The sequence below is a fragment of the Triticum urartu genome, chromosome 4A, assembly GCF_056163025.1.
Source record: "Triticum urartu cultivar PI428250 chromosome 4A, HENAU_Tu73, whole genome shotgun sequence".
In the NCBI taxonomy this organism is placed as follows: domain Eukaryota; kingdom Viridiplantae; phylum Streptophyta; class Magnoliopsida; order Poales; family Poaceae; genus Triticum; species Triticum urartu.
The window spans coordinates 593,958,599-594,015,154 of NC_141876.1; the positions used below are offsets into that span (position 1 = coordinate 593,958,599).

At 46.5% G+C, this 56,556-nt stretch overlaps 3 protein-coding genes, 1 long non-coding RNA gene and 2 pseudogenes across 7 annotated transcripts; 2 read left to right on the forward strand and 4 right to left on the reverse strand.

The window, feature by feature from the left end:
- Positions 1-9,661: 9,661 nt before the first annotated feature.
- Positions 9,662-30,037, forward strand: LOC125553079 (uncharacterized). Of its 2 annotated transcripts, XR_007303899.2 has the most exons (7): positions 9,662-10,254; positions 15,571-15,663; positions 19,918-20,013; positions 22,678-22,791; positions 24,119-25,235; positions 28,879-28,981; positions 29,182-30,037. It is a non-coding gene; the product is annotated as an uncharacterized LOC125553079 (long non-coding RNA). The 2 variants fall into 2 exon arrangements; XR_007303901.2 differs by lacking the exon at positions 29,182-30,037 and having other exon boundaries at positions 28,879-29,142.
- LOC125553076 (wall-associated receptor kinase 5-like) lies at positions 10,305-13,310 on the reverse strand (annotated as a pseudogene). Its single transcript, XR_015601752.1, has 3 exons — positions 12,294-13,310; positions 11,911-12,093; positions 10,305-11,696 (listed from the first exon to the last, which is right to left on the reverse strand). The product of XR_015601752.1 is annotated as a wall-associated receptor kinase 5-like (transcript).
- LOC125553075 (wall-associated receptor kinase 5) lies at positions 16,268-19,906 on the reverse strand. Its single transcript, XM_048716830.1, has 3 exons — positions 18,678-19,906; positions 18,088-18,270; positions 16,268-17,566 (listed from the first exon to the last, which is right to left on the reverse strand). Exons 1-3 carry the CDS (start codon positions 19,645-19,647, stop codon positions 16,389-16,391), a joined length of 2,331 nt encoding a protein of 776 aa, XP_048572787.1. The 5' UTR covers positions 19,648-19,906; the 3' UTR covers positions 16,268-16,388.
- Positions 20,791-23,987, reverse strand: LOC125553074 (wall-associated receptor kinase 5-like; annotated as a pseudogene). The gene is made up of 3 exons (XR_015601751.1): positions 22,922-23,987; positions 22,294-22,476; positions 20,791-22,032 (listed from the first exon to the last, which is right to left on the reverse strand). The product of XR_015601751.1 is annotated as a wall-associated receptor kinase 5-like (transcript).
- On the reverse strand, positions 25,492-28,792 carry LOC125553077 (wall-associated receptor kinase 5). Its single transcript, XM_048716831.2, has 3 exons — positions 27,557-28,792; positions 26,940-27,122; positions 25,492-26,752 (listed from the first exon to the last, which is right to left on the reverse strand). Exons 1-3 carry the CDS (start codon positions 28,479-28,481, stop codon positions 25,581-25,583), a joined length of 2,280 nt encoding a protein of 759 aa, XP_048572788.1. The 5' UTR covers positions 28,482-28,792; the 3' UTR covers positions 25,492-25,580.
- Positions 30,038-31,038: 1,001 nt separating the features above from the next.
- Positions 31,039-32,029, forward strand: LOC125553078 (uncharacterized). Its single transcript, XM_048716832.2, has one exon. It carries the CDS (start codon positions 31,299-31,301, stop codon positions 31,749-31,751), a length of 453 nt encoding a protein of 150 aa, XP_048572789.1. The 5' UTR covers positions 31,039-31,298; the 3' UTR covers positions 31,752-32,029.
- Positions 32,030-56,556: the final 24,527 nt, after the last annotated feature.

Genomic DNA, 56,556 nt, shown 5'->3' on the forward strand with positions numbered 1-56,556 from the left:
CGCCCCCAAGCCCAATTTTTACGCCGGCTCACCCCCTGGGGGGCCAACCGCTGGAGATGCCCTAAGCTGGACGATACCTCCGCTTCGCCCCGGTGTGTGCCGTGTGCGTGTGCGTGTGGGGTTTCTTTTTTTTTCTTTTTTCTTTTTCGAGTGACTCTTGTGCGTGTGGGTGTGGGTGTGTGAAGGAGAGGGAAATACTACTAGCCCTTTTTCCCTTTCGACAATTCTTTTTATTGAGGGGATTTTGACAATTCTACTCCTATATATCCTTTCCCTTGCCAATAACATACTCTTACTTAAAAAAGGCTAATAACATGATCAGTGGCGTTTACATTGTTCCCTGAAAACCTAAAACCTATGTCAGCGGCTAGGGTAATTAGGGCTTCAAGGGGACCCGTCTTCCGGCACTGTCCTTCGGCGACTCCCATCGCTGACGACCTCTCGGCCGTTGGTGGAGAGGGGGTGTCACCGGATCCCGCGCATACGGTCATGTAGCTTTGGGTTTTAGGGTTATAATATCTTAGGTTTGTGGTTGTTCGATGTCATGGCTTTGGCAAGGGTGACGGCGGCGTCGAATAATAAAGCTTCCTTCCTCAACATAACCTTCTGCTCGTTGGTGGGTGATGGATCTGGTTGCTAGTATGTTCATGTGGGGATGGTATGGCAGCGACAATATCCCTATGGTGGATTTGTATCCTCGGAGTCTGTCGTTGTGACGATGTTTGCTCCATAGTCAGCGCAGAGCTCGAGAGGTAGTGCAGGAGCAGATGTAGATAGCGATTTACGTTGATGGCAACCGGAAGATGGTGGATCGTGTTTTGGGTTCTAGTTGGCGGTTGGCAGCTATGGTTTCCTCCTCTGATATAATCGTCGAGTGAGGAAGGCAGATCTGGAGTTTGATGGTGTGTTCAGGGTGCTGCCACGACTAGGTTTTTTCAACATCACTAGTTTCGCCTTTGGTAAATTACTTTAGAGACCCGAAAAGTTGCAAATCAGCGATGGAGCAGCATTGAGATTGTGTGAATAGGTGATTCAACACGTTTTTTTTTTATGGCTGTTGCGGTGGTGCCGAAGGCAGGTAGCGAGTGTTGGTGTCAGGTTTAAGGGGCTCTTGATCTTCATTACTATAATTTTCTATCTTGGTTGTAGGTCCTTTGTTTAAGGGCTAGAGTTTCATTGTCTTTTCAGTATTGTCAAATGCCTACGTGGCATTTAACTTGATATTTATTATACCAATGAATGAGACGGCCATGGCTGTGTGGCGCTAGCTCCACCATAACCAGGCGGGGGCAGCTGCGCCTTGCGGAAGGGACGGTGGCGCCGGCGCGCTATGGTAGGGTGACAACGACTGCCGGCCGACAACGGTGGTGATGGCGTCCATCTATCCATGATCAACGGCGCCGTACGAAGTTGGATGCGGCGGCTATGCATGCAGTCTATGATGTTCTCCCGACCAACTACGTGGTACCTACTTCCCGCAAAAGCCCGTAGTAGGTACCATGCGCGTGTATTCGACGATGGAGACGACGGGCGGGACTCGAGACTGTTACAGGTGCGACGGATGGAAAATGCACCGCTGCAGGGGCGCTTCTGGAGGCAATGATGCTAAACATATAAAGAGTTATACATAATTACACGCTGATTAGAATTTTTTCCATCTACTAATCAATCATAAACTTGCCCTCTTCTTGATTTTCAGGGGATGGACCGCCTCGTCACCTATTAACCAATCAAATTAATTCTCTTTGTAAAAGCTTGTAACTCGTTTGTACGTGTAGCATTACTCCTTCTGAAGGCTGCGCACGGTGCCACAACACAGCAACTCTTCTAAAAAAAAAAGCAACGGTGGCTCACCGGTTGTGTGCTACGAGCGGCTCGGCCCGGCTCCGAAGTTGCCTATTGATGGCAGCTGAAAATGTTCAACCTATATACGTAAAATTTCCAATATGTATTTTAAAAAAGTTTAAATATATATATGGAAAATGGAAACGAATCGAAAAGGAGAACAAAAATGAAAAATAATAACACTCAAAAGGAAACCCATAGAGAAAATACATAGTAGAAAAAAGGGGGGAGATTCTAAAAACCGATTTGTACTCATCCATATAAACTTTCTAAAACCGTGCTATTGGGCCATCTCACAAAGACAAACACTTTCTTCTGTCTTGCAGTAAGCGAAACATAGCATTGAGGGAAGACTGATGTTGTTGGAGGACATGTTGTTACCAGGTACATTGGGGCCTACGGTGCAATTTATATACCTGATTTCTCTACTCTCTATTTCCGCTATTTAAAAAGAACCTAAGGTTTGATCTTTCACATGTTTTACTTCATAGTTTAATAAATGGAACTGGTTCAGATTTTTACTGGTCGGACCGCTGGTTCACCGGTTCGATTGTTGGTTCGCTAGGTGCAAAATATAATATATTTTGTTGTAGGAAAGGTCAAAAAGATTATTTACTTCATTTAGTACAACAACTAGGGTGAGATTTAGTGGTTATTGGGCCAAGTTTAGCTCATTTGACCCATCACAACTTGACCTAAGTTTGAATCCCATTCAATGCAATTTATTTTGCACACTCGGCGGAGGTAGCATCTCTGGTTCAACTACTCCAGTTTTTAACCACGGTTCATATAAAAACCAGCAGGTTCACTCGGCGGAGTACTGAGCTTCTGTTAAAAGGACACCGGAAACGGTAAACAAGGAATACGCTTTGGAGTCAAAAATACGCTTGCATTTATATCTGTCACCGGTTTCACCGCTCACTGCTCCTCCCCCATCCCAGTGGATCCCAGTGGGAAGCAGTCCTCCCACAAGTCACCGGCCCGACTGCCGAGGTGCCCGATGGAGATGGACGGCGGAGGCTGGCGGGGAAGGATGAAGCTGCGCAGCAACGGCGGGAGGCTTCAGCGAGCGGCCACATTGCTGCGGTAAGAGCAGTGCGGTGCGTGGGAAGCGGCTCGTCCAGGGCGCCGCTGCGGGCTTCCGGCGCCGAGGCTCCGTCACGCGAACCGCGGCGGCCCTGGCCGAGAGGGAGGGTTTCGTGCGGCGAGGCGGCCGGTGGTGAACGCCAGCGCCAGTGCTGGTGAATTCGGATCTGTTCGTCAGGACGGCGGCTTGTCGGCGGCTCGCGATTGGATCCGCGGCGCTAAGAGAAGAGAATCCGTTCCACGCCCAGCACAGGTAAATTTCGATTCACTAGTGGAAATCAATGAAATCAGTACTGTGTTCTGCGTAACTGAATATGTCTTCAAAGTTTCAGACTGGGAGCAATAAAACAAGAGTAGACACCATCATCAAACTATACACATGGAGAAATTTCTGTGGCGAACCGGCTACCTTATTACGATGGTGGTGTGTGTTTACTATCGCTACCTGCATATCCCAAAAGCAGAAACATCATCTTGCGAGATCTTCAACCAGTTCAGACATATGGATGCTCCCGTTTGTTGTCTCGTTGAAAGGGACAACAGCCGAAGATGGCTCTCCATAGTTGTGCGCATATCGGTTACGTTCGCAAGCACTAGCGGCGTGCAATTGGAGTCTCCTCATCATCTCCAGTCTTTCTGCAACTTCCTTCATTGTTGGCCTGTTGTCCCCCCTTGGGCTAAGGCAGTGCACTGCGAGTTCGGCCATGTTCTCGAGCACCACCGCAACTGCCTCTTAGTATAAAGTTCAATAGCCCCTATTCAGCGCCTATTAGTATAAAGTTTTTTGTCTGATGGATGGACGTCAACAACCACACACGTTAACCACTAGAGAAAGCTCAGTTTGTTGATTAACCAAGGAGACAGAGCTCTTTGACCTTTCATTCAGTACAAATATTAAACATATACTAGTATTATATACCACTATACATTATTTGAATAAATAAAACTTAAATTCAAAAAAGCATTCACAAAAACCATGAATTATAAAGAAAAGTTCACAAAAATGAAAAAAGTTCATGAATTTGAAAAAAATCATCGAATTTGAAAAATTGTTCATCAATTTTTTTAAAAGTTCATCGAATTTTAAAAAATCATCATTTTATTTGAAAAAGTTCATTAATTTTGAAAAAAGCACATTGTTTTTTAAAGAAAGTTCACGAATTAAAAGAAAATTTTCATGCATTTAGGAAAAGAAAAAAAATGAAAAAAAAACAGTTCCAAGAAAAAAGAAAAAACGAACGAAACCCTTCCAAGAAAAAAGAAAGAAGAAAGAAGAAAAAGAATAAAATTGTTGTACTGGGTTGCTGGGTTTGTTATCGCTGGCTGTAGATATCGAGGAGGTCATGGTTCGATATCTAGCTCAACAATTCCCTGCCCTTTTTTCCCACTCTTTGAAGCAGTCTCTTTCAGTTGCTCTGGCGCTCGACACCCCTGATCTGAACCTCTTCCTAGCCCCTAGACTCTCCCATGCAGCCAATCTTGAGCTTACAGCTTTGCGCATTATTTTAGCCCCCGTTAACCTGCAGGTTGCAGATGTGAGAATTAGTAGGAAAATGGCAAATCACTCACCACCAAGGCGGCGTACAAGGAGACTTGGGCATCCACTCCGATCGACCCCATTGCACCTGCAATCTGGAAGAACTACGCCCCGAACAAATGCAGATTATTCATCTGGCTGGCGCACAAGGACCGCGTATACACAAATGGACGTCGCTTCCGAAGATCGATTGCAACTTCTGACGCCTGCCCATTATGCGGGCACTGTGAGAGCATTGATCATCTTCTGTTCAATTGCCCCTTGCTGCGTCCGCTGTGGGATCATCTCGGCAGCCTCCAAGACGTGAGACCTTGCAGCCTCCTCCACATCTGGAAAGCTCCAATTCATGAGAAAGTTCGTTCCACTGTGATCTTGGCGCTGCTCTGGAACATTTGGAAAAGACGCAATGCCAAAGTGTTCCGCAATGACACTCAGGGCCTCCACTGCATCGCCAGGGCGGCAGCCGACGACCTGATTCTCTGGTCCAACAAATGTACAAATGTTCAGAAACAAAATCTGATACGTGACTGGGCCACTATGTTGTTTCATCTTGCCGCGAGATTGTAGGCAAACTGTAACTTTCACCCTTCCCTTACTTCTCTCACCCCCGACTACCCATGTAACTCTTGCTACTCTTTGTAACCGATTGATGCTGTTAATATATGTTCAGGCTGGCGTAAGCCCGCCGTTGACGCGTCAAAAAAAAAAATGGTTCGAACCACGTCCACGCAGAAAGCAGTAGAAACGGGCGCCAACTACCAAATATGGAATGCCTCAACACTGCCGCCATTGCCATAACCTATTGCTTTCTGGGCCTTTTGGTCTGGTCCCAGTCTGATGCTACTACAACCCGGTGCACCCAATCCAAATTATCCTTTTTTGCGCGGAAATTAAAATTATCATATTTGCATGTGTTGAATATTTTCTGGGAATAAATAACGCCGTAGTAAAAACAAGAATCCATCATGCTACGAAATTTCATATTCAAATGTGAAAAATAGTATGAGAAACAAAAATGACAAATTCATCAAAAATAAATGTGCCGAATTCTAGGCCTGATTTGCATTAGCTATTCTGAGTTTGGATCTAAATATTTTTATATACCATGATAAATATCTATTGTACTTATTCTCACTGAATATCATAATTTTTAATGTTTAAGAGACATTATGGATATCGGGTGCACCACAAGGGGAGCGGCTATTCTCGCTTGACGCAAGACACACACGCCTCATCTCAAGCACTCGCGACAACGGGACGGCCCCAGCGCGCGACTATAAGCGGACGTCTCATAGGGACCAGTGAGCACAGGGACGCACGCGTTTATTTTTTGTTTCTTCCTTCCATTTTTCACATTTTTTTGCTTTCTCTTTTACCTTTCTTATATTTAGAAATATTCTAAATACATATATAATTCAAAAATAATTTTACATATTTTAAAAAAAATCTAAAAATGTTAATCATGCATTTAATTTTTTTAAGCACGTATGAAAAAAAAATTATACATTATATATACGAAAAAATGTTAATCATGTATCTGAAAATTGTTAAAAGTATGTAAAAATGTTCCTATTGTATACAAAAAATATGAAACGTGTGATAAATAAAGAAGACATCAAAAAATATATTTGAAAAAAGTTAATATGTATTTAAAAATGTTAAATGTGTAACAAAAAATGCTCCTAATGTATACAGAAAATGTAAAATATATATTACAAAAATAGACATGAAAATATATATGTTTGAAAATAATGTTAATCATGTATTTTTGAAATGTAACTCCGCCTATGTTGTCTCAACATAGCCGGTCCCAAGCCCGGGTAAAGGAGGAGGGTTGTGATAGGCTTGGCGAGCCAACGTAAAAACTCAGCCACTCTTATGAAGATGAAACCCAAAAGGTTTTCGTTGGGGCGTAACCCTCTCAGCGACGCGCTACATCGGAACCCGGGTGTGGTGGAAAATGGGCAAGGGCCGAGCCGTCACCCCCAAGGTGGTGCGCTGTATCTTGATCCGGATACGGTGGCAAGTGAGCGAGGATCGGGTCGTCGCATCCTTAGTGGCGCGCTACATCGGCGCCCGGATGTAGTGAAAAATGGGCAAGGGTCTTCGCATTTGACTCGACGAGTGCGAAGGGTAAGGAAGCTAGCCGAGCCTAGGAGGATTCGCTTAGGTAGCTGGAACGTAGGGTCTCTGACAGGGAAGCTTCGGGAGCTAGTTGATGCAGCGGTGAGGAGAGGTGTTGATATCCTTTGCATCCAAGAAACCAAATGGAGAGGACAGAAGGCGAAGGAGGTGGAGGATACCGGCTTCAAGTTGTGGTACACAGGGACGGCTGCAAACAGAAATGGTGTAGGCATCTTGATCAACAAGAGCCTCAAGCATGGAGTGGTAGACGTCAAGAGACGTGGGGACCGGATTATCCTGGTCAAGCTGGTAGTTGAGGACTTGGTTCTCAATGTTATCAGCGCGTATGCCCCGTAAGTAGGCCACAATGAGAACACCAAGAGGGAGTTCTGGGAAGGCCTGGAAGACATGGTTAGGAGTGTACCAATTGGTGAGAAGCTCTTCATAGGAGGAGACCTCAATAGCCACGTGGGTACATCTAACACAGGTTTTGAAGGGGCGCACAGGGGCTTTGGCTATGGCATCAGGAATCAAGAAGGAGAAGATGTCTTAAGCTTTGCTCTAGCCTACAACATGATTGTAACTAACACCTTCTTTAGAAAGAGAGAATCACATCTGGTGACTTTTAGTAGTGGCCTACACTCTAGCCAGATTGATTTCATCCTCTCGAGAAGAGAAGATAGGCGTGCGTGCCTAGACTATAAGGTGATACCTGGAGAGAGTGTTGTACCCCAGCATAAGCTAGTGGTTGCTGACTTCCGCTTTCGGATTCGTGTCCAGCGGGATAAGCGTGCCAAAGTCGCTAGAACGAAGTGGTGGAAGCTCAAGGGGGAGGTAGCTCTAGCGTTCAAGGAGAGGGTCATTAAGGAGGGCCCTTGGGAGGAAGGAGGAGATGCGAACAATGTGTGGACAAAGATGGCGACTTGCATTCATAAGGTGGCCTCGGAGGAGCTTGGAGTGTCCAGGGGAAGGAGAAGCGAAGATAAGGATACCTGGTGGTGGAATGATGATGTCCAGAAGGCGATTAAAGAGAAGAAAGATTGCTTCAAACGCCTATACCTGGATAGGAGTGCAGACAACATAGAGAAGTACAAGATGGCAAAGAAGGCCGCAAAGCGAGCTGTTAGTGAAGCAAGGGGTCGGGCATATGAGGACCTCTACCAACGGTTAGGCACGAAGGAAGGTGAAAGGGACATCTATAAGATGGCCAAGGTCCGAGAGAGGAAGACGAGGGATATTGGCCAAGTCAAATGCATCAAGGACGGAGCAGGCCAACTCTTAGTGAAGGACGAGGAGATTAAACATAGATGGCGGGAGTACTTCGACAAGCTGTTCAATGGGAAGAATGAGAGTTCTACCATTGAACTGGACGACTCCTTTGATGAGACCAGCATGCGTTTTGTGCGACGAATTCAGGAGTCTGAGGTCAAGGAGGCTTTAAAAAGGATGAAAGGAGGCAAGACGATGGGCCTTAATTGTATCCCCATTGAGGTGTGGAAAGGTCTCGGGAACATAGCGATAGTATGGCTAACCAAGCTTTTCAACCTCATTTTTCGGGCAAACAAGATGCCAGAAGAATGAAGACGGAGTATATTAGTACCAATCTTCAAGAACAAGGGGGGTGTTCAGAGTTGTACTAATTACCGTGGAATTAAGCTGACGAGCCATACAATGAAGCTATGGGAGAGAGTCATTGAGCACCGCTTAATAAGAATGACAAGCGTGACCAAAAATTAGTTTGGTTTCATGCCTGGGAGGTCGACCATGGAAGCCATTTTCTTGGTACGACAACTTATGGAGAGATACATGGAGCAAAAGAAGGACTTGCATATGGTGTTCATTGACTTGGAGAAGGCCTATGATAAGATACCGCGGAATGTCATGTGGTGGGCCTTGGAGAAACACAAAGTCCCAGCAAAATACATTACCCTCATCAAGGACATGTACGATAATGTTGTGACAAGTGTTCAAACAAGCGATGTCGACACTAATGACTTCCCAATTAAGATAGGACTGCATCAGGGGTCAGCTTTGAGCCCTTATCTTTTTGCATTGGTGATGGATGAGGTCACAAGGGATATACAAGGAGATATCCCATGGTGTATGCTCTTTGCGGATGATGTGGTGCTAGTTGACAATAGTCGGACGGGGTAAATAGGAAGTTAGAGTTATGGAGACAAACTTTGGAATCGAAAGGGTTTAGGCTTAGTAGAACTAAAACCGAGTACATGATGTGCGGTTTCAGTACTACTAGGTGTGAGGAGGAGGTTAGCCTTGATGGCCAGGTGGTACCTCAGAAGGACACCTTTCGGTATTTGGGGTCAATGCTGCAGGAGGATGGGGGTATTGATGAAGATGTGAACCATCGAATCAAAGCCGGATGGATGAAGTGACGCCAAGCTTCTGGCATTCTCTGTGATAAGAGAGTGCCACAAAAGCTAAAAGGCAAGTTCTACAGGACGACGGTTCGACCCGCAATGTTGTATGGCGCTGAGTGTTGGCCGACTAAAAGGCGACATGTTCAACAGTTAGGTGTGGCGGAGATGCGTATATTGAGATGGATGTGTGGCCACACGAGGAAGGATCGAGTCCGGAATGATGATATACGAGATAGAGTTGGGGTAGCACCAATTGAAGAGAAAATTGTCCAACATCGTCTGAGATGGTTTGAGCATATTCAGCGCAGGCCTCCAGAAGCTCCGGTGCATAGTGGACAGCTAAAGCGTGTAGAGAATGTTAAGAGAGGGTGGGGTAGACCGAATTTGACGTGGGAGGAGTCCGTTAAGAGAGACCTGAAGGATTGGAGTATCACCGAAGAGGTAGATATGGACAAGGGTGCGTGGAAGCTTGCTATCTATGTGCCAGAGTCATGAGTTGGTTGCGAGATCTTATGGGTTTCATCTCTAACGTACCCCAACTTATTTGGAACTAAAGGCTTTATTGTTGTTGTTGTTGTTATGTATTTTTGAAATGTTTATAAAATATAAAATTAAATTCACAATTAAAGAAAAATGTTTTGTGCCATTGAAGGGCATATGCAGGTAGGTATTGTATAAGATCTGTTGGTTCTTCTTCTTCCAATTGTTTTTTGAACAAAGCAGTATCGAAAACGGTAAAAGAGAGTACGCTTCGAAGTCAAGAATACGCCTTTTACCGCTCACTAGAGCGAGCGAGCGAGAGTCCCTTGCCCAAGCCGCCGGACGGCCCCCCACCCCGCCGCCGTGCCGACTGCCGACTGCCGACGTGCCGGACGGGCGGCGGCCACCGGCGGGTGGCTTCGGCGAGCGTCCGCATTGGTGCGGCAGGAGTAGCGCGGGCTTCCGGCTCCGAACTCAGACGCGGATTCGACGGGAGGGCTCTGCGGCAGGGATGGAGGGAGGGAGGGAGGCTTCAGCGAGCGTCCGCGTCAGCAGCGGCGGTGGCCACGCGGTTCCTCCCGTAGCCGCGGGCTTCCGGCGCCGAGGCTCCGTCCCGCGGACTCGGCGGGAGAGGTCCGTGCGGCGCGGCGACCCGTGGTGAACGCCGGTGCTGGTGAATTCGAACCGGTTCGTCGCGACGGCCGCGATTCTGCTCGGCGGCGGCTGGTCGCCGGCTCGCGTTTGGATCTGGGGAGCGGATCGAGCCGCGCCAACACAAGGGGATCCATTCCACGCCCACCACAGGTAAACTTCGATTCAGTAGCTGAATATATCTTCAGAGTTCAGGATGGCCATGGTCAAACTATACAGCATGCACAGTTGCACACATTATGTACATGTTGCATACCTTGAAATGCCAAATTTGGCGATTTCTCCAGCATGCCAGACCGAATGTTAGGATAATTGCTCCATGAACAGGTTAACTTATTACACTTCACAATCATAACAGTGGCTGTGGTTTAGTTTTGCATAGCACAAACCAAAGAACTAACTCTGTATACAAGATTCCAAACATCACCTTGCAAGATCTTCGACCAGCTCGGACATGTCGATGGTCCTGCGTGTTGCCTCATCAAAGGGGAGGACAACCGAAGATGATCCTCCGTAGTTATACACACACTGATTGTTTTCATGAGCACTGGCTTCGTGCAACTGGAGTCTCCTCATCATCTCTAGTCTCTCTGCAACTTCCTTCATCGCTGGCCTGTCATCTCCCCTCTGGCTAAGGCAGTGAACTGCGAGCTCAGCCATGATCTCTAGGACCACCATACCTGCACCGGCTGTAATTTCAGGGTCCAACATAGTGTGGTGCCTCTTCTGGTTAAACATCGAGGGAAAACTGTATGACAATGATTGCTTTCGGTTAAAGTTGTCGGTATATATGGCCCTCTTCCTTGTCATCAGCTCCAGAAGAACCACCCCAAAGCTGTATACATCACTTTTGTCCGTGAGATGACGGCTGATAAAGCTTTCGGGGTCAAGGTAACCAAGTGTTCCCTGGATGAACATGATGAAGTCATTTTCATCCATGGACTTCAGTGTCGATGCTCCGAAATCGGCTACCTTTGCGTCCAGCTGATCATCTAACAGAATGTTTGCACATTTGACATCCCCATGTAGGATTGTGCGTGATGTTGATGAATGTAAGTAAGCTAGAGCTTCTGCTGACTGAGTAGCAATCTTCAGGCGAAGATCCAACAGGATTGGTGATCTATGATTAGCATCGTGAAGGAATTCAGATAAAGAACCACAGGGGACAAACTCGTAGACCAACATCGGGACATCTACATCCAGACAACAGCCTAGTAACCTCACAATGTGTCGGTGATTGATTTGTGACAAGATTATTATCTCATTGACAAATTCTTCTCTCCAAGCATTGTTGATTGCTTTGGACTTCTTTATGGCAACCTCCTTTTGATCATCCAAAGTTCCTCTGTAGACCATACCATGACCACCACATCCAATAACTTGGTCTTCATTGTAGTTGTCAGTGGCTCTCTTTATCTCTTTCTCTGTAAGTATGCGGATTGTGTCGGCCTGCCTTGACCTCATCTCATCATATAACTTGAGACCTCCATTTTGTCTGAAATACTCATCTTTTTCCCTTTTGTGCCTTTTTATTTGAAATTGCATGAGCAGCAAGCATGCTAAGGCCATCACCACAGTCGCAGAAACACTGAGGCCTGCAGACATATATTTTTGAGAAACTAATAATAACAGTAGTAAATTTCTGTTACGAATCGGGAGTTCACTATGTTTCTTTTGGTTGTAAGTACCAAGTAGTGTTCTGAGTTCATATATATTTTTTACGTTGCTTGAGTGTTTGTTATTAAAATGCACATCTTAATGTTGATAAAAGTATCAATATAGGCCAATTGTTAAATAAATGATGCTCACCAGTGGCCAATATTTCAGCTGAAGTCAACAGAGGCCGGCATCCAAAATTTGTACCATCAGGTCATGTTCCTCTCTTGCATTTGCAATCGTACGATCCTGGTGTGTTGAGGCAGACCCCTTTTCTGCATGGATACACATCTTCATTCTTGGGGTTCTGCTTACGCAATGTGCACTCGTCTATGTCTGAGTACATAATGGAAAACATTCTCTCAGAAGATTCAAACTAAAAAACAAGTTCACTATATGTCTGCGGAACAAAGATTCAACATGTAATGAAACCAACTACTCAAATATCTGATTTTAATTAGACAGAAATACTCTTCTCAAAGTTTTTGAGAGGAGGGGGGGAATGTACACAAGTTGAATTAGTGTAGATACTTGACCTTCACAGCCGTTCAGAAGATAAGGATTGCCCTCATATCCTCCGGAGCAACGGCATAAGTATCCTGGACCATTGTTCGCAGCCATACAATAGCTGTTTGTACTGATGCAAGCATAGTCCTTAGGTTTGTTCTTTCCCGTCTCTGGGCAGGAGCCATTCCTAATGGCCCAATCAGCGACGATGCGGGTACCCTTCTTGGCTCGCTGATCGATGAACCCAAGTCTACTGACGAGGTCCTGCCGACTGAAGTTGTACCACCCAACCTCAGCCACCATGGCGTAGAAGCATGGGTTGAAGTGCCATACCTTGCTCTGGTCCATCTCAAACACGACCTCCAAGGAGGTGAGGTTGTTGGGGATGGCAGCCTCACAGCAGCCCATTCCAGCACATGGCGCACCTTCAGACGTGTTGTTGGCGCCCTCACAGTAGGAGTAGCAGCCAGCCCTGTACTTGCCTGTGGTGTCTTTGTAGCCGCTGATGAGCCCCAAGGTGTCGCAGCCGATGACTGTGAAGCGGTTACGCGATGGTGACGGAAGGAAGGGCGTGAGCTGCAGATCGTACCCTACTGTGGACCAGCTGAATGTGGTGTTCGACTCGAAGCATATGTAGCTAACGGGGCTGAAAACGCGCATCTCGCCGTGCTCCAGTGAGATGTCGATGATCTCATCTTCTCCTCCAGGATCCCCAACCATTGGCCGTGGTGGATTAATCGTGTCGTCGCAGATGAGGTTGAAGTACCTGCTCAGGTTGGCCGCGGCACAGTCCGCGCCAATCCCAAAGGGGTATGGGATTGATATGTCACCGCACTTGTCGGGGCAACCTGGCAACGACATGGAGCATCCAGAAGAGGCTCCGACAAGTGTTCCTACTTCTGGGAGGAAGATGCTTGCTATGAAGATTATTGTGACTGTCGATGCTCCTGGCATGGTTGGATGCCAATTAGCCATGTTACATGCATTGTATGCAAACATCGCATTAGCTGGACAGGATTAAATCGACATGAAGTAGGTTTGTCACCAGAAATAACTAATTGCAAGTTGCGATACAATACTGATCTATATGGAGAGATTTTCCAAGGGTGTTAGTTAAGTACCACTAGTGACATCTCTTTATCAGAGTACGTTAACACGCACAAAGGCTTTGACCCTGATTGGCTTCTTGCCTCGGTCTAACTATTTTCTGGGGTTATCTCCTTAATCTTTAATTGAACATCACCATTGCTGCTTACTGTTGGCGGAAGGATACGGCCATGAAACAGCAAGTCATCTCATACAACAATAATATATTTTGGTTTTGTCAGCGGTTTGTTCGCAATATGGTTCGTTCATAATATGTACCGCTAACATATTTGCGTCATTTTATTTTTCTCTTATCTTCAAGAAATGATGTAATATGGTGTTGGTGGTAGCAGGCAGAGAAGGAATCATCACAGATTGGCCGGTTGGAGCCTACACATTTTTTTAAATCATCAAGGTCAGAATACCCTGGTTCCAATTTTTCATTAGAAATCTGGAGCCTACAAACACACCATTGTCGCTGATATATTAGTAGCTTACACAATCACAGTGGGTGGCAATTATTAGTTTGGTCAGATGGAGCATATTAACACTCATGTGTTAATCTAAAAAAGGCATTAATGTACGTGGAATGTGTAATGAGTTTCTTGCTGGAAGGTGTTCAGTTGGACCTGTTAGCCACCGGGCTCAACAAAATACATGCCATCTTATACTAATCAGCTTAGAAAATAGTAATAAGTGATTTCTTACTCGAAAACTATATTAATCTATCAATTTGCAAAATATAACAAGTGTATGTAATTGGACGTCTAGCGAAGATGGTATGCACCTTTTCTTCTACTCCCTCTGTGCCAAAATATAAGAGTTTTTTTATACTCGCTTTGTATCAAAAAATGTCTTATAATTTGATACAGAGGGAGTATTTAGCAAGATAAGTTTTTTTTTAAAGAGGGGTCTCCCTCCGATTGCCCTTACTAGAAACAGTTGTCTTTACAAACTGAATGGGGGAACAGAGAAATCCGAGGAAGGCTAATCTAGAGCGAAGGATGCAGATCCATCCCTGTCAGATTTGTCTCATCCTATTCCTACAACCCATATCAAAAGGAAGAAGGTAGCTGAAGTTAATTTGAGTGATCGCAAACATGATTGTGTCTTCGAGGGCACCCAACCCTCGGTGAGTAACCTTGTTGCGAAGATCAAGGACAAGGTGGCGCTCTGGCCAAGGCAGGTGCTGCTGGCCTCCAAGACACCTTGCCCTAGACCTGGGATGTACATTAATTTCCTGCATTGATCTCCACGACTGTACCTCCTAGGAGGATTGTAACATAAGCTATCTTTTCTATGGAAAGAAACACAATTCTCTTTGCATTTTCTTGAAAAAGATACTTGGAGCAAAACAACGACAGTTGGGGCTGCTTAATTCGACCATGCGCATCCAACAGCTCATTCCTCACTGGCTTACTATGGTGGCATATGTTTCTATCAAAAATACAATTGCGTATGTGGTGATTTCTCTGGCATGTCAAATCGAATGTTAGGATCATTGCTCTGTAATTATTATAACAGTGTGTGGGTTTAATATTTAGTGTTGCATATCTGAAACAAAATAATTGACTGTGAATCCAATACGAACATCATCTTGCAAGATCTTCAGCAGTTCGGTCTTCGGACATATTGATGGTCCCACGTGTTGTCTTGGGTGGGAGTGTATGCATGGCATGTTGTGTCCAGAAGAGGCTCTGGCAGGTGTTCCCACTGCTGCCAAGAAGATGCTTGCTATGAAGATTACCATGACTGTTGATGCTTCTGGCATCGTTGGATGCTAATTAATCATGTTACATGTATGCAAACAGCGCATTAGCTGGACAGGGTTTAATTGATATGAAGTAGGTTTGTCTCCATAAATAACTAAATGCAAGTTTTGATACAATACTGATCAGATAGAGTTATATTATATGGGAGAGATTCCAGGGTGTTAGTTTACTACCACTAGTGATATTGCGATATCAGAGTATATCAAAATGCACAGACTTTGACCTTGATTTTTTTTTGCTTTGATCTAATTATTCTCTGGAGTTGTTTCCTTAATCTTTAATTGAACATCACCACTGCTTCTTACTGTTCGAGGAAGAATTTGACCATGAAACAGCGAGTCATCCCATGCTATAAATAAACTACCTGTTAGTTTTTTCAATGGTTTGTCTACGATATATAGAGTATAACATTTCCTTTTTTGGCGTCATTTTTTTTCTTGTCTTGCAGTAAACGGTGTAATCTGAAGTTGAAAGCAGGCAGGAGAAGAAACCATAACAGATTAGCCTGTTGGAGCCTACACACTCCTTAAAATTCCACAAGGTGAGAATGCTCTGGTTCCAACTTCTCATTAGTAATCTGGAGCCTAGACATACACTCTCCATTGCCAATGTATCAGTTTGCAATCTCAGAGGGTGAGAAGTACTAGTTCAGTCAGCTAGAGCATATTAACATTCATGTCTTGATAAAAAAAAATACAGTCATGTACATGAGTGTGTGATGCATCTTGCTGGATAATCTGGGATGTCCAGTTGGACCTATTTGCCACTGGGCTCGACAAAATGCACACCATGAGATACAAATCAGCATTTATGGGCCAATAATAAAACAAGAATGCTTACTCTAAATTATCAATTTAAATTGCTATGGAAATAGATTTGTGAAATAGAACAAGCGTATGGAATCAGTCAGCTAGCTAACAGAGTGCATTTTTTTTCCTATCTGCAAAGATAAACATAAATTCCTCAGCTGAAGGATTTTTTGACTGAATTGCCAGCTGAAGTTAGTTTGAGCTATCAGAAGACACTTGGTGCAAAACAACGACAGTCCAGGCTGCTTAATTGGACCATACACATTCAAAAGCCTGTTCCTCGCATAAGTGTCCTATCAAAAAAACAATGATGCATGTGGCGGTTTATCAAGCATATCAAATCGAATGCTAGGATTATTACTCTGTAAACTGGCGAATTTATTACAACAACGGGTGGGTTAATATTTAGTGTTGCATATCCCAAACAAAAGAATTTAATCTGCATCAAGTACAAACATCATCTTACAAGATCTTCCACCAGTTCAGACATATCGATGGTCCCATGTGTTGCCTCGTTGAAAGGGGCAACAACTGAAGAGGATCCTCCGTAGTTTCGTGCAAAGCGGTTGTCGTCACGACCATTGGTGGTGTGCAAATGGAGTCTCCTCATCATCTCTAGTCTCTCTGCAACTTCCTTCATCGTTGGCCTGTCATTTCCCCTCTGGCTAAGGCAGTGAACTGCGAGTTCAGTCATGTTCTCCAGGACCACCATGTCTGCATCATCTGTAATTTCAGAGTCCAGCATAACGTGGTGTGTCTTCTGATGAAACATCAAAGGAATAGTATATGACAATGATTCCTTTCCATTGAAACTATCAGTATATATAGCCCTCTTTCGTGTCATCAGCTCCAGCAGAACCACCCCAAAACTGTATACATCACTTTTGTCGGTGAAGCGGCGGCTGATAAAGCTCTCAGGGTCAAGGTAGCCAAGGGTTCCATGGACAAACATGATGAAATCACTTTCATCCATGGACTTGAGAGCTGATGCTCCGAAATCAGCAACCTTTGCGTTGAGCTGACCATCCAAGAGAATGTTGGCAGACTTTACATCCCCATGTAGGATTGTGCGAGATGTCGACGAATGTAAGTAAGCTAGAGCTTCTGCTGACTGTGTAGCAATCTTCAGGCGAAGGTCAAATGGGATTGGAGATCTAGGATCAGCACTGTGCAGGAACTCGGATAGAGTACCATGGGAGACAAACTCGTAGACCAACATTGGGACATTTACATCTAGACAACAGCCGAGTAGCCTCACAATGTTCCGGTGATTGATTTGCGACAAGATTATAATCTCATTGACAAATTCTTCTCTGCATTCATTGTTGACTGCTTTAGACTTCTTTATGGCAACCTCTTTTTGATCATCCAAAGTTCCTCTGTAGACCATACCATGACCACCGCATCCAATAACTCGATCTTCATTGTAGTTGTCAGTGGCTCTCTTTATCTCTTTCTCCGAAAGTATGCGGACTGTGTCGACTTGCCTTGATCTCATCTCATCATATAACTTGAGACCTCCATTTTGTTTGAAATACTCATCTTTCTCCTTCTTATGCCTTTTTCTTTGAAATTGCATGAGCAACATGCATGCTAAGGCCATCACCATTGTTGCAGAAACACAAACACTGAGGCCTGCAAAAATATATATATTACTCCCTCCGTTCCAAAATAGATGACCCAACTTTGTACTAAAGTTAGTACAAAATTGGGTCATCTATTTTAGAACGGAGGGAGTAGAATTGAACTTTGCTATTTTCCTTTTGGTTGTTTGTAAGTAGTGTTCAGAGTTTATGTATTGTTTCTATTACTCCCTCTGGTCCTTTTACTCTGCATATAAGATTTCTTTGAGGTCAAACTTTGTAATGTTTGATCAACTTTATAGAAAAAATATCAACATTCATAATAAGGAATCAATATCGTTAGATGCGCCATGAATTATTTTTCATATTGTATAACTTTAGTATTGTAGCTGTTAATATTTTTTCATATAAATATGTTCAAACTTTATGATGTTTTACTTTAGAAAAATCTTATATGCGGGAGTAAAAAGGATCGGAGGGAGTACATGATCTTTGTTATGGCAATACACATCTTAATGTAGATGAAAGCATGAACAGAGATAATCTGTTTATATAAATGGTGGTGATGCTTACCAATAACCAATTTTTCAGCTGGAGAATGCAGAGATTGGCATCCAAAACTTGTGCCGTCAGATCTTTTTCCTGCCTTGCATTTGCATAAGTAGCTTCCTGGTGTGTTGTGGCAGATCCCTTTTCTGCACGGATACAAATCTTCATACTTGGGATCCTGCTTACGCAACTCACACTCATCTGTGTCTGAAGATATTAACGAAAACACTTAGAAGCATCAAATTAAACACAAATTACTTTATTACTTTCATTAAATATGGATAAAAAAGTAATACAATCAAGTAGGGAATTCACTTTGTAATGAGCTTGGCTTTCTGTAAATTTGTCTCAACTTAATATTCCAGCAAACCTGACTTTTTTTGCCAGTACTATACTGAGGTGTGCTGGAAACCAAATATGATTATATGAGTGCTGCCAGGCAGTCACACAGTGTGAAATTTGGAACTCACCTTCTGGTGAGTTTCTCTGCAGATGTTTCGTGGATGTGTATTACTGTTTAGTCTAACTAACACTGAATATGGTTTAGAGTTCCATCAGTTTTAGAGTAATATCCTTGGAAATCTACACAAGTTATTTTAGATTAAATATCTAACCTTCACAGCCGTTTAGAAGATAAGGATTGCCCTCATATCCTTTGGAGCACTGGCATAAGTACCCTGGGCCATTGTTCGCAGCCATGCAGTTGCTGTTTGCACTGATGCAGGCGTAGTCATTAGGTGCATCCTTCCCCTCCTCCGGGCATGAGCCATTCCTAATGGCCCAGTCAGCAATGATGGGGGCACCCCCCTGGACCCGATCTTTGATAAACCCAAGGTTGCCGACGAGGTCCTGCTGCCTGAAATTGTACCACCCAACCTCCGCTATCATCGCATAGAAGCATGGGTTGAAGCCCCATACCTGGCTCTGGTTCGTCGCAAAGATGACCTCGAAGGTGGTGAGGTTGGCTGGGATGGCAGACTCACAGCAGCCCATCCCAGCACATGGTGCGCCATCCGATGTATTGTTGACACCATCACAGTAGGAGTAGCACCCAGCTACGTACTGGCTCGCGGCTCCCTTCTGACCGCCGATGAGCCCCATGGTGTTACAGCCAATGACTGTGAAGTGGTTGCGCGATGGAGAGGGTAGGAAGGGTGTGTCCTGTAGCTGGTACCCTCCGGTGAACTTGGTGAATGTGGTGTTTGAATTGAAGCAGATGTGGCTGACAGGGCTGAGCACACGCATCTCGCCGTGCTCCAGTGAGATGTCAGCGACCTCAGCTACTGCTTCGGGATAACCAACCATTGGCCGTGGTGGATCGATCGTGCTGTTGCAGATGAGGTTGAAGTAGTTGTTCCGGCTGGCCGCGGCACAGTCTTCCCCAATGCCGAAGGGGTATGGGATGGGCACGTCGCCACACTTGTCGGGGCAGCCTGGCAACGACATGGAGCGGTCGGATGAGGCTCCGGCCGCTGCTGCCATTGCTGGAAAGGAGATGCATACTATGAAAACTACCAGGGCTGCTGATGCTCCTGGCATGACTGGATGCCAACTACCCATGTTACATGTATGCAAACAGCACATCAGCTAGCCCAGTTAAATCAGTATGTGGTATGCTTGTCTCTGCAAAAAAGTAATCGCAAGTTTCCATACGATCCTGATTGTATATAGTTCATCTGAGAGAATATCCAAGAGTGTCAGTTAACTACTACAAGTGGAATTGCTATATGTACGTTAACTTGCACAGAGACTTTGACCTTGATTGTGTGTTTGCCTTACTCTTAATTCTTTATATGGAGTTGTTGCTTTTGTCAATGGTTTCGGCCCCCTCATCTTATTTTCTATCGTTTCCAGGAAATGAGTGATTTGGTATCGGTGGTAACGTGAGGGAGAATGAATCATCGTAGATTGGGTGGTTGAAGCCTACACTTTTTTTTTAAAATCATCAAGGTGAGAACACCCCTGTTCCAACTTCGCATTAGAAAAGAAAAAAAAATGTAGCCTACACATACTCATTCGCCAACGCGTTAGCTTGCATTCCCGGAGGCTTTTTTTAAATAAATTGGTCAACTGGGGCATGTCAACATTCATGTGTTCACCTAGAAGAATACGTTCATGTATTGAGGATGGCTGTGACTGTGACGAGCTTCTAGCTGCATGGGCCAGGTGGTACAGTTGGGCCTGTTTACTTCTGGGCCCAGCAAAATGCACACTTTCCGGAATCCGATGTGGCCTAACTTATAAGCTCAAAGATATGAGACCATATATGTTGCTATCAGAACATAGTTGAAGAGAAAGAAGATGTGGACTCAGTTGGCAGCTAAGAATTTGTTTTTCTTCGCTTCAGCAGAATCTTCTCCAAATCGACGCTACTGCTCCTATCATTTGGCTATCGAAGGTTGACAAATATGTGGCCGTGCAGTGAGAGGCCGGCGGCGGAGGGGCTCGCCCGGATGGGGGAGGTGCAGCCGGGATGAACAGGAGGAAAATCAAAGGAAAAAAAGAAAAAGAAATGGTAAACCACTGCCAAGTGGGTTCATATAAACAAAAATATAATGGCTGCAGTTTTAGAGTGTCTGAAATGGGAAAGCACTATATAGCCTCTAAAAAACTTTTAGAGTGCACCCTAAAACCATTATAGAGGCTGCGTTTTTTAGAGTGTTATTGTTGCTCTAACTTATTGCAATTTACAGCACTGGGTGGGTTTAGTATTGCATACCACAAACAAAAGAATTAACTGTGTTCATTCTCGGAAAAATAATAATTAACTGTGCATACGAAATTACAAAGATCATCTTGCAAGATCTTCAACCAGTTCAGACATATCGATGGTTCCATGTGTTTTCTCGTCAAAAGGGACAAGAACCGAAGATGACCCTCCATAGTTATGCGCACCACAGTTGTTTTCGGGAGCATTGTTCCCGTGCAAATGGAGTCTCCTCATCATCTCTAGTCTCTCTGCAACTTCCTTCATTGTTGGCCTGTCATCTCCCCTCTGGCTAAGGCAATGAACTGCAAGTTCAGCCATGTTCTCAAGGAGCACCAAGCCTGCATCATCTGTAATTTCAGAGTCCAGCATAACATGGTGCGTCTTCTGATGAAACATCAAGGGAAAACTATATGACAATGATTCCTTTCCATTGAAGCTGTCAGAATATATAGCCCTATTTCGTGTCATCAGCTCCAGAAGAACCACCCCGAAACTGTAGACATCACTTTTATCGGTGAGCCGACGGCTAATAAAGCTCTCAGGATCAAGGTAGCCAAGTGTTCCATTGACAAACATGATGAACTCACTTTCATCCATGGACTTAAGTGCTGATGCTCCAAAATCGGCAACCTTTACATTGAGCTGATCATCCAAGAGAATGTTGGCAGACTTGACATCCCCATGTAGGATTGTGCGAGATGTCGACGAATGTAAGTAAGCTAGAGCTTCTGCTGACTGTGTAGCAATCTTCAGGCGAAGATCGAATGGGATTGGAGATCTAGGTGCAGCACCATGCAGGAACTCAGATAGAGTACCATGGGAGACAAACTCATAAACCAACATTGGGACATCTACATCCAGACAACACCCGAGTAATCTCACAATGTTTCGGTGATTGATCTGTGACAAGATTATAATCTCATTGACAATTTCTTCTCTCCAATCATTGTTGATTGCTTTAGACTTCTTTATGGCAACCTCTTTTTGGTCATCCAAAGTTCCTCTGTAGACCATACCATGACCACCACATCCAATAACTCGATCTTCATTATAGTTATCAGTGGCTCTCTTTATCTCTTTCTCTGTGAGTATGCGGATTGTGTCGACCTGCCTTGATCTCATCTCATCATATAACTTGAGACCACCATTTTGTTTGAAGTACTCATCTTTCTCCCTCTTGTGCCTTTTTCTTTGAAATTGCATGAGCAACATGCATGTTAAGGCCATCAGCACAGTTGCAGAAACACAAACAATGAGGCCTGCACAAATGTTGTTTTTGAGAAACTGATGCCAGTGAATTTCTATTAGAATTTGGACTTTGCTATTTTCGTTTTTGTTGCAGCTTGAGAGTAATGTTCAGAGTTACTCCCTCCGTTCCATAATATAAGACGTTTTTTGACACTACACTAGAGTCAAAAACGTCCTACATTATGGGACGGAGGGAGTATATTTTTGTTTCTATTACATGATGTAGATGAAAGAATGTACAGAGATGAACTGTTTACATAAACGATGCTTACCAATAACCAATTTTTCAGCTGGAGAATGCAGAGATTGGCATCCAAACTTTGTACCATCAGATCTTTTTCCTGTCTTGCATTTGCATAAGTAGCCTCCCAGTGTGTTGTGGCAGTCCCCTTTTCTGCACGGATACAAATCTTCATACTTGGTGTCCTGCTTACGCAATGCACACTCATCTGTGTCTGAAGATATTAACGGAAGCACTTAGAAGCATCAAATTAAACACACATCACTGTAGTACTTTCATTCATAATGGATAAAAAACAATAAAGTCAAATAGGGAATTCACTTTGTAATTCTGTAGCTTGGCTTTCTGTAAATTTTCTGAACTTAATATTACAGCATGTGTTAGTAATTTACACTACAAATGATTTTTTTCCCAGTACTACAGTGAGGTGTTCCAGGTGGTCACCTGTAGGCACAGAAGTTTTGAAGACTTCTGTTGAAACTAAAAGTTGGAGCTGCTACACAAGGTGAAATTCGGAACCCACCTGCAGGTGAGTTACCATACAGATGTTTCATGGAACGATGGAAATGTATTTACTCTAACTAACACTGAATATGGTTTAGAGTGACATCAGTTTATAGAGTAATACCCTTGGAAATCTACACAAGTAAATATCTAACCTTGACAACCGTTCAGAAGATAAGGATTGCCCTCATATCCTTTGGAGCACTGGCATAAGTACCCTGGACCATTGTTCGCAGCCATGCAGTAGCTGTTTGCACTGATGCAGGCATGGTCATTAGGTGTGTCCTTCCCCTCCTCCAGGCATGAGCCGTTCCTAATGGCCCAGTCAGCGATGATGGGAGCACCCCCCTGGGCTCGATCATTCATAAACCCAAGGCTGCCGGTGAGGTCCTGCTGCCTGAAATTGTACCATCCAACCTCGGCCACCATGGCGTAGAAGCACGGGTTGAAGTCCCATACCTTGCTCTGGTTCATCTCAAACTTGACCTCGAAGGTGGTGAGGTTGGCTGGGATGGCAGCCTCACAGCAGCCCATCCCAGCACATGGTGCGCCATCCGACGTGTTGTTGACACCATCGCAGTAGGAGTAGCAGCCAGCCACGTACTGGCTTGCGGCGCCCTTGTAACCGCCGATGAGCCCCAGGGTGTTACAGCCGATGACTGTGAAGTGATTGCGCGATGGGGAGGGTAGGAAGGGCGTGTTGTCCAGCTCGTACCCTCTGGTGAACTTGGTGAATGTGGCGTTTGACTTGAAGCAGATGTGGCTGACGGGGCTGAGCACGCGCATCTCGCCGTGCTCCAGTGAGATCTCGGCGACCTCAGCTACTGCTCCGGGATCACCAACCATTGGCCGTGGGGGATCCATCGTGCCATTGCAGGAAAGGTTGAAGTAGCTGTTCCGGCTGGTCGCGGCGCAGTGCTCCCTATGCCGAAAGGGTATGGGATGAGCACATCGCCGCACTTGTCGGGGCAGCCTGGCAACGACATGGAGCGCTTGGAAGAGGCTCCGGCCGCTGCTGCCACTGCTGGAAAGGAGATGCATACTATGGAAACTAGCAGGGCTGTTGATGCTCCTGGCATGATTGAATGCCAATTAGTGATGTTACATGTATGCACACATACATGTACTTGCAAGTTTGCCATACAATACTGATTGTATATGGTTATTCACTGGAGGGAATCTCCAAGAGTGCCAGTTAACTACTACAAGTGGTATTACTATATCGGAATGCACGTTAACACGCACAAATGCTTTGACCTTGATTGCGTGTTTGCCGTAGTCTTGATTCTTTATTTGTGTGGTTGCTTTTGTCAATGGTTTCGCCCCCTCATTTTATTTTTTCTTGTCTTCAGGAAACGAGGTGATCTGGCGTTTTTGGTAACATACAGGAGTACTCCCTCCGTTCCGAATTACTTGTCTTGGATTTGTCTAGATACGGATGTATCTAGACTCATTTTAGTGCTGGATACCTCCGTATCTAGACAAATCTAAGACAAGTAATTTGGAACGGAGGGAGTAGGAATCATCACAGACTGGCCAGTTGGGGCCTACCCTTAATAGAAAATTAACAAGGTGAGCACAAACCGGTTCCGGCTCATTTGAGAAGAAATCTGGAGCCTACACAATACACTCTCATTCGCCACTGTGTTAACTTGTTGCATTGCCAGAGTGGTGATTTTTAGTTTGTTCAGTTGGAGCATATCAACATTCACGTGTTCACCTAGAAGAATACATTTATGTTATGAGGGGCATCAGGAGACGAGGAGCGAATGATGAGTTTTGAGGTTCTAAACATTGTGATGAGTTTCTAGCTGGATGGTCAAGGTGGTTTGGTTGGGCCTATTTACCTCTGGGCCCAGGAAAATGCATACCATCCGGCATATGACCCAGCCTGAAGCTCTGACGATATATTGCTGTCGAAACATAGTTGCAGAGAAAGAAGGATATATATGGACTCAGTTGGCAATTAAGAATTTTTATCTCTTCGCTTCGTCGGAAGCTTCTCCAAATCGATGCTACTGCTCCTATTTTATCATTCGGCTATCGAAGGTTGACTGACAAACATTTGGCTCCTGTTGGTTTTCCGAAAAGTAAAATGAGGCACATGAAGCTAAGCGGATCAAAATTGTCTAAACAAACGCCATCTCCTGGACAAGTTATGATCGCTGCTGCTTGAGAACAATGGTTGTTCGGTGACGGTGGCAGCAAAAGAGAGCTAACAATGCGACGAGTGAAATGCGGGCTTCCGGCACTAAGGCTCTGTCGTGCGAACCGCGGTGACCCTGGCCGAGAGGGAGGGCTCCATGTGGCGTGGAGACTGGCGGTGAACGCCAGCGCTGGTGAATTTGGATCAGTTCGTAGTGACGCCGCCGAGTCTGCTCAGTGGCAGCTAGTCACCAGCTCATGATTGGATCGGCAGTGCGTATTGACCCACGGAATTGGGAGACACTCATTCCCCACCCAGCACAGGTAAATTCCGATTTCTGTTATGGAACTAATAAAATCCGTATTGTGTTGCATAAGTGGATATGTCTTAGTTCAAATGGTACCATTTACAAATTAAATGGCCAAAACAAAGTCTGTATACTCATAATCAAACTATACGCCTATAATCTACATGTTCCATACATGCAGTGGTGTGTGTTTTATCAAAAGTAAAACAGTGATGTATGTGGTGATTTCTCTGGCATGTCAAATCGAATGTTATGATCCTTGCCCCATAAATTGGTGTAACTATTGCAACAGTGGGGGTTAAATATTTATTGTCACATTTCACAAACAAAAGAATTGACTGTCCATACAAAATTACAAACATCATCTTGAAAGATCTTCAACTAGTTCTGACATATCGATGGTCCCACGTGTTGTCTCTTCCAAAGGGACCACAACCGAAGATGATCCTCCATAGCTATGTGTATAGTGATTATTTTCAGGATCACTAGCTGAGTGCACTCGGAGTCTCCTCATCATCTGTAGGCTCTCAGCGACTTCCTTCATCGTTGGCCTGTCATCTCCCTTTGGGCTAAGGCACTGCACTGCAAGTTCAGCCATGTTCTCAAGCACCACCATAACTGCATCATCTGTAATTTCAGTGTCCAGCATAACAAGGTGTCTCCTCTTTTGAAACATCAAGGGAAAACTATATGACAATGATTCCTTTTCGTTGAAGTTGTCCGTATATATAGCCCTCTTTCTTGTCATCAGCTCCAGAAGAACCACCCCGAAGCTGTATACATCACTTTTGTCAGTGAGATGACGACTGATAAAGCTCTCTGGGTCAAGGTAGCCGAGTGTTCCATGAACAAACATGATGAATTCACTTTCATCCATGGACTTAAGTGCTGATGCTCCGAAATCGCCAACTTTTGTGTTGAGCTGATCATCCAAGAGAATGTTGGCAGACTTGACATCCCCATGTAGGATTGTGCGAGATGTCGAAGAATGTAAGTAAGCCAGAGCTTCTGCTGACTGTGTAGCAATCTTCAGGCGAAGATCCAAAGGGATTGGTGATCTACAACCAGCGCCATGAAGAAACTCAGATAAAGTACCACCGGGGACGAACTCGTAGACCAACATTGGGACATCCACATCTAAACAACAGCCTAGCAACCTCACAATGTTTCGGTGATTGATTTGTGATAAGACTATTATCTCATTGACAAATTCTTCCCTCCAATCATCGCTGATTACTTTGGACTTCTTGATGGCGACCTCTTTTTGGTCATCCAAAGTTCCTCTGTATACCATCCCATGGCCGCCACAGCCAATAACTCGATCTTCATTGTAGTTATCAGTGGCTCTCTTTATCTCTTTTTCAGTAAGTATACGAATTGTGTCAACCTGCCTTGACCTCATCTCATCATATAACTTGAGACCTCCATTTTGTTTGAAATACTCATCTTTCTCCTTCTTGTGCTTTTTCCTTTGTAATTGCATGAGCAACAAGCATGCTAAGGCCATCACCACCGTTGCAGAAACACTGAGGCCTGTAAAAATATATTTCTAGTAAATTTCTGTTGCAGATTTTGACTTCCTCTTCCTTTTTGCTTCTAAGTAGTGTCTAGCATTAATATTATATGTTAGTATTACGTCGGTGTTCGTCATTAGGAGACACACCTTAATGTAGATGAAAATCTGAAGCAAAGGTAACCTCTTTACATAGATGATACTTACCAATAACCATTTTGTCAGCTGGCGAATGCAGAGACTGGCATCCAAAATCTGTACCGTCAGATTTTGTTCCTTTCTTGCATTTGCAAAAGTAGCTTCCTGGTGTGTTGTGGCAGACCCCTTTTGTGCATGGATACAAATCTTTATACTTGGTGTTCTGCTTACGCAATGCGCACTCATCTGTGTCTGAAGACAATAACAAGAACATGCACTCAATAGTCAAACTAAACACACATTATTTTCATTGTTATATGTCAGCCGAAGAAAGTTTCAACGAGTAATGAAGACAACCAGTCAATTCACTTTGTAATGCTGTAAAATTCCCTATGCATTACTTGTTCTAAAGTAACATTAAGTCATGTGTTAAAATAAACAATACACACCACAAAAGAAGGCCATTATTTTCCAGTTCTTTCTTTAGGTGTGGTAGAAATCAAATATGACTATATGAGTGTTGCCTTTTGCTACTAGCAAAAAATTTGAAGACTTGTGTCGAGCACTAATTTTTCATGAATCTATATCTTGTGGAACTAACACTGAGATATGGTCCAGAATTGCATCAGTTTTCAGAGAACTATCCCTGGAAAACCACAGAAGTTAAATTTGAGTAGATACTTAACCTTGACAGCCGTTCAAAAGATAAGGATTTCCTTCATATCCTTTGGAACACTGGCATAAGTACCCTGGACCATTGTTTGCGGCCACACAATGACTGTTGACACTGATGCAGGCATAGTCATTGGGCATGTCCTTCCCCTCCTCCGGGCATGAGGCGTTCCTAATGGCCCAGTCAGCGACAACGGGGGCGCCTCTCTGGGCTCGATCATCAACGAACCCAAGTCTGCCGACGAGGTCCTGCTGCCTGAAGTTGTACCACCCAACCTCCGCCACCATGGCGTAGAAGCACGGGTTGAAGCCCCATACCTTGCTCTGGTTCATCTCAAACTTGACCCCGAAGGAGGTGAGGTTTGCAGGGATGGCAGCCTCGCAGCATCCCATCCCAGCACACGGCGCGCCTTCAGTCGTGTTGTTGACGCCCTCGCAGTAGGAGTAGCAACCAGCCACGTACTGGCTCGCGGTGCCTTTGTACCCGCTGATGAGCCCAAGCGTGTTGCAGCCGATTACCGTGAAGCGGTTGCGCGATGGGGAGGGCAGGAAGGGCGTGAGTTGCAGCTCGTACCCTCCGAGGAACTTGGTGAACGTGGTGTCCGAAGTGAAGCAGATGTGGTTGACGGGGCTGAGCACACGCATCTCACCGTGCTCCAGCGAGATGTCGGTGATCTCAACCACTGCCTCGTCATTGCCGACCATTGGCCGCGGTGGATCGATCGTGCCGTTGCAGGTGAGGTTGAAGTAGCTGCTCAGGCTGGTCGCGGCGCAGTGTGTGCCGATGCCAAAGGGGTATGGGATGGGAACGTCGCCGCACTTGTCGGGGCAGCCTGGCAGCGAGACGGAGCGCCCGGAAGAGGCTCCGGCCAGTGTTGCCGCTGCTGGGAGTAAAATGCTAGCTACGAAAACCAGCATAGCTGGACGCTGATTACTCATGTTACATGTTTGCAACCAGCATACCAGACCATGTTAAACTGATTTGGAGTAGGTTTGCGCCTGCAAACAAGTAAACACAAGTTGGTATGGTGCTCAAGCGATAAGGTGTTAGTTAGTTTAAGTACCACAACTGATATCACTAATCATACCAGCGGGGGAGACCTTGACCCTGATTCTTCGGCGTGTTGCCTCATTCTTTCTTTTGTTTTCGTTTTGAGATGTGACACCGCTTTTTTTTTTTAATTGGACATCACTATTGATGCTTACCGTCTGATGAAAGAATTCGAGCAAGAACACGGAAAGTCATCCACGCGACAAATAAAGTACCTCTTTGTCATTGTCGAAGGTTTTGTTTAAAGATGTAGTTTAACCTCATTTATGTTGTCTCTTGTTTCAGGAAATGAAGTAATCAACAGGGTGATTAGCTTGGCTGGTTGGAGGGCAAGGAACCCTCGCAGATTGGCTGGTTGGAGGGCAAGTTTTCCTTTGAAGTCAACAAGGTGAGAACACTCCAGTTCCAACTTCTCATTATAAAAGGAGAAATTTGGGAGGCTACGCAATATGCGTATGCTGACGATTCCCGTCGCCAATGGTGTTGGGAATTGTTAGTCTTGTGAGCCGGAATCTAATTGAAATTTCATTAATTGATCTCGAAAATACATCCAGCTGCTGATTTGTTTTATTTGCAAAATGCATTCAGGTCATCTTTTTGAGGCAAAAATGCATTCAGGTGTTGATGATCTTCTAGCTTTTTTTTAAGGGCCGGGAGGTCTGGTTGGGCCCATTTTTCACTGGACCTGACAAGCTATCCGGCCTTGAAATTTTGGTCTCAGATTAGAGAAAATAACACTGATGCCTTCTGAAAAACAAAAAGCAATCACTGATGCTTCCCTAAAAAAATCACTGGTGACATGTTGGTGTGGAAACAGTGTTGCAAAAACAAAAGGCTTTGGTTATCAGTTGGGTAGCCAAAGAGAGCTTCTATTTTCCTTTTGTAAAGAAGGATCAGAACAGAAAAATGTATACAGCCTTCTAGCTAGACGGGCCGAGATGTCCAGTTGGGCCTATCTATCACTGGGCCCTACAAACCATCCAGGCCATCCCGGCCTGGCCCAACTTAATATGGGCCTCAAAATTTCGTCTCAGTGAGAGAAAAAAACAAAATTACATGGGCCATCCCGGCTTGTACTTCTCTTGTAAAAAAAAATCACTAGTGCCATGTTGGTGTAGAAACGGTGTGGCAAAGACAAAAACGCCATGGAATCAGTTGGCTAGCTAAGAGAGCTTGTACTTTTCTGTCAAAAAAAGGATCGGAATAGAATACGATACAATATAAAATATAAAATCGGGCCGGCGATGCCAGTGGGACTTGGCTCGAGTGACCAGGAAGACGACACTTGGAGCAAAACAACAACAGTCCTTAGTCTGTCTCTTAATTTGGCCGTACACATCAAACAGCTCGCTCCTCGCTGTATTACTATGCTAAACAATCAATACCATACAGTTTTGGACTTTGTCTCCTCCCCTCTGCTTAATCAGCACCTTCGTATTTTGCACTTCAGTCCTCGCATTTCTGCTCGCTTCGTCGCCGGCTCCTCGCAGCTGGTCGATGCTGTTGATCCCATCATTTGGCCATCATCAAGGGTCCAAGCTTGGTCTACAACTGTTTCAATACGTTGGCTTAAATTCTGAAATCGACATCGGTGTCTGAATCGGCAGCGTTGGAGTTGGACACACAGCGCCAGTGTCGACTAGCTGCGTGGCACCAATTGGCAAGGATATACGTGTGAGACGTCGTGGCCTTACTTGCTACTAATTTTGTGCTGTATACATCGGTGGATTATCCGTATTGTATTGAGCATTTATGCATCACCACTGTCGACGGTACATGTCGGCTCTATTTTGTAGCAATAACAAGAGTTAATTCTGATTTGGACTACCTCGAAGCGACATTTTGCACTGTATTCTTTTTTTTGAGGAAAGACCATCATGACTAGCTTTATTACAATTAAAAAACGTTCACATTGTCTACGAGCCGCACAGTCAGAAGGCTCACCCAACCAACTAAAAGAGGACTTTTTCTTATTACAAAAGCCAAAATTTGCTAGCACATGAGAATTACTAGAATGAGAAGATTTGTACCGCCTTTTATTTTTCATGACAAGAACAACTACTCTTTTCTTTCTTGACCCAACTCGGAGGAGCTTGGGCCATTTACGAGCTGCTAGACGGCGGGCCAAGTTGACGCTAAGGGGCCGGCAAGCCCAAACCTGGTCAAGAACTCATTGGATCTAGCTGTTCTCACACGCGTGATTCGGGTTAGAAGTTAGGGGGAGAGCGGCAGAAGAGGGCGAGACAACTCTGGCCAGATTGGACTCATATAAGAGCATGGTGCGATGTAAGGACAAACCCCCAAAACAAAATATGTTGCGAATCGGAATATGTTGTAGAATCCAAAATGTAAACCCGACTATGTTATAAAATATGGTGATGTTGCGAATTGGAATACATCATAGAATCCAAAATATAGTGTGCAGCGGACAAAATTATGAAATATGATGATGTTGGGAATCCGAATATATTGTAAAATCCAAAATGCAGTGACACAATTATCGGATTGTGACAAAGAGGTGGTCCAAGTTGGAATCAACTCCAACAATAATAAAACCCCAAGGTTCAATCTGCAAAAGTGATCTTCTCTGACGATGGCGATATAAAACCACCGGGCATGGCATGGCACCGCACCCTGTCTCCATTATTGCGCTTTCCTTGAGTCGACCACACTTGAGAGCTCACGCCGTCTGCTAGAGGCAACCAATGGCGTCCACGGAGGAGCTGCCGTCGTTCAGGACGCCGGGCTCGGTCCCCTTCAAGTGGGAGCTCCAGCCGGGCATCCCGAAGCCACTGGCATGCCACGCAGCCGCCGCTACAGCACCACCGTCGTCGTTGGCGCCGCTGCAGCTCCCTCCGAGGCTCGCGCTGCCCCCCGGCGCCTCTGCACGCGCCGCGTCCAGCGGCGGCGCGCGGTGGACCTGCCCCGCCTCGACGTCGGCGCGGTGGACCTTCGCGGGCGTGTCGTCGGCAGCGCTGCTGTCGCCGCCGTCGACGGAGACTGCGGCTGCGACGGCCCCGCGGCACCGGCGGTCCATGTCCGCGCGGTTCGCGACGTCGCTGACGCTGCCGTTCACGCGGCCGCGGCGGCGGGGCCGGTCCAGGGAGGACGCCGACGTCGCGTTCGCCGCCCTCTACGGCGACAGCATCGTGCAGTAGTAGATGCGTGCCTGTCGTGTCCGCTCTCGCCAGATTGTGATTATATTCACTAATATATTAGATTGCCTCTGTCATAGTACTACCTCCATCCAGTCTGTAGAGTGCCTCCTAGTTACCAGCTGCTAATCTGCAAAAGAACAGTAGTTTCCAAGTGTCAAAAATAGACGTAACTGCTTATTATATATATGTCAGAATTTTGTTTGAGAGTTCTTGTTGGATAACTTCAACGTTATTGTAACCTTGTCAAATAATCAATAAATGAGATTGTTAAGATTTAATCAAGTTTCAGTCTATATTCATGAGGTCTTATGCGGAGATCCGTGCAAAATTTTCGTTTGGACCTTTTCTTTTTGACATGTCTTGTCACTTGAGTGAGACTTGATTAAGTCTCACTCGACTGAGATCTAGCCACCCATCAATAAACCTCTATAGATTTTTTTTAAAAGATATGGTATAGATATCCGGCGAGTAAAATCCACCACTGGTCCTAAAAGTATTCGAGGTGTGTCATTTTAATCCCAAAACTATAAAAATGCATATCTGAGTCCTACTTCTTTCTAAAGTGTGTCACCGCCAGTTCTAAACTCGCCGGAGCAAGCCTGACCTGCACCCAGTGGCGATTCTACCGGGCATGCTTCAACAGGCTCAAGCCTGCCCTCTGAAACTGAAAAACAAAAAATTTACTACTAGTTTTTAGCCCATCTCAGCCCACTGTCTAGTGTCTAGCCTGTTGTTTACATGTTCTAACCCTTGTATTGAGAAGTTGAGCCCGCCCTTCATTTTCATCTAAGATTCGCCACTGCCTGACCTTTGCCACGTCCAATTGAAAGGCCACGTTGAAAAAACAACTCCACTGGATACATTGCAATAGTCCCACTGAATTTCTTACCCTCATATTATGCCCCCACTCTGCTTCTCTAGCACACGTACAAGTCAGAGGTGACTGGGGCGCAGCGGCAGCCAGCGGAGGTCGCCAGAAGCAGGCGGCCGGCGGAGCGGGTGCGTGGCGCGGATATGGCTCCACAGCGGCGCCCCTGGCGTTCCCCCACTAGTGTATGATACGACCCTAGCCCCCGCGAGTTTAGGACCGGCGGTGACACACTTTAGAAAGAAGTAGGACTCAGATATGCGTTTTCATAGTTTTAGGACTAAAGTGACACACCTCGAATACTTTTAGGACCAATGGTGGATTTTACTCATATCTGGCAAACGTTCACTGTGGGTGAGATATCAGCGAACGCCCCGAGCCATCTGATCTTGATGTCAAGGTTGCAATTTTTGCCAAAAACTCCCCGCAAATTAAACAAAATGTCATGGCAGTTTTGTAAAATACCATCCCTAGCCACACAAAATGCCATATGAGGCGTTCGCCCTTGCCATCCCTCCAAGCAACGGTTCGCAAGGGATTGGCGTCCAAAAGGTATTATATCATCATTCATGTGCTTGCAAATATCGAGGAAAAAATTATTATTATTATTGTTGCCTATGTAAATATAATTTTTTATCACCGAGTTTCTCTTGTTCTAAAATTGTTTAACGCGTGAAGCCAAAATTTATATGAAGACATATAACTTGCAACTGTGGAACTTTACATATATTGTTGATGTTTTTAAATATTCGATTTCAAGATTGCCATTTATGCGGGAGCCATATCTCTACATTCACCTTTGAATTACCTAATTACGAGTGAGGTGATTTGGAGCTCGGCTCGGGTGTGAGCGCGATATTTTGAAGTAGAAATTATATTTCATTTTTTACTAACAATATATAACAAATGTATATAATGGATGAATTCTACATGTATAGAAATTTTTAGTACGAGATATTTAGCATGTTAGCTACTAAAAAGAATAATTTTGTGGATTTGTAATACCAAACGGTCTTGTGTTTTTGTACAATCGTATGCAAAAGTATGTGTTGCATACAAATTTATATGTACATATATTACATGCATATGTACATATTATATTATTTTTTCACATTTGTTTGAACTTCAAAATTTGTAGGAACTATATCGGTAGGCAAAAGTCACCACATAAATTGTAGAGAGCTCCATGCAAGAGTTTTTGCCCATTGTTCATGTCATGATGACTGTCAATTGTAAACCTAGCTTGGGAGGGTGTGCAACAAAGATGAGAATTTACTTTTTTATTATTAAACAAAGAACAAAATTTAGCCACACCCTTCTTTTTCCGCATTATATAATGGTTGGACATGATTAGTTCCTACAAATGTTGAGATTTATAAAACTTGACCTGCGCGTTTTTTTATCAACAGCCTCACGTGCACTTCGGGGCACTTCTCACGTGCGATGACAAGTGGAATTGGAACTGAACTCTTTTTCGGGTAGAAAACCGGAACCCTCAATAGTAAACTTCCCCACCGTTGGTATATTTGGTGGCAAAGAAGACAGATGGTGAAAGGAAAACTTATCCCAGCACCAGATCGAACAGCAGTCTCAATCAGAGTCCTCGCTACCAACTTCTTTCGCTCTCTTGCTGCGAATCAACCTACGAGAAAATGTGAGCACATGTGGCAGCAACCGAGAAGGGGAGTAGTGAAGATCAATGTGGATGCTTCCTTCTGTTGTGAAAATATGACTGGTGGTACGGGAGCTATAGCGAGGGATGAGCGGGGAGAGTTTATTGCTGCTGCTGGCTGGTTTATACCACATGTGGCATCTTCAGAGTCAGCAGAGGTTATGGCCATTCGCAATGGGTTTTATCTCGCTTCGAGGATTGGTTGCACTGCCTTACAAATTGAATCTGATTGCTCTAATGCGGTTCAAGCTTATAACCTAGAAGATTACTCGGGACGAGACTCAGCTATTGTGTTTGAAGGAAAAGAACTGGGACTGGTGTTGGGGAACGTAGCAGAATTTTAAAATTTTCTACGCATCACCAAGATCAATCTATGGAGTCATCTGGCAACGAGGGAGAGGGGAGTGCATCTACATACCCTTGTAGATCGCGAGCGGAAGCGTTCAAGAGAACGGGGTTGATGGAGTCGTACTCGGCGTGATCCAAATCACCGATGACCTAGCGCCGAACGGACGGCACCTCCGCGTTCAACACACGTACGGTTGGGAAGACGTCTCCTCCAACTTGATCCAGCAAGGGGGAAGGAGAGGTTGATGGAGATCCAGCAGCATGACGGCGTGGTGGTGGAAGCAACGGTGATCTCGGCAGGGCTTCGCCAAGCTCAAGGAGAGGGAGAAGTGTCACGGGAGGGAGAGGGAGGCGCCAGGGGCTAGGGTGCGGCTGCCCTCCCTCCCCCTACTATATATAGGACCCCTAGGGGGGGGCGCCGACCCTAGGAGATGCAATCTCCAAGGGGGGCGGCGGCCAAGGGGGGTGGAGTGCCCCCCAAGCCAAGTGGGGCGCCCCCACCCCTAGGGTTTCCAACCCTAGGCGCAGGGGGAGGCCCATGGGGGGCGCACCAGCCCACTAGGGGCTGGTTCCCCTCTCACTTCAGCCCATGGGGCCCTCCGGGATAGGTGGCCCCACCTGGTGGACCCCCGGGACCCTTCCGGTGGTCCCGATACAATACCAATTACCCCCGAAACTTTCCCCATGGCCGAAACTTGACTTCCTATATATAAATCTTCACCTCCGGACCATTCTAGAACTCCTCGTGACGTCCGAGATCTCATTCGGGACTTCGAACAACTTTTGGGTTACCGTATACTAATATCTCAACAACCCTAGCGTCACCGAACCTTAAGTGTGTAGACCCTACGGGTTCGGGAGACACGCAGACATGACTAAGACGACTCTCCGGTCAATAACCAACAGCGGGATCTGGATACCCATGTTGGCTCCCACATGCTCCTTGATGATCTCATCGGATGAACCACGATGTCAAGGATTCAATCAATCCCGTATACAATTCCCTTTGTCAATCGGTACGTTACTTGCCCGAGACTCGATCGTCGGTATCCCAATACCTCGTTCAATCTCATTGCCGGCAAGTCACTTTACTCGTACCGTAATGCATGATCCCGTGATCAACCACTTGGTCATATTGAGCTCATTATGATGATGCATCACCGAGTGGGCCCAGAGATACCTCTCCGTCATACGGAGTGACAAATCCCAGTCTCGATTCATGCCAACCCAACAGACACTTTCTGAGATACCCGTAGTGTACCTTTATAGTCACCCAGTTACGTTGTGATGTTTGGCACACCCAAAGCACTCCTACGGTATCCGGGAGTTGCACAATCTCATGGTCTAAGGAAATGATACTTGACATTCGGAAAAGCTATAGCAAACGAACTACACGATCTTTGAGCTATGCTTAGGATTGGGTCTTGTCCATCACATCATTCTCCTAATGATGTGATCCCGTTATCAATGACATCCAATGTCCATAGTCAGGAAACCATGACTATCTTTTGATCAACGAGCTAGTCAACTAGAGGCTCACTAGGGACGTGTTGTGGTCTATGTATTCACACATGTATTACGATTTCCGGATAACACAATTATAGCATGAACAATAGACAATTATCATGAACAAGGAAATATAATAATAACCATTTTATTATTGCCTCTAGGGCATATTTCCAACAATCTCTCACTTGCACTAGAGTCAATAATCTAGTTACATTGTGATGAATCGAACACCCATACAGTTCTGGTGTTGATCATGTTTTGCTCTAGGGAGATGTTTAGTCAACGGATCTGCCACATTCAGGTCCGTATGTACTTTACAAATATCTATGTCTCCATTTTGAACACGTTCACGAATGGAATTGAAGTGACGCTTGATATGCCTGGTCTTCCTATGAAACCTGGGCTCCTTGGCAAGGGCAATAGCTCTAGTGTTGTCCCAGAAGAGAGTCATCGGGCCCGATGCATTGGGTATGACTCCTAGGTCGGTAATGAACTCCTTCACCCAGATTGCTTCTTGTGCTGCCTCCGAGGCTGCCATGTACTCCGCTTCGCATGTAGATCCCGCCACAACGCTTTGCTTGCAACTGCACCTGCTTACTGCCCCACCATTCAAAATATACATGTATCCGGTTTGTGACTTAGAGTCATCCAGATCTGTGTCGAAGCTAGCATCGACGTAACCCTTTACGACGAGCTCTTCATCACCTCCATAAATGAGAAACATATCCTTAGTCCTCTTCAGGTACTTCAGGATATTCTTGACCGCTGTCCAGTGTTCCATGCCGGGATTACTTTGGTACCTTCCTACCAAATTTACGGCAAGGTTTACATCAGGTCTGGTACACAGCATAGCATACCTGATAGACCCTATGGCCGAGGCATAGGGGACGACACTCATCTTTTCTCTATCTTCTGCCGTGGTCGGGCATTGAGCCGTGCTCAATCTCGTACCTTGCAATACAGGCAAGAACCCCTTCTTTGACTGATCCATATTGAACTTCTTCAATATCTTGTCAAGGTACGTACTCTGTGAAAGACCAATGAGGCGTCTCGATCTATCTCTATAGATCTTGATGCCTAATATGTAAGCAGCTTCTCCAAGATCCTTCATTGAAAAACACTTGTTCAAGTAGGCCTTTATGCTTTCCAAGAATTCTATATCATTTCCTATCAACAATATGTCATCCACATACAATATGAGAAATGCTACAGAGCTCCCACTCACTTTCTTGTAAATGCAGGCTTCTCCATAAGTCTGTGTAAACCCAAACGCTTTGATCATCTCATCAAAACGAATGTTCCAACTCCGAGATGCTTGCACCAGCCCATAGATCAAGCGTTGGAGCTTGCACACCTTGTCAGCATTCTTAGGATCGACAAAACCTTCCGGCTGCATCATATACAATTCTTCCTTAAGGAAACCATTAAGGAATGCCGTTTTGACGTCCATTTGCCATATCTCATAATCATAGAATGCGGCAATTGCTAACATGATTCGGGCGGACTTCAGCTTCGCTACGGGTGAGAAAGTCTCATCGTAGTCAACCCCTTGAACTTGTCGATAACCCTTAGCGACAAGCGGAGCTTTATAGATGGTTGCATTACCATCCGCGTCTGTCTTCTTCTTAAAGATCCATTTATTTTCTATGGCTCGCCGATCATCGGGCAAGTCAGTCAAAGTCCATACTTCGTTTTCATACATGGATCCTATCTCGGATTTCATGGCTTCCAGCCATTTGTTGGAATCTGGGCCCGCCATCGCTTCCTCATAGTTCGAAGGTTCACCGTTGTCTAACAACATGATTTCCAGGACAGGGTTGCCATACCACTCTGGTGCGGAACGTGTCCTTGTGGACCTACGAAGTTCAGTAGCAACTTGATCTGAAGTTTCATGATCATCATCATTAACTTCCTCTCTAGTCGGTGCAGGCACCTCAGGAACATTTTCTTGAGCTGCGCCACTTACCGGTTCAAGAGGTAATACTTCATCGAGTTCTACTTTCCTCCCACTTACTTCTTTCGAGAGAAGCTCTTTCTCTAGAAAGGATCCATTCTTGGCAACAAAGATCTTGCCTTCGGATCTGAGGTAGAAGGTATACCCAATATTTTATTTAGGGTATCCTATGAAGACGCATTTTTCCGACTTGGGTTCGAGCTTTTCAGGTTGAAGTTTCTTGACATAAGCATCGCATCCCCAAACTTTTAGAAACGACAGCTTAGGTTTCTTTCCAAACCATAATTCATACGGTGTCGTCTCAACGGATTTCGACGGAGCCCTATTTAAAGTGAATGCGGCAGTCTCTAAAGCATAGCCCCAAAATGACAGTGGTAGATCGATAAGAGACATCATAGATCGCACCATATCCAATAGAGTGCGATTACGACGTTCGGACACACCATTACGCTAAGGTGTTCCAGGCGGCGTGAGTTGTGAAACTATTCCACATTTCCTTAAGTATGTGCCAAATTCGTGACTCAAGTATTCTCCCCCACGATCTGATCGCAAGAACTTGATTTTCCTATCACGTTGATTCTCAACCTCACTCTGAAATTCCTTGAACTTTTCAAAGGTCTCAGACTTGTGCTTCATTAAGTAGACATATCCATATCTACTCAAGTCATCAGTGAGGGTGAGAACATAACGATAGCCACCGCGAGCCTCAACGCTCATTGGACCGCACACATCAGTATGTATGATTTCCAATAAGTTGGTTGGTCGCTCCATTGTTCTTGAGAATGGAGTCTTGGTCATTTTACCCATGAGGCATGGTTCGCACGTGTCAAATGATTCGTAATCAAGAGACTCCAAAAGTCCATCTGCATGGAGCTTCTTCATGCGTTTGACACCTATGTGACCAAGGCGGCAGTGCCACAAGTATGTAGGACTATCATTATCAACCTTACATCTTTTGGTATTCACACTATGAATATGTGTATCATTACGCTCGAGATTCATTAAGAATAAACCATTCACCAGCGGAGCATGACCATAAAACATATCTCTCATATAAATAGAACAACCATTATTCTCGGATTTAAATGAGTAGCCATCTCGAATTAAACGAGATCCTGATACAATGTTCATGCTCAAAGCTGGCACTAAATAACAATTATTGAGGTTCAAAACTAATCCCGTAGGTAAATGTAGAGGCAGCGTGCCGACGGCGATCACATCGACCTTGGAACCATTCCCGATGCGCATCGTCACCTCGTCCTTCGCCAGTCTCCGCTTATTCCGCAGCTCCTGCTTTGAGCTACAAATGTGAGCAACCGCACCGGTATCAAATACCCAGGAGCTACTACGAGTACTGGTAAGGTACACATCCATTACATGTATATCACATATACCTTTAGTGTTGCCGGCCTTCTTGTCCGCTAAGTATTTGGGGCAGTTTCGCTTCCAGTGACCACTTCCCTTGCAATAAAAACACTCCGTCTCAGGCTTGGGTCCATTCTTTGACTTCTTCCCGGCAGCTTGCTTACCGGGCATGGCAACTCCCTTGCCGTCCTTCTTGAAGTTCTTTTTACCCTTGACTTTCTTGAACTTAGTGGTTTTATTCACCATCAACACTTGATGTTCCTTTTTGATTTCAACCTCCACTGATTTCAGCATTGAATATGCCTCAGGAATGGTCTTTTCCATCCCCTGCATATTGAAGTTCATCACAAAGCTCTTGTAGCTCGGTGGAAGCGACTGAAGGATTCTGTCAATGACCGCGTCATCCGGGAGATTAACTCCCATCTGAGTCAAGCGGTTATGCAACCCAGACATTTTGAGTATGTGCTCACTGACAGAACAGTTTTCCTCCATCTTACAACTAAAGAACTTGTTGGAGACTTCATATCTCTCGACCCGGGCATGAGCCTGGAAAACCATTTTCAGCTCTTCGAACATCTTATATGCTCCGTGTCGCTCAAAATGCTTTTGGAGCCCCGGTTCTAAGCTGTAAAGCATGCCGCACTGAACGAGGGAGTAATCATCAGCACGTGACTGCCAAGCGTTCATAACGTCTTGGTTCTCTGGGATGGGTGCGTCACCTAGCGGTGCTTCTAGGACATAATCTTTCTTGGCAGCTATGAGGATGATCCTCAGGTTCCGGACCCAGTCCGTATAGTTGCTGCCATCATCTTTCAGCTTGGTTTTCTCTAGGAACGCGTTGAAGTTGAGGACAACGTGGGCCATTTGATCTACAAGACATATTGTAAAGATTTTAGACTAAGTTCATGATAATTAAGTTCATCTAATCAAATTATTCAATGAACTCCCACTCAGATAGACATCCCTCTAGTCATCTAAGTGAAACATGATCCGAGTCAACTAGGCCGTGTCCGATCATCACGTGAGACGGACTAGTCAACATCGGTGAACATCTTCATGTTGATCGTATCTTCTATATGACTCATGCTCGACCTTTCGGTCTTCCGTGTTCCGAGGCCATGTCTGTACATGCTAGGCTCGTCAAGTCAACCTAAGTGTATTGCATGTGTAAATCTAGCTTACACCCGTTGTATTCGAACGTTAGAATCTATCGCACCCGATCATCACATGGTGCTTCGAAACAACGAACCTTCGCAATGGTGCACAGTTAGGGGGAACACTTTCTTGAAATTATTACGAGGGATCATCTTATTTAAGCTACCGTCGTTCTAAGCAAATAAGATCTAAAACATGATAAACATCACATGCAATCAAATAGTGACATGATATGGCCAATATCATTTGCTCCTTTTGATCTCCATCTTTGGGGCTCCATGATCATCGTTGTCACCGGCATGACACCATGATCTCCATCATCGTGTCTTCTTGAAGTTGTCTCGTCATCTATTACTTCTACTACTATGGCTAATGCTTTAGCAATAAAGTAAAGTAATTACATGACGTTTATGTTGACACGCAGGTCATAAATAAATTAAGACAACTCCTATGGCTTCTGCCGGTTGTCATACTCATCGACATGCAAGTCGTGATTCCTATTACAAGAACATGATCAATCTCATACATCACATATATCATTCATCACATCCTTTTGGCCATATCACATCACACGGCACATGCTGCAAAAACAAGTTAGACGCCCTCTAATTGTTGTTGCAAGTTTTTACATGGCTGCTATAGGTTTCTAGCAAGAATGTTTCTTACCTACGCCAAAACCACAACGTGATATGCCAATTTCTATTTACCCTTCATAAGGACCCTTTTCATCGAATCCGATCCGACTAAATTGGGAGAAACAGACACCCGCCAGCCACCTTATGCAACTAGTGCATGTCAATCGGTGGAACCAGTCTCACGTAAGCGTACGTGTAAGGTCGGTCCGGGCTGCTTCATCCCACGATGCCGCCGAATCAAGATAAGACTAGTAACGGCAAGTAAATTGACAATATCGACGCCCACAACTGCTTTGTGTTCTACTCGTGCATAGAAACTACACATAGACCTAGATCATGATGCCACTGTTGGGGAACGTAGCAGAACTTTAAAATTTTCTATGCATCACCAAGATCAATCTATGGAGTCATCTAGCAACGAGGGAGAGGGGAGTGCATCTACATACACTTGTAGATCGCGAGCGGAAGCGTTCAAGAGAACGGGGTTGATGGAGTCGTACTCGTCGTGATCCAAATCACCGATGACCTAGTGCCGAACGGACGACACCTCCGCGTTCAACACACGTACGGTTGGGAAGACGTCTCCTCCAACTTGATCCAGCAAGGGGGAAGGAGAGGTTGATGGAGATCCAGCAGCACGACGGCGTGGTGGTGGAAGCAACGGTGATCTCGGCAGGGCTTCGCCAAGCTCAGGGAGAGGGAGAAGTGTCACGGGAGGGAGAGGGAGACGCCAGGGGTTAGGGTGCGGCTGACCTCCCTCCCCCCCACTATATATAGGACCCCTGGGGGGGCACCGGCCCTAGGAGATGCAATCCCCAAGGGGGGCGGCGGCCAAGGGGGGTGGAGTGCCCCCCAAGCCAAGTGGGGCGCCCCCTAACCCTAGGCGCAGGGGGAGGCCCATGGGGGGCGCACCAGCCCACTAGGGGCTGGTTCCCCTCCCACTTCAGCCCATGGGGCCCTCCGGGATAGGTGGCCCCACCCGGTGGACCCCCGGGACCCTTCCGGTGGTCCCGGTACAATACCGATTACCCCCGAAACTTTCCCGATGGCCGAAACTTGACTTCCTATATATAAATCTTCACCTCCGAACCATTCCGGAACTCCTCGTGACGTCCGGGATCTCATCCGGGACTCCGAACGACTTTCGGGTTACCGTATACTAATATCTCAACAACCCTAGCATCACCGAACCTTAAGTGTGTAGACCCTACGGGTTCGGGAGACACGCAGACATGACTGAGACGACTCTCTGGTCAATAACCAACAGCGGGATCTGGATACTGTTGGGTTTCGTAGTAATTTCAAAAAATTTCCTAGGCACACGCAAGATCATGTGATGCATAGCAACGAGAGGGGAGAGTGTTGTCTACGTACCCAACGCAGACCGACTGCGGAAGCGCTGACACAACGTAGAGGAAGTAGTCGTACGTCTTCACGATCCAACCGATCATGCACCGAAACTACGGCACCTCCGAGTTCGAGCACACGTTCAGCTCAATGACGATCCCCGGACTCCGATCCAGCAAAGTGTCGGGGAAGAGTACCGTCAGCATGACGGCGTGGTGACGATCTTGATGTACTACAGCAGCAGGGCTTCGCCTAAACTCCGCTACAGTATTATCGAGGACTATGGTGGCTGGGGGCACCGCACACGGCTAAGGAATATATCACGTGGATCAACTTGTGTGTTCTTTGGGGTGCCCTGCCTCTGTATATAAAGGACTAGAGGGGGGGAGGCTGGCCGGCCAAGGGAGGGCGCGCCAGGAGAGTCCTACTCCCTCTGGGAGTAGGATTCCCCCCCCCCAATCCTAGTTGGAATAGGATTCCTTGAGGGGGGAAAGAGAGAGAGGGGGCCGGCCACCTCTCCTAGTCCTAATAGGACTAGGGGAAGGGGGGAGGCACACAGCCACCTTGGGCTGCCCCTTTCTCCTTTCCACTAAAGCCCACTAAGGCCCATATAGCTCCCGGGGGGTTTCGGTAACCTCCCGGTACTCCGGTAAAATCCCGATTTCACCCGGAACACTTCCGATATCCAAACATAGGCTTCCAATATATCAATCTTTACGTCTCAACCATTTCGAGACTCCTCGTCATGTCCGTGATCACATCCGGGACTCCGAACAACCTTCGGTACATCAAAATGCATAAACTCATAATATAACTGTCATCGTAACCTTAAGCATGCGGACCCTACGGGTTCGAGAACAATGTAGACATGACCGAGACACGTCTCCGGTCAATAACCAATAGCGGGACCTGGATGCCCATATTGGCTCCTACATATTCTACGAAGATCTTTATCGGTCAGACCGCATAACAACATACGTTGTTCCCTTTGTCATCGGTATGTTACTTGCCCGAGATTCGATCGTCGGTATCCAATACCTAGTTCAATCTCGTTACCGGCAAGTCTCTTTACTCGTTCCGTAATACATCATCTCACAACTAACATATTAGTTGTAATGCTTGCAAGGCTTATGTGATGTGCATTACCGAGAGGGCCCAAAGATACCTCTCCGACAATCGGAGTGACAAATCCTAATCTCGAAATACGCCAACCCAACATGTACCTTTGGAGACACCTGTAGTACTCCTTTATAATCACCCAGTTACCTTGTGACGTTTGGTAGTACCCAAAGTGTTCCTCCGGTAAACGGGAGTTGCATAATCTCATAGTTATAGGAACATGCATAAGTCATGAAGAAAGCAATAGCAACATACTAAACGATCGGGTGCTAAGCTAATGGAATGGGTCATGTCAATCAGATCATTCAACTAATGATGTGACCTCGAATCAAATAACAACTCTTTGTCTATGGTTAGGAAACATAACCATCTTTGATTAACGAGCTAGTCAAGTAGAGGCATACTAGTGATACTCTGTTTGTCTATGTATTCACACATGTATTATGTTTCCGGTTAATACAATTCTAGCATGAATAATAAACATTTATCATGAAACAAGGAAATAAATAATAACTTTATTATTGCCTCTAGGGCATATTTCCTTCAGATACCCATGTTGGCTCCCACATGCTCCTCTATGATTGATGGAGTCCTGGATTAGGGGGTGTCCGGATGGCCGGACTATACCTTCAGCCGGACTCCTGGACTATGAAGATACAAGATTGAAGACATCGTCCCGTGTCCGGAAGGGACTTTCCTTGGCGTGGAAGGCAAGCTTGGCGATACGGATATGTAGATCTCCTTCCATTGTAACCGACTTTGTGTAACCCTAACCCTCTCCGGTGTCTATATAAACTGGAGGGTTTTAGTCCGTAGGACAACATACAGAACAACAATCATACCATAGGCTAGCTTCTAGGGTTTAGCCTCTCCGATCTCGTGGTAGATCTACTCTTGTACTACCCATATCATCAATATTAATCAAGCATGACGTAGGGTTTTACCTCCATCAAGGGGGCCCGAACCTGGGTAAAACTTCGTGTCCCTTGCCTCCTGTTACCATCCGGCCTAGACGCACAGTTCGGGACCCCCTACCCGAGATCCGCCGGTTTTGACACCGACATTGGTGCTTTCGTTGAGAGTTCCTCTATGTCGTCGCCGCTAGGCTTGATGGCTCCTACGATCATCAATAGCGATGCAGTCCAGGGTGAGACCTTCCTCCCCGGACAGATCTTCGTCTTCGGCGGCTTCGCACTGCGGGCCAATTCACTTGGCTATCTGGAGCAGATCGAAAGCTATTCCCCTGGCCGTCAGGTCAGATTTGGAAGTTTAAACTACACGGCTGACATCCGCGGGGACTTGATTCTCGACGGATTCGAGCCACTGCCGAGCGCTCCGCACTGCCACGACGAGCGTGATCTAGCTCCGCCACCGAACAGTGTCCTGGAGGCCGCACCCACATCGGCTTCGACCCTTAATTCGGAGCCAACTACGCCGATCGAGGATCGGTGGTTGGACGCCGCCTCGGGGGCTGCGATCCCAAGGGCGATCGAGCCGAACACCAGCCCTGCACTCCGCGAGACTCGTGACTCCAAGGAGCCAGACTCCTCTCCGGACTCCGAACCCTCCGCGCCCCTGCCGATCAAATCCGATTGGGCGCCGATCATGAAGTTTACTACCGTGGACGTCTTTCATCACTCGCCTTTCGGTGATATTATGAAGACACTAAAGTCTCTCTCTTTATCAGGAGAGCCCTGGCCGGACTATGGTTAGCAAGGTTGGAATACAGACGATGAAGAAATTCAAAGCCCACCCACCACCCACTTTGTAGCCACCATCGACGATTTAACCGACATGCTCGACTTCGACTCCGAAGACATCGACGGTATGGACGCCGATGAAAGAGACAATGAAGAACCAGCGCCTATTGGGCCCGGGAAGGCCACCTCGTCATATGACGTATACATGGTGGACGCACCAAAAGATGACAACGAGGAGCGGAAGGACGCACCGAAGGCTTGTTCCCTCGAGAAGCAGTCAAAGCGGTGACGCAAGCGCCGCCCCAAATCCCGCCTTGACAGAAATAACGATCACATAGACCCAGCGCTGGAGCAGGGCGAACCGCTGCCGGACAACGGCAATCCGGATAATCAAGCCGAACAAACAAATTCTATCAAGGATAATAGTCCGGACGACATAACGCCGGACAGGCACCCGGAGCAGCAGAATGCCCGTAAAAGGCTTGTTGCCACCGCGAGGAGTCTTAAAAAGCAGAAGCAAAGGCTCAAGGCTGCGCAAGACACACTCCAAATCAGATGGAGTAAAATACTCAACACAGCAGCGAGGTACGGCGACAATCGCCCCTCCAAGAGCTACCCAAAGCGGAAGCTGCTACCTGAATTCGATGAGGAGGCCTCAGACCCCCCACAACCAAATATCAAAGCAGCCACCTGGCCGGATAGACGACCCCTCTACCAACATAGAGCGGCATACAACGCCACTCAAAATATAACACGCGACCCATGCGAGGGCTCGCACCCAAAGGACGGCGCAACAAGATCCATCTATGGACCACGCAAGCGCGCCCCAGCATACAATGCAACACAACAAACATCCGAACAACGCGGTACACCCAGCTACAGGGGTGTCGCACACCCCCTATGTTTCACCGATGAGGTGCTGGACCATGAATTTCCAGAGGGATTCAAACCCGTAAACATAGAGGCATACGACGGAACAACAGACCCCGGGTCTGGATTGAGGACTACATCCTTCATATCCATATGGCTCGAGGAGATGATCTCCACGCCATCAAGTACTTACCCCTCAAACTCAAAGGGCCAACTCGTCACTGGCTTAAAGGCCTCCCCGAAAGCTCCATTGGAAGTTGGGAAGAGCTCGAGGACGCCTTTCGGGCAAATTTTCGAGGGACTTATGTCCGACTTCCGGATGCAGACGATTTGAGTCATATAACTCAACAGCCCAGAGAGTCAGCCCAAAAGCTTTGGAACAGGTTTCTTACTAAAAAGAACCAGATTGTCGACTGTCCGGACACTGAAGCCTTGGCAGCTTTTAAGCATAGCGTCCGTGACGAATGGCTCGCCAGACACCTTGGCCAAAATAAGCCGAGAACGATGGCCGCATTAACAAACCTCATGACCCGCTTTTGCGCGGGTGAGGATAGCTGGCTAGCCAGATGCAGCACCAGCGACCCCAGTACATCTGAAGTTAGAGATGGAAACGGGAAATCACGGCGCAACAGCAATAACAAACGCCGGAATAAAGAAGACAGCACGAAGGGCACGGCAGTAAACACTGGATTCAAAAGCTCTCGACCAGGTCAGCAAAAGCCGCCCTCTAAAGGCACCAGGGATGAATTGTCCAGCCTCAACAAAATTCTGGACCAAGTATGTCAGATCCATAGTACCCCTGGTAAACCAGCTAATCATACCCACAGAGAATGTTGGGTCTTCTAGCAGTCCGGCAAGCTCAACGCCATACACAAGGGGGAGGATACACCAAGTGAAGACGAGGACGAGCCTCCCAAGCAAGACACTGGGGAACAAAAGAAATTTCCACCAGAAGTCAAAACAGTAAACGTGTTACACGTGATCAAGGGAAAAAACAACGCGGCACTCGCAGGAAAATATACCCAAGTGCCTGTCACCGCGAAGTCCTGCCACTGGTCGTCTCAACCGATCACTTTCGACCATCGCGATTACTCAGCAAGCATCCGACACGCAGGATGGGCTGCCCTGGTCTTAGACCCAGTAATTGGCGGATATCACTTCACACGAGTCTTGATGGACGGTGGCAGCAGTCTAAACCTAATATATCAGGATACAATCAGCGGGATGGGGTTAGACCCAACAAAAATTCGCCATAGCAATACTACCTTTAAAGGAGTAACACCAGGCCTAGGGGCTCGTTGTACGGGCTCCCTCCTACTACAAGTTATATTCGGCTCCCCCGATAACTTCCGTCGCGAGCATTTAACCTTCCACATCGCTCCGTTCCAAAGTGGCTATCAAGCACTGCTCGGACGCGAAGCTTTCGCTCGCTTTAATGCAATACCACACTACGCCTCCCTCACACTCAAGATGCCCGGTCCACGTGGCATCATGTCAGTGAAAGGAAATATCAAGCGATCTCTGCGCGCCGAAGAGAGTGCGGCTGCCTTGGTAGCCGCACACTAAAGGCGCCCGGACCAGCGAAAGCATCCAATAGGTCGTCAAGACCTCAGACACAACTAATCGAGTCCGGCGCCGCTATTTATACCGAATACATGGTCACACCCCTATTTGTCAATACAAGGGGCTCAACGCGCGCAGACGAGTGGCAATTTCTTCTCATCTTGAATTATACATGGTTTCTTTAAAAACTATCCTTTTTGCACGACAACTTTTTCACCTAAATTCCTCTCTTTTACAGACGATCATCGTGCTACACCCGTCCAGGATACGGCACAACGGAGACACAGGCGCAGACGTGCAGCAGGGACCCGCCCCAAGGATTCGTTTTAGATTAAGACCCAGCGTAAACCTTTTTTACTGTCTCTTGTTGATACATGTCCACCGTTGAGAAGGATGCTGACGTCTTGGCATGTGTCCACGCTAGAACAATGCACGTACCTGGACACAAGGGGCTTCTTACAAATGCCATTATTTAGGCCCGGTTCATACCACAAAGACCGAATACCTTAGGGAGTGTTCGGCGTCGCGAGTTTGGCCCTATATGCATCAGCTCCGAATCATTGTCTTTGGTCAAATGTTGGGTTTTCCCGGCTCCTGTGTTTTGGTGCCTTACGTTCCGCTTTACCGGCTAAGGTAGCACCAGGAGAACTACTGCGATTGTGCTCCGGTTCATCCGGACGAGCACCTCAGTAGAGAAAGCCGAAAACTGACTGTCATGATATAGCATGAGACTGGTCAACCACTCGATGACCCGTTGGAATGTTAGAATTCCTCCACCTTAACGAAGGGCCGTTTTCCGGCCAGGCATGTACGCACCCCGGGATCGGGAGAGTGCGGAGCCACCAGGGGCTATCTAGTAGCCCCACTGTCAAACTCCTATGGCTAAGTGAAAGTGTTAAAGCATTATAGTCCGGCTCGCTCCGCTATCACCTCCTTAATAGGACCAAGACGTTGGGTTAAGTGTGAACGCGTGTTTTTTGTGAGCACCTCCGCATTATATGCGTGGGGGTCGAAGCCGACGGCTGCAATCTTTTAGGTTATACACATGTATATATAAATGGCCGCCCAGGAGGCATCATATTACTTTCAGGCTAAAGTATAAAAATAGCCTTATAAAAATTTATAAAAGCATTTCGCTTACAATGAGATTACATATCACTCAAACATAATATTTTTTGAGCACTGGGTCTCAATCGAACGAGCACCCTCAAGAACTTCTTCAAAGTAGTGCTCAGCAGCCATTCGACCTATGGCCGAATCCCGCGCTGCAACAGTGGTAGCATCCATCTCCGCCCAGTATGCTTTAACACGGGCAAAGGCCATCTGTGAGCCCTCTATGCACGCCGACCTCTTCACCGCATTAATGCGCGGCACCACGTCAAGGAGCTGCTGCACCAAGCTGAAATAGCTATTCGGTTTTGGCCTTTCCGGCCATAGCTGATCCACAACAGACCTCATGGCGAGTCCGGACAACCTATTCAGTTCGGCCCATTCGGCTAATTGGTCAGTCAATGAAAGCGGACGCTCGGGAGAATGGAATTGTGTCCAAAACAGCTGGTCCACTTCACGGTCCGTATGACCCTGAAAGTACTTGGCCGCATCGGCAGCGCTCGCCACCAAATCCATATACACATCCTCCGAACTCCACAGCCGATCCAGAGAGGCATACCGTGGATCTCCGAACTTCCTCCGCAACATAAAGGATTTCCTAGCTACAATATCCCCGGCTTCCCGCAGCTCCTCCTTCTTCGCCCTCATAGCAGAGCGGATGTCTTTTCTCGTCGCAGTAGCCTTCTCAAGGTCCGATGCCTTCGCTAGGTTTTCCTTTTCAAGAACCCGACAACGGTCGGCGGTGGCTTTTAATTCTATGGCCATCTTGGCCATCTTATCTCGGCTCTCGCCATGCGCGGCCTTCTCGGTTTTCAACTCTTCGACCGCCTTCAAAGCAACCGCATTACTAAACCTTGCTTGTTCCTTGGCTCGGGCAAGTTCTGCCCGCAAGGCTTCAACAGTGGCAGCTCCATCTGCAGTCACAACATATTAAAGATACTGGCATCATGCTGCTCTTACTATGTGGCGTTTACCAGATAATGACACTTACCCTGTGCCTCGTCAAGCCTTTGGTTAACAAGCTCGATGTTGGCGTCTGCCGCATCCAACTGCCGTTTTAAATGGGCAAACTCTCTAGTCCGGCTAGCCACCGGAGCTTCCATCACCTGCACATAGAGGCAGTATGGCTATTACCTGGGAATATGATCCTCTGTTCGTCGTCGTTTCCGACGACAACCAGAGTCTCAGGGGCTACTATCTACACAGGGCACACCTAGCATGTGCAGGACTATCATACATTATTTTGCGTACCTCAAAGCCTGTCAGTAGACTCATAAAAGCTTCATGCAATCCGCTTTCGGCGGATGAGATTCTCTCCATCACCGTATTCATCAGCACACGGTGTTCATCTGAGATAGCCGCTCGCCCCACCAACTCCCTCAGAACATCCGTTCGCACACCAGACGGTGCCGGACTCTTTTTTCCGCTCTCTTCGGGAGCCGGACATTGGGAGCTTCGGGGGTCAATGGGATTATCTTCTGGCCTCACCGGACCCGGAGAGGCCCTCCGCGACGACACTTCGGGTCGCCCGCTTCCGGAGCGGAGGAGTCCGGAGGGGGCGTTTCGCTCTCCATCATCTCTGGAAGAAGATCCCCCGAAGACGAGCTCATTTGAGAGGGGCTAAGACCCGAACTGCAAAGATATATGCGGTGGTTATTTTCTCAGAAGAAAAAGATGGCATACCTGTACTATTAAAGTATTTCGGGTCACTTACGACTCGCTGGAGGATTGATCCCCCCGCGGACTTTGTGTGACAAAAGCACCCCCCGAGGTAGGACCCTCTGTAGGAGACTTCTTCTCCCGTTTGGAAGCTTCGGCTTCCGAATCCCCGGGCGCAGTCCTTTTCCTCCTCCGGTCGTCTTCCTTCATGGAGACGCTCGCTCCCTCGGTTAGAATGGGCAGCGTTGGGGGCCCGCGTCCGCCCGTATTATCCTCCCCAGTATCTTCCTTCAAGGGCTCCGGGAAAGGTGCGACCTGGAGCATCTTTTCCAATACCGGATTCTCCAAACCCTTAGGGAGGGGGGCCGAACACCGAACCAACTTCGCCTTTGTCAGCCAGTCCTGGTCAAAAAGCGAACTCTCAGAAATAACTTTGTAACAAGTGAGAGATAGTATGTTCGGCCAGAAGATTCCTTACCTGTTCGGCGGCGCGGTTACTGCTCAGGCCCACGTCCTCGGTAATTTCCGGACACTCTACCTGAGGTCCAAAGAATGACTTGTACATCTCCTCGTGCGTCAGGCCGAGGAAATTTTGAATGACACGCGGCCCCTCGGGATTGAACTCCCACAAGCGAAGGGGTCGGCGTTTGCAAGGCTGGACTTGATGAACCAGCATAACTTGTATTACCGCAACCAAACTAAAATCTCCATTGAAGAGATCTCGAATGCGGCTTTGCAGTATAGGCACGTCCTTGGCTGGACCCCAGCTCAGACCTCTGCTGATCCATGACATCAGTGGTGGTGGAGGGCCCGTGCAGAAAACTGGGGCGGCCGCCCACTTGGCACTTCTAGGAGCCGTGATGTAGAACCACTCCTGTTGCCACAATTCAAACACCTCTGGAATGGAACCTTTGGGCCATGGAGCTCCCGTCATCTTGCATATTGAGGCACCTCCACACGCTGCATGTTGCCCCTTGATCATCTTCGGCTTTACTTCAAAGGTCTTGAGCCACAGGCCAAAGTGAGGGGTAACCCGGAGGAAGGCCTCACACACGACAATAAATGTCGTGATATGAAGAAAGGAGTCTGGAGCTAGACATGGAAATCTTGCCCGTAATAAAACATCAAACCCCTGACGAAAGGATCCAGAGAAAGGCCTAGACCTCGGAGGAAGTGGGAGATGAACACGACGTTCTCGTTGGGTTCGGGGGAGGGGACGGCCTGCCCTCAGGCGGGCAGCCGATGCACAACCTCGGCGGTCAGATATCTGGCCTCCCTTAACTTTTTGATGTCTTCTTCCGTGATGGAGGAAGGCACCCATCGGCCTTGAAGGATAGATCCGGACATGATTGAAGGTTCGGAGCACCTGACCTGAACCTTGGGTGTTTGAGCTTGAGGTGGGGGAAGGATTCGATTAAGCACAGGAGGGAAAAAAGTAAGAGCATTGTCCCTTTATAAAGAGGGTGAATATCAAGCGTCCTCTCCGTGGCCGTTTGGACTTGCCTATAGTCTAGGAGTCCTAGAAGCGGTTGGGTTACCCACACCCGTATTGATGAGAATCCCGGAATAAGGGGACACGATCTCTGCTTTAACAAGACGTGCCAAGGAACCCGCCTCGCATGATGCGCTGAGGTGGGATAATAAAACGATTCGAATAAAGGCTTGGCCGTGGTGCGATGTCGCACTACGGAATACGTCAGCGAATTAAATCTGTGTAAATATTATTCTCTCTATGGCCATATGTGGAAACTTATTTTGCAGAGCCGGACACTATTTTTGTGTTCAGAATCTTCTATGAAGTACTTGGAGGAGGAACCCGCCTTGCAATGCCAAAGACAATCTGCGCGCCGGACTCGTCGTCATTGAAGCCTGGTTCAGGGGCTACTGAGGGAGTCCTGGATTAGGGGGTGTCCGGATGGCCGGACTATACCTTCAGCCGGACTCCTGGACTATGAAGATACAAGATTGAAGACTTCGTCCCGTGTCCGGAAGGGACTTTCCTTGGCGTGGAAGGGAAGCTTGGCGATACAGATATGTAGATCTCCTACCATTGTAACCGACTTTGTGTAACCCTAACCCTCTCCGGTGTCTATATAAACCGGAGTGTTTTAGTCCGTATGACAACATACAGAACAACAATCATACCATAGGCTAGCTTCTAGGGTTTAGCCTCTCCGATCTCGTGGTAGATCTACTCTTGTACTACCCATATCACCAATATTAATCAAGCAGGACATAGGGTTTTACCTCCATCAAGAGGGCCCGAACCTGGGTAAAACTTCGTGTCCCTTGCCTCCTGTTACCATCCGGCCTAGATGCACAGTTTGGGACCCCCTACCCGAGATCCGCCAGTTTTGACACTGACAATGATCTCATCGGATGAACCACGATGTCGAGGATTCAATCAATCCCGTATACAATTCCCTTTGTCAATCCGTACGCTACTTGCCCGAGACTCGATTGTCGGTATCCCAATACCTCGTTCAATCTCGTTGCCGGCAAGTCACTTTACTCGTATCGTAATGCATGATCCCGTGATCAAGCACTTGGTCACATTGAGCTCATTATGATGATGCATTACCGAGTGGGCCCAGAGATACCTCTCCATCATACGGAGTGACAAATCCCAGTCTCGATTCGTGCCAACCCAACAGACACTTTCGGAGATACCCATAGTGTACCTTTATAGTCACCCAGTTACGTTGTGACGTTTGGCACACCCAAAGCACTCCTACGGTATCCGGGAGTTGCACAATCTCATGGTCTAAGGAAATGATACTTGACATTCAGAAAAGCTATAGCAAACGAACTACACGATCTTTGAGCTATGCATAGGATTGGGTCTTGTCCATCACATCATTCTCCTAATGATGTGATCCCATTATCAATGACATCCAATGTCCATAGTCAGGAAACCATGACTATCTTTTGATCAACGAGCTAGTCAACTAGAGGCTCACTAGGGACGTGTTGTGGTCTATGTATTCACACATGTATTACGATTTCCGGATAACACAATTATAGCATGAACAATAGACAATTATCATGAACAAGGAAATATAATAATAACCATTTTATTATTGCCTCTGGGGCATATTTCCAACAACTGGATCTTGCTCAGTACGAGATCATTGCATGTCTACGTATGATTTGTCACTCCGTATGACGGAGAGGTATCTCTGGGCCCACTCGGTAATGCATCATCATAATGAGCTCAATGTGACCAAGTGGTTGATCACGGGATCATGCATTACGGTACGAGTAAAGTGACTTGCCGTTAATGAGATTGAACAAGGTATTGGGATACCGACGATCGAATCTCGGGCAAGTAACGTACCGATTGACAAAGGGAATTGAATACGGGATTGATTGAATCCTCGACATCGTGGTTCATCCGATGAGATCATCATGGAACATGTGGGAGCCAACATGGGTATCCAAATCCCGCTGTTGGTTATTGGCTGGAGAGTTGTCTCGGTCATGTCTGCATGGTTCCCGAACCCGTAGGGTCTACACACTTAAGGTTCAGTGACGCTAGGGTTGTAGAGATATTAGTATGTGATACGTCTCCAACGTATCTATAATTTTGATTGCTCCATGCTATATTATCTACTGTTTTGGACTATATTGGGCTTTATTTTCCACTTTTATATTATTTTTGGGACTAACCTATTAACCGGAGGCCCAGCCCAGAATTGCTGTTTTTTTGCCTATTTCAGTGTTTCGAAGAAACGGAATATCAAACGGAGTCCAAACGGAATAAAATCTTCGGGAACGTGATTTTCTCACCGAACGTGATCCAGGAGACTTGGACCCTGCTCCAAGGAACAAAAGAGGCGGTCAGGAGGGTGGGGGGCGCCCCCCCCTAGGGCGCGCCCCCTGCCTCATGGGCCCCTCGTTGCTCCTCCGGCGTACTTCTTCCTCCTATATATACACACGTACCCCCAAACGATCAGAACAGGAGCCAAAAACCTAATTCCACCGCCGCAACTTTCTGTATCCACGAGATCCCATCTTGGGGCCTGTTCCAGAGCTCCGCCGGAAGAGGGCCGGTATCATGGAGGGCTTCTACATCATCCTAGCCCCTCCGATGAAGTGTGAGTAGTTTACCTCAGACCTTCGGGTCCATAGTTAGTAGCTAGATGGCTTCTTCTCTCTCTTTGAATCTCAATACAAAGTTCTCCTCCTCTCTCTTGGAGATCTATTCGATGTAATCTTCTTTTTGCGGTGTGTTTGTTGAGACCGATGAATTGTGGGTTTATGATCAAGTCTATCTATGAATAATATTTGAATCTTCTCTGAATTCTTTTATGCATGATTGGTTATCTTTGCAAGTCTCTTTGAATTTTCCGTTTGGTTTGGCCAACTAGATTGGTAGTTCTTGCCATGGGAGAAGTTCTTAGCTTTGGGTTCGATCTTGCGGTGTCCTTACCCAGTGACAGAAGGGGCAGCAAGGCACGTATTGTATCGTTGCCATCGAGGATAACAAGATGGGGTTTATTTCATATTGCATGAATTTATCTCTCTACATCATGTCATCTTGCTTAAGGCGTTACTCTGTTTTTAACCTAATACTCTAGATGCATGCTGGATAGCGGTCGATGAGTGGAGTAATAGTAGTAGATGCAGAATCGTTTCGATCTACTTGTCACGGACGTGATGCCTATATACATGATCATGCCTAGATATTCTCATAATTATGCTCAATTCTATCAATTGCTCAACAGTAATTTGTTCACCCACCGTAGAATACTTATGCTCTTGAGAGAAGCCACTAGTGAAACCTATGGCCCCCGGGTCTATTCTCATCATATCAATCTCCATCACTTTAATATTGTTTTTCAATTTACTTTTCCTTTACTTTTTACTTTGCATCTTTATATCAAAAATACCAAAAATATTCTATCTATCAGATCTCACTCTCGTAGGTGACCGTGAAGGGCTTGACAACCCCTAATCGCGTTGGTTGCGAGTAGCTATCGCTTTGTGCAGGTACGAGGGACTTGAGCATGGGCTCCTACTGGATTGATACCTTGGTTCTCAAAAACTGAGGGAAATACTTACGCTACTCTGCTGCATCATCCCTTCCTCTTCGGGGAAAACCAACACAAGCTCAAGACGTAGCAGTATGCGGTAACCCGAAAGTTGTTCGGAGTCCCGGATGAGATCCCGAACATCACGAGGAGTTCTGGAATGGTCCGGAGGTAAAGATTTGTATATAGGAAATCCAGTTTCGGCCACCGGGAAAGTTTCGGGGGTCATCGGTATTGTACCGGGACCACCGAAAGGGTCCCAGGGGTCCACCGGGTGGGGCCACCTATCCCGGAGGGGCCCATGGGCTGAAGTGGGAAGGGAACCAGCCCCTGGTGGGCTGGTGCGCTCCCCATGGGCCTCCTCCTGCGCCTAGGGTTGGAAACCCTGGGGGTGGGGGCGCCCCACCAAACTTGGGGGCAAGTTCCCCCCGTCGCCGCCGCCCCTCCCTAGATGGGATCTACAAGGGGGCCGGTGCCCCCCTGGCCCCTATATATAGTGGAGGGGAGGGAGGGCAGCCGCACCCCAAGTCCCTGGCGCCTCCCTCCCTCCTGTGACACCTCTTCCTCCCCGCTTGCGCTTGGCGAAGCCCTGCCGGGATCCCGCTACTTCCACCACCACGCCGTCGTGCTGCTGGATCTCCATCAACCTCTTCTTCCCTTGCTGGATCAAGAAGGAGGAGACGTCTCTCCCAACCGTACGTGTGTTGAATGTGGAGGTGCCATCCGTTCGGCCATCGGTCATCGGTGATTTGGATCACGACGAGTACGACTCCATCAACCCCGTTCTCTTGAACGCTTCCGCTTGCGATCTACAAGGGTATGTAGATGCACTCCTCTCCCTCTCGTTGCTAGATGTCTCCATAGATTGATCTTGGTGATGCGTAGAAAATTTTAAAAT

What these genes read in the sequence shown, in the direction of transcription:
- LOC125553075 (XM_048716830.1), bottom strand. Translation starts at nt 19,647, where the DNA reads ATGTGCTGTTTGCATACATGTAACATGGGTAGTTGGCATCCAGTCATG. An exon ending in TCTTCTAAACGGCTGTGAAG is followed by an intron (nt 18,271 to 18,677) that starts GTTAGATATTTA and finishes TAATATCTTCAG; the next exon opens with ACACAGATGAGTGTGAGTTG. An exon ending in AGCTGAAAAATTGGTTATTG is followed by an intron (nt 17,567 to 18,087) that starts GTAAGCATCACC and finishes ATATTTTTGCAG; the next exon opens with GCCTCAGTGTTTGTGTTTCT.
- LOC125553077 (XM_048716831.2), bottom strand. Translation starts at nt 28,481, where the DNA reads ATGAGTAATCAGCGTCCAGCTATGCTGGTTTTCGTAGCTAGCATTTTA. An exon ending in TCTTTTGAACGGCTGTCAAG is followed by an intron (nt 27,123 to 27,556) that starts GTTAAGTATCTA and finishes TATTGTCTTCAG; the next exon opens with ACACAGATGAGTGCGCATTG. An exon ending in AGCTGACAAAATGGTTATTG is followed by an intron (nt 26,753 to 26,939) that starts GTAAGTATCATC and finishes ATATTTTTACAG; the next exon opens with GCCTCAGTGTTTCTGCAACG.
- LOC125553078 (XM_048716832.2), top strand. Translation starts at nt 31,299, where the DNA reads ATGGCGTCCACGGAGGAGCTGCCGTCGTTCAGGACGCCGGGCTCGGTC.